The sequence below is a fragment of the Bidens hawaiensis genome, unplaced genomic scaffold (genome assembly GCF_021521415.1).
Source record: "Bidens hawaiensis isolate Kalapana, Puna unplaced genomic scaffold, B.hawaiensis_p1.1 tig00021191_1, whole genome shotgun sequence".
NCBI lineage: Eukaryota > Viridiplantae > Streptophyta > Magnoliopsida > Asterales > Asteraceae > Bidens > Bidens hawaiensis.
In genome coordinates, this window is record NW_027505020.1 from 127,579 (window position 1) to 199,667 (window position 72,089).

At 39.7% G+C, this 72,089-nt stretch overlaps 1 protein-coding gene across 1 annotated transcript; it reads right to left on the bottom strand.

Annotated features, from left to right (window-relative positions):
• Positions 1 to 16,549: 16,549 nt before the first annotated feature.
• LOC143609939 (EG45-like domain containing protein) lies at positions 16,550 to 37,416 on the bottom strand. Its single transcript, XM_077084551.1, has 3 exons — positions 37,227 to 37,416; positions 36,861 to 37,161; positions 16,550 to 16,639 (listed from the first exon to the last, which is right to left on the bottom strand). The coding sequence occupies exons 1-3, from the start codon at positions 37,342 to 37,344 to the stop codon at positions 16,633 to 16,635; spliced, it is 426 nt and encodes a 141-aa protein (XP_076940666.1). The 5' UTR covers positions 37,345 to 37,416; the 3' UTR covers positions 16,550 to 16,632.
• Positions 37,417 to 72,089: the final 34,673 nt, after the last annotated feature.

Genomic DNA, 72,089 nt, shown 5'->3' on the forward strand with positions numbered 1-72,089 from the left:
ATTTATTGATTATCGTGTTTCTATTTTTGTTTCGTTTACATTATATGAAATACGGTAAAATAAATTTGTTTGACATTACCCCTGAAAATCTAGTTTAAATCCGTCACTGCGTTGCAACTAGTAAGTCTAACAGCATAATGAGGTCCTTGAGGTGATCAATAACCATTAGAAACACTAACTGAGGTGTTTAATCGAGTTTTTCATTATCTCTACTACATTTAGAATTGATAGCAAACCTATTTTCTAACATTTTTATAAGAAAAACCTACATTATGAATTTCTATCCTAAAATTGTATTATTACAATTAAAGCAATGTTTTAGGATTAATTTTACATCCTAATTATTTTTTATTGTTATAGAAATTGCTTTCCTAACATAATATTATTGAAACTTCTTTCATCATATAATAATAATATATATTTAAATCCATCATTATAAATCGTGTGACTATACAATATAAGACACCTTTTTAAACACCTTTAAAAACCAACCCAACCGTTGTGTCTTTTCACAAAGTAACCACCTTTTAACTGTCACTATCCAAAACCTATAAATACACCCTCAAATCTCACCATTTTCCTCACCCCAACTTTGAAGCACATTTAACATAGAATTAAACCAAACATAATAATCAGTTATCACATGCCACATTACAATTAGATTAACCTGGACACCTTTCCATCCCTTTATTAGGTTTATATTATACATTAGACAAAACTAAAAGAAAAGGAACGATGTTTATTGAATTAATTCCTTGGCTTCACCGGAATCGGAAAACCGTTCCCAGCAAGTATAAAATGCCCTCTTCTATAATTCATCGGCGGTTGTTCCTTGATACGCTCCGCTGACACGTGTTTAAACAAACCATGGTATGCCTTCAACCAACACGCACGTGTAAGTCAGTTTCCATTAACCGACGCATTCTTTCAGAATTATGAAGCGACTATGGCCAACCAACGCAACGCTTCGTCATGAAGAAGGCGATAATATAAATAGCAACCTTATTTCATTTGTACGTCTGTGACGGTTTTGAATCGCACGCAAGAAAAACAATGGCAGGCTGGCAGCGTTTCGGATACGACTAACAATCGCAACGCTTCATCAAGGTTTTCGTCCAACATCGTATCGACAAATCTAGATTAGAAATTTAGATGAACTATAGCAAACTACGCGAAATGATAGGAAGTTTCAATTTGAAAAATGCAAATCGACTTCGTTATCTTTAACAACCATGCCTTAGACCAACATCAATAAAAAAAAAATCAAAGAACAATATTCGATGACCGGTGGGGTTTCTATTAGTATTGTAGTATGATTTTAAATCCAAATTCAATATTTTCAACAGTATTATATGATTTCCGTTTTTTATTTTGTCGGTTTATCTATATCATAAATTTAAATGTTATGATTTTGCATAACTATTTTTGAGAAAAGTGTGTAATTGATCTTTGATTAATGCACAGACAGACCTTTGTACGTAGTTTTTATTATCTGCTTTGATGATTTTTGATATATCTAAACCTTCAGATAACATTGACTATTGAACATCAATTAATGAGTTAATATTGACTATTGAACATCAATTAATAAGTTAATGTATGTGTGATAGTTATTATTTTATATTTACAATAATAGAAGCTTGGATTTTTTTATTTTTTTTTTAATATATTGGGTGTTCTTTGAATCTTTGGGAGTTGATATTCCATTATGAAGTTTTTTATTGCATGTATGCAATTTAGAAATTTGATGCAAAGAAGTTTTTTGAAAGAACTTTATTATACGTAAAAAAGAAAAAGAGGGAGAACTCACGTATACCAAGAAGTCCAAGATTACAAAAATTAAAATGAACCAGTGAGACGTATTTGATGAGTGATGACACTAAGCAAATGCTTTAAATTACTTTCATGTGTACATAATCATTGAATATACTTTAGGTTTGCGTTTTATGAATTATTTTCAAAACATTTTTGTAACGGTATTTCAAAAGCCACCGCCGCATCGTGCGGATATCATGACTAGTATGCAACATTTATAATTTGATCTTTTCCACTTAAAGTTAAAATAATCCCAAAATTCTACATCTTAAAATCACAATGCTGTAAAAATAGTTCTATTGTCACATATAGAATTTTTTTTTTAAGAAAGGGAAAACGTTGTGGGGTCCGTTAATACCACACCCTGTATATTAGGTCTCTCTATGCACATGATAGATATGATATTCTTGAAACGAACTCCACGACCATTCGGCCATGTATCAAGATATTTATATCATAATGTCTTTGTTACATTTAATATTACATGGACACAAAGATAAGCTTAGGTGTTTGATATAAAACATGTGAGTTGTTTTTTATTTTATTTCTTTTGAGTTATGGAACAAAGAAGTATATAGGGCCTTTTTATTGGACGGGAAACTAGAGCTTTAGTTTTTCTAAGGTTTCAATATAATTTATGCCAATTACATGACGATTTCTAGTTAAATCTTAGGGTCCGTTTGGTATGAAGTAATGAAATAAGTGGAGGAATGGAATGGATGGGGTAGTGGAATGGACAATGAAATGAAATTGATCATTACCATTCCATTGTCTTGTTTGGTTTTCATATGGGAATGAAATGATTCATCACTTTATTAATATTTTTATTAATATTAATAATAATAAATAATAATACAAATATTAATAATAACTAATTTTTGGACCTATGCATTGTGATGATATTACCAAACCAAATAAAAATAATCGTAAAAACGTGAATCACGTGTGCACGTTATAAAATGTTTTTAATTCACCAAATTTAAATCAATAATAATAATGTTGATATAATAATAATAATAATAATACATTGTATTATACAAATTAATAATATTAAAAATACAAGGTTAATAATAATAATAATTGTTGACTTTTCCATTCCTTGAAGGAATGGAAAAAAAAACACCTTTTACCAAAGAATGAAAATACTTAAAAAGGAAAGAATTTCATTCCTTAGGAATGATCAATTCCATTACTTCATGACAACCAAACTTGCTTAATTTCATTCTTTTGAAATGATCTATTCCATTCCATCTTTCATTTCTTCATACCAAACACTACTTTAATCTTAATGTTAATGTTTATCATAAATATATATAAACGAAATATTTATATATTCTTTCAAGTCACCAGATTGTTTTATTTGTAAATAGAGACTATTCATGCATTTGATCTGAACTCACGGGTATAGCCCTTAAACGGGTTAGAACATCTCATTATATTATAAATTAATATAATCAAATATTTGATATGAAAATCCTATAAAATAAAGATATACTAAAGATTAATAACCGTTTTTTTAAATATTATTTATAATTAATAAACAATTTTATAGTAAAAAAACAGGTTATGGGTCCCACTAAACTCAGATAGTTTTTAAACGGGGTTATAACATCTCATTATTTATGAAACCATTTAATCATCAAATTTTAAGTATATTATTACCTTGTTTACAATAAATAAAATTAAAATCCAAAATAATATATAGATATTACAAGCGAATAATGTAATACAGCCCCGTAATACAGAGGGGATAAAAGCAAGATCTAAAATACAAAATGTTTTAAAGCTCTTTTTCTTTAACGTTGATATAATACTAAAAGGACACCGATTAGGAAGAAATTAAATGAGTAAATAGAACAAATTACATGATGAAGAGGTTTATAAACCAGTCTATTAAAGTAATTTTACACTTATTCTTTATATATACTCGACACTCGAGTAATAAAAAAAAGTGAAATGAACTTCACAAACCGATTCCAACTTTAGGCGCCCTTTTTTACTTTTTAAGAAAAGTGTTGTTTTAAAGCTTCCAAAATACACAACAAACTACAAAAATAATCACTCCAACCGTTCTTTTTTTTTAAAGAAAGCTTGGAATTAAAACCACATCCGGAAAGAAAAACCTAACCGAGCACAAAACAAAAATTACATGCTAAGTAACGGGTTTTTGAGCCACGCTACCCAGTTCAAATAAAACTTATAATTACGAGAAGATAGCCACATATAGGAAACTGAAACAATCGAATCAAACAGAGTGTCTTTGTTGTCATTGGGTTGGCCAAAAATAATCTCATTCCGAGCTCTTCAAATACTCCACCATGTCGTATAAATAATCACCTCAATAACATCTTTTTTCTTTTTCAGCCATCCTGATGAATCCAACCATTCTAAAAAACTTTTAGGCCCTTTAACAACCGGAAGAGCTACCTCCAACCAACGACCGATAGCATTCCAAATGTGTAAAGCAATGTGACACCCTCCAAAAATGTGATCTAAAACTTCCACCGAATTCATACAAATTGGGCATAATATAGAAGGAATATCAAAACATTTACGACTTAAATTAAATCTAATTGGGAGACGATCTAGAAGCAGGCGCCAAATCATGATGTTAACCTTCCTAGGCACGAATTTATTCCATCTCGTAGGGATCGTACCCTCCGACAACTCCTGACGATCCAAGTATGATCTAACTCCTTTAACCGAGAACGTGTCATCAGATTCCAAGTCCCAGATCCATTTATCATCCTAACTACTCAAAGATACTGAATCGAGTAGAGAGATCAACTCATTGAGATGAGCGTCCTCCACCCCACCTCTAGGACGCCTTCTCTAGTTCCATACCCAAACTGAATTAACCAATTTCTCTTTTACTAAACAATTTTTGTTCACTCCAACCATTCTTTTAGTTATACTTAACGCCGAATTACTAAGTCAATGCATAAAATCCTTCAACTGAAACCAAAATCCTTTTCACCGACTTACACCCACCAAACAAATGAAGAGTTGATTAATCATTTTCGCCGAACCCATCAACAATTCAAAACACAATGGTCGTATCGTAGATGGAACTCAACATCCTTAGCAGCCAAATTCTTCCTATTTGGATGACGATTTCCCAAATCCCTCCATCTACCAATGTTAATTTTCCGAGGCAAACAAGAACACCAATTTGTTTTTCTCAACCCACTAGGAAGGAATCTTCATCAAGTTGCTCCCATACCCCTTAGACCAAAAATTCTAACATCCCTAGCATTGAGCAGATCCACATATTTTTTGCAGATGAGAGAGAGAGAGAGAGAGAGAGAGAGATTAACTTTTCATGTGATTGCAACCCCATTGCGGAAGAACAAGCAACCACCACATCATACCTCACACTCACCCCAACACAGATTCGATGTATTCATAATTATTCTTAATCGAAAGGGGGGGGGGGGGGCTTTTTTAATTGTCATTGATTTATTTTAATATGCAATTAAGCTTCTTAATACAATCAAGCTTCTTAAATGATTCTTCATGACTGCGTAGAGTAGCAATTTAGCTGTATTTCAACTTGGACTTGAGAAGTTAGTTTAGAAAAAGTTTAATCTCAAAACCTAGATTGCACTTGTTCAAGACTTTTGTCGGAAAGTCGTGTCCGTCAGTTGCGTTCACATGTATGTTCAAACTTGTAGAAAACTATGGGAGGTGAATAGTTTTTCTTTGGTTTTAATCTTACCTTTTATGAGTTTGACTTACCCTTTTGATGATAGTTAAGTCATTAATATAAGATTTGAATGAAACACATTCTTTAAGATGAATGATTCTTTCAAGTATTATTTGAATTTTAAATAATACATATTTAAACAAAATTGTTTAGATATATTTTTATAAACTATGCCTAAGTTTATAAAAGTTTACAACTTTATATAATTAAGTTGTTCATTAATCTTCAATAAATTAATCTTGTGATTTCTTTATCTTCATATAACACTTTGTAGATTAAGTGATGATCAATCAAGCGTTAGGGAAGATGTGTATGACATATAACATCAATAATGGACTAACACTTTTTAATATTTCTATGTCGCACGAGGTTAATTAAGTCGTCATGAAAATACTAGGTTGATTAAATTTTAAACTATTGTTTTTCAACGGAACTTTTTTAGTCATTCGAACTGAATTTTGTACACCGCCCGGTTATCTTACCATAATAACAAGCTGTGATTTAAAAGGGGTTGCTGTTTTAGGGCTTTAAAAACTGGAAACACAGTGGTTAAAAAGAAGTTACGAAGTTGTTGGAATATATCTTGACTTGTAAAAAGGGTTAGGCTAAATGTACCCCCCTGGTTGCTTGTCATACCCCCCCCCCTCTTGGAAAAACCAACTTTCATATTAACCCTTGAAATCATATAATTACCAAATTAGCACAAAAGTAAGGATTTAATATTATTTTTTTTTACAAGTTGCGTTTTCTTTTTATGATTTCGAGTTTAGGGTTTTGGGTTTCGGTTTTAGGGTTTAGTGTCCGGGTTTAGGGTTTAGGGTTCGGTTTCGGGTTTCGGGTTTCGGTTTTAGGGTTTTAGGGTTTAGGGTTTAGGGTTTAGGGTTCGGTTTCGGGTTTCGGGTTTCGGTTTTAGGGTTTAGGGTTCGGTTTCGGGTTTAGGGTTCGGTTTAGGGTTTCGGGTTTCGGTTTTAGGGTTTAGGGTTTCGGGTTTAGGGTTCGGTTTCGGGTTTAGGTTTTAGGGTTTTGGTTTAGAGTTTAGGGTTTAGGGTTTAGGGTTTCGGGTTTAAGGTTTCGGGTTTTGGGTTTTTGGTTTATTTTGTAAAGGATAAAGTGGTAAAATAAGGATATTATAAATACATATATTATTAAAATTTAAAAGGATATTATAAATATTTATAATATTAATATTAAAAATATTAATATTAAAAAATAAATTAATAGTAATACTTGATAGTTTTTAATTTGATATATGTAGTGGAGGTTATCAAATGAAAGTAATGTTGTAGGGACTAATCTGTATATAAATAATAATAATAATAATAATAATAATAATAATAATAATAATAATAATAATAAGAGCTAATTGTAATTTATGTAATAAGTTCAGGGGGGTATATTTAGTAAAAATGGAGTAAGGGGGGGTACGTTTAGCAGCACCCTTGTCAAAACTGGAATAGAGCTTAAAAACTTAAAGATACTTATCTTTAGATATGGGCTTTGGAACTTTCATATCCTCGTATTTAATAAAATGTAGCTCGAGTGACAAGCTTTCCATAAGCAACCTAACAGACCCGACTAGCAATTATGTCTTGACAACCGAATCATTATGCTTCTATTTTAACAAAATCAAAACTCAATGCTTGATTTAAGATCTAAACTATAAGGCTATCCGTAGTGGGCAACAAAAAAGGGACGACACTACAGGGGCGATTTTGGAGAGGAACACCGCCCCACTGGGCGATAATAGGGGCGATAAATAGGGGGAGGGGGAGTGTTATATTTGTCGCCTGCAAGATTTGATAAAGTATTATTATTTTATTACTGTGTGTGTGACATATATATATGTATGTATGTATGTATGTATGTATGTATGTATGTATGGGCCTACAACACTATTAGAGCATTTCCAATGGGATCTTCATATCCATCTTCATTTTTAAAATTTAAAAAAATCATCTAAATAGCCACTCCAATCCATTCTCTATCTCAAAAATTTGTTTCTAAATTTTAGTGAAATGGTAGGAATCCTTCAAATTTAGAGTGTTGTCACAACACTCCATTTCCAACTACCTTTCTATAAATATATACTAGAAATCAATTTATACTGAAAATGATAATAAGACAAAATAATTAGGAGTTAAGATTATAAATAGAAGAAAGAAAAAAAGATAATTAAAATAAATATAGAGATGAGAATGGCTTAGGAGAAGATTTTAAAAAATGATGTATAAATTAAAGAAATTATGTTTTTAGTTAAATTTTAAAGATAGAGATAAAAACCCATTAAGAATGCTCTTACATCCCTAAACCAAAAACCCACCATTTACTAACTGAGCATCACATAACACAAAACGCCTCGTTTTATAGCACATCAACCAATATGGCATAACAATTACACACTAAACTGACACTGATAAGACCGTGTTCGAGATGGTCAATCTCCAAAGAACAATAGATAAGAAGAACAAGACTTGGGATAATTTTCTAATTCATATTTCAATGGAAAAACAAAGTATTTAAAGGAAAAGAAACTTAACGAACAAGTAACATATCTTTTAATTTGGTCATGATCTTCTGCAATCTTCCTTATTTGGTTGACTTATTGTTGAAGTTTAAGTGGAATACGGATGCTTCGTTTGGATCTTCTAACTTGGGCTTGCACTTTTGGATCTGGATCTTTTTCTTGAGATTTCAACATTTGGTCTAGAGGTTCTGATGGGCCTGCAAACATATCAGACATATCAATATCCCTGCCTTCGAAAACGGCCTTGTCCGCAAAGCCGGAATTAACATCCATTAAATCATTAGGGAGTTGAACACCTTCGGACGGCCAATCACCTTTGCAAGGACGAAGCAAAGAAACATGAAAAACCGGATGAATGCGGGCGCCAACCGGTAAAGCAAGTCGATATGCAACCTTCCCAATACGCTCCTCAACAGTAAACGGTCCATAATAACGACGACTTAACTTCTCAACATCCCAATTAGCTACCGTCTTTTGACGGTACATGCGAAGTTTCAACAAAACCCGGTCGCCTACCTCAAAGTGCATGTCTTGGCGATGTTTATTTGCTTAGTCCGCCATACGTTGACGAGTCTTTTGGAGTGTTGCTTTGAGTGTGGTAAGAATGCTCTGATGTTCCAGCAAGATTTCATCAAGAGCTTTGGGTTTAGAGTCGGACTTAGTATAATGGGAAATAGAGGGTGGTGGCGACCATAAAGAGCTTGAAATGGTGACATCGCGATTGCGCTATGATACGACGAATTGTACCAAAATTCGACCAAGTAAAGAAACTTAGTCCACCGCTTGGGTTCATCACATGAGAAGCAACGAAGATAAGTTTCCAAGGTCCGATTAACGACCTCAGTCTGACCATCGGTTTGCGGATGGTAAGCTGTTGAATGAAGCAAACGTGTACCAAGGGTGTTGAAAAGTTCGGTCCAAAACCGACTAAGAAAAATGGGATCCCGATCAGAGATGATACTCTTAGGTAACCCATGCAGTTTGTACACATTTTCCAAAAATATGGTAGCCAACGATTGAGCCGTATAGTTCGATGGAAGTGCATAAAAATGAGCAAATTTAGATAATCGATCCACAATAACCCAAATTGCAGTCTTTCCATTCGAGGGTGGTAGACTAGTGATAAAATCCATGGAGATATCCTCCCAAATTTGATTTGGGATAGGCAGCGGTTGTAGGAGCCCATATGGTTTTTGAGTGGAGTATTTAGTCATTTGACAGACATGGCACTCGGAAACGAAACGAGTAACTTCTGAACGTAAGTTAGACTAGGAAAAGTGAGATTTGAGGCGTTTCACCGTAGCAGTGATGCCCGAGTGACCTCCTACCATGCTTGAGTGGAACTCATGAAGTAACTTGAGACGGAGTGACGGTAAGTCTGGAATAAATAAAAGTTGGTTGTGATAAACCAAACCATCATGAATGGCATAACATGGGTCAGTTGAGTCAAGCAATTTGGTGAACAATGAACGACCGACCGGAGATGTAGAGTAATAATCCCGTAACTCGTGTAACCAGGGTAGAACAGGTGTGGATACTGTAAGCATGTGAAAAGCATCAATACGGCTCAAAGCATCGGCAACTTTATTTTCCTTTCACGGTTTATAGTGAATTTCGAAGTCATACCCGAGTAATTTGCTTGCCCATTCATGTTGCTCGGGAATCTGAATAACTTGCGTTAAAAGGTGTCGAAGGCTTCTTGGTCGGTAAAAACGCGAAAACGCCGACCCAACAAATAATGGCGCCATTTTTTATAGACTCGGTAATAGCAAAGAGTTCCCTAATGTACGCCGAGGCGGCTAACATCTTTTTATTCAGTTTCTTGCTAAAGAAAGCAATCGGTTTGTCTTTTTGGGATAGGACGGCACCAATTCCATAATTAGAGGCATCTGTGGTAACGTCAAAGAGTTGCGAGAAATCCGGTAACGTGAGTGTTGGTAAGTCGATCATTGCCTTTTTAAGTTGCTCGAACGCTTCCTGGGCAACATCAGACCACACAAATTTGCGAGTACTTAGCAATAAATCAGTTAATGGACTTGCAATATGAGAATACCGTTGCACGAACCGACGGTAATAACCGGTGAGGCCGAGAAAACCTCGAAGCGCCGTTTGAGACAAGGGTTTTGGCCATGATTGGATGGCCAAAATCTTTGCACTATCAGTGGCCACCCCTTTTGCTGATATAACGTGCCCTAAATATTGAACATCTGGCATGCCAAATACGCATTTAGAAAGCTTGACAAAATACTGATTAGCGGATAAAAGTGTAAAAACCTGAGAAAGGTGTTGTAAGTGTTCCGTGCGTGTTTTGCTATAAACTAATATATCATCAAAAAAACACGAGGACGAAACGTCTTAGGTTGTCCCGAAAGAGGTCATTCATGGCAGCTTGAAATGTAGATGGTGCGTTCGATAAGCCAAACGACATGACTAGAAATTCATAATGTCCGTCAATGGTTCGAAAAGCTGTTTTATGCGTGTCAGCCGGTGTAACCCTAATATGATGGTAACCGGCCCGTAAGTCTATCTTTGAAAAAATTGTGGCACCATGTAGTTCGTCGAGTAAAACATCCACAGTAGGAATAGGAAAACGGTCCCGGATGGTGATAGCGTTAAGAGCTCGGTAGTCGACACAGAACCACCATGTGCCATCCTTTTTACGGACGAGTAGGACCGGGGATGAGTATGGGCTTGTACTTGGTTTAATGACACCTTCGGCGAGCATCTCGTTGATAAGGTTGGTCATGATATCTTTTTTATAATACGGGTAACGATACGTCGAACATTGACGGGTTTGCTATTGGGAATAAGATGAATATGATGGTCGTGAGGACGAGGTGGAGGAAGGGTAATAGGATTTTGGAAGATGTCATTGAACTCTTGCAATAGAGCATGAATGTCTGGGCCTGCATGTGTAAGAGGGATTGGTGTGTCCTTTGGTATATCATGTTGAAAAATCAGCATGTGCATAGATGCAACATCACCCTTTGTTATCATGGAATGGATGGCCGTTGGAGTAGCCGACACGGCGATGGGTTCCCCCGTCAAAGTAACGTGTTGATCACGTAACTAAAATGAAATAGAAGGAACTGAAAAATCGGCCGTAATGCGGCCCACAGAGCTGAGCCAAGCGACACCCAAAACGACATCTGCCCCCTCTATCGAAAGGACGTAAAAGGGAATGTCGAAAGCTTGCCGTTCTAGTATGACTTGAACACGATGGCAAAAGCCTGAACAGTGGATAAGGTCACCGTTACCGATCATAACTGGGAATGGGGTAATCGGGTCAACGGAAAGTTGTAAGAAGGATGCAATCCGAGGTTGAATGATGTTGTGAGTGCTACCAGAGTCGACCAGGACGGTCATTGGATGACGGAAATAAACCCAGTGAGTCGAAGGGTTTAGGTGACGAGACTCCATGTAGGGCAGCGGAAGAAAGGGCAAGAAAAAGTGGCTCGGTGTTGACGGTATTAGACAGCGGTTCGGTAGGGGCCATGGTGTCAGGCGGATCATCGAAGAGATCAATTAAGGGTGGTTGGCTGGGTGTTGGATCATAGTCGACTAAAAGGTGGAATTGTGGTGGGTTACACTTGTGACCAGGGTGATATTTTTCTGGACATCGGAAGCATAAACCGGTTGCTCGACGTTCCCGAATAGCCTCCGGGGTGAGACGGTTTACCGGTAGAGTGGTGGTGGTGGGTGTCGGAAGGATATGTGTGGTTGTTGGTTTAGAGGCGACTATTGTGGAGGATGATTGTGTAACGACAGTGGTAGGACGGTATGGTGGGGTGGGTTTTGAACGATAGCGTTGGTCATTTAGTTTATCCTCAAGCAACCGTGCCAATCCAATGGCTTGGTTATAGTAAGTTCTTGTTGGATATCTTTCCGAAGACCAGAGAGGAAACAGTCAAGGAGGACTTCCGCTGATAAGCCGACTATGCAATTGCTTAGCGGTTCAAACTCGGTGACATACGCGATGACTGTGGTAGTCTGGCGAAGTTTAAATAAGGCGGCCCGGTGATTTTCATAAGAGGAGGGTCCGAAACGTAGTTCAAGTTGGCGTGTAAAAGCTTCCCACGTGGTGAGAAGATGATTATTTGAGAGATACTTATACCAACTCAGGGTGTCGCCCGAGACACTAAACGCAACCATGGTGAAACAATTAGCTGGGGAAATATTGTAGAACCTGAAGTATTGCTTAGCTTGAAAGAGCCAATCCAAGGGGTTTGTGCCATCAAAGGTTGGAAGGAAAAGCTTAGGTGTTCGGGGCTGGAAATCGGTGGTTTTCGGTGGCGGTTTGGCGTCGGTTTTGGTAAGGGCAGTGAGGATGAGGTTGGTTTGCTCGGTTTGAGCCTGGAGTTGGGCGGTGAGGGTTTCAAAACGGAGTTTGTTTTCTTGGGTGGCGTCCGAGAGTGCCTCGCCAAGGGCGGCGACGGTCTCTTCGATGGTTGGGTCACGACGTGGAGGCATCGAGCAAGTCGATGAAAGCACCAATTGATAAGACCGTGTTCGAGATGGTCAATCTCCAAAGAACAATAGACAAGAAGAACAAGACTTGGGATAATTTTCTGATTCATATTTCAATGGAAAAACAAAGTATTTAAAGAAAAGAAACTTAACAAACAAGTAACATATCTTTTAAAACCAATACGAAATTCAAGATGCAATAAATAAGAAAAAATATTAATTTGGTCATGATCTTCTGCAATCTTCCTTATTTGGTTGACTTACTGTTGAATCGGGAGTGTGGGGGTGGGTTGCTTGACTCTGATTATAAGGGTGCGTTGGATACCTTGCATAGTTCTCTTCCTGATCTTGATCTTGGCGGTTTCTACATTAAAGACACCGCCCCTCCTAAAGCCCAGAAAATTTTGGCGAATGCCTTATATGGTGAAATCGTCAAGACAGTTGAAGAGAAGTTCGTTTTGTCCCCGCGGAAACGAGCTGTGTTTGAGTGTTTACGTGCCCCTCATGCTCAGGATTTCCTGTCAGTTGTTCCCATTGAAGGTTTAGGGCAACGTATGTCGGCAGTGGAATATCGGGCTATCCTCAAATACCGGCTGATGGTACCCCTTTTCCCGGTTGATGACCCGTGTCCCGTATGTCGGAAGGCGTGTTTGGATTCTTTTGGGGAGCATGCAGTCCATTGCAAAGAATTACCGGGCTTTAAATATCGACATGATCTAGTTTGAGATGTGCTTTACGACGTCCTTAAGCGGGCCAGGATCTCGGCAAAAAAGGAAGCCCCGGTGAACTTCATGACCGACCCTTTAGATGGGAGATCAACCCTACGACCCGCTGACATTCTTGTTTTTGGATGGGAAGGAGGTAAGCACGCGTGTGTTGATTGACATGTGTGTCCCCCCTCGTTGGGCTACAGGACCACGGGTTTGTGGTGGGTCATGCGATAAACAAAGCAGAGGCGGGTAAAGTAGCTAAGCACGAGAAAGCTTGCCTTGAGCAGCACGTGTTCGTACCGTTTGCTTTTGACACCTTTGGCGCTCTCGGCCCTGACGCGGTTCAGTTCCTTAAGCGGGTTCAGCAGGTGGTCAGCAGTAACTCCGCTTATGCTAAGGGGAACGTTGTGTTTAATAGGGTAGGGTTTGCTATTCAGAAGGGGGTAGCGGCGCAGCTTGTTGCCCGTCTATCTGTCATTAGTCTGTAATTGTCTATGCTATTTATAATTTTATAAAGTGGAATACGGATGCTTCGTTTGGATCTTCTAACTTGGGCTTGCACTTTTGGATCTGGATCTTTTTCTTGAGATTGCAACATTTGGTCTAGAGGTTCTGATGGCCTGCTACCATGTCAGACATATCAGACACCCAAAAACCTAGTTGGATAAGTCTTGACTCTTAAGCTAAGTTTTCACAAACAAAGACTTACACTTTCTAACTCTTTGTCACATATGGCATTTGTCTATGTTGTAAACTAATACTTCCAATTCATATACGCCCAATTTAGTTAAGGGATAAAATAAATGGCTTAGACGATTGTGCAACTGGATATTTAATAGTATCGAAAAATTGACACTCTAAACCAACACATCCGACACACCCACTTTACTTTGGAACATCCACAACGTTACAATGGTCGATTTTGAAGCATTTGAAGGAAAAAAGAAAGATAAGATGGAGGGGAGGGGTATTTTGAGTTGAGAGAGAAGAAAGGTCTATTTTTTATGTCAGTAGACTAAACCATATAAGTTGTATACAAACAACAAAGAGGGAATTTGAAATTGTTTATTTAACTCTAAAAATGCTTTTTTTGTTAAAAATGTTTATTGACTTATACAGAATAACAAAAGACGTCATTTATATTTGCACGTTTTTTCAAAGGACGTCATTTAGCAAAAGAAATGGAAGAAAGCATACTATATGTTTCAAATCCCTTTCACGTTACGTCCTTTGACCCTAACATAGTTAAAATTTCTCGTTAAATCTAGTTATGTGCAAGACACATGAGTGTAATTTTGTAAATTTACATAATTATTAACCAAGAAAATAAAGAAAAAATAACAAATTAATATGGTCCCACCTTCACACCATGTCTTCTTCAACACCCACCTCAATCCCATCAGTTTCAAATTCCACTGCCTACCCACCATTGGTGGTGGACTGGTGGTGGTGGTGGTGGTGCTTATAGGTGATACTCGATTCATAACAGTTCCATCGGAGAAGATGACCAGAGATAGTGGTGTTGATGCTTGTGGCCGGCCGGTGGAGGTGAGTGGGTGTGGTGTTGATGGTGGGTTATGAATATTTGTGGAAGAAGATGAGAGTTAAAAAGAGAAAAACTTTTATTTATTTAAGACCAAAATTTTAAGTCAATTACACAAATAACCCCCTGATGGGATAAAAAGACTAACTTGCCCTCACATGATGTGCACATGACTAGATTTAACGAGAAAAACTAACCCTCGTCAGTGTAAAGGACGAACCATGCAAGGTTTTTTGAACATGAATGATGTTTTATATCATTAAGTTTGCTAAAGGACAACAAATGAAAAAATGTAAACACATAAACGACGAGTTTTGCCATTTTGTCATTGGCTTATGACTTTTTTAAAACAAGTTTTTAAAAAGGTGCATGCATTAGTTTTTGTGGTGGAAAAACTAAATCTGTCAACAGGGGCGGACCCACATAGACCCGATCAGGGTCCCTGGTTTCCAATATTTTTTGAAAATTACTAGAGGTGGTATATTAAATTTTGTAAGGACCTTATAAAAATTAATACTTGGAACTCATACTATTAATGTTGAACTGGTCTGGTGGAAAGTCTCTTGGTTTTTTTTTTGTGATGTTGCATATTCAAGCCTCACCATACTATGTTTTTTTGTTGTTTTTTTTTGTTTTTTTTATATCCTAGTCAATATTAGTTATTTAGTTAGGGTATTTGTGTTTTTCTTTAATTTCTCCCATATAGCTATTATCACCATGCAACATATATAATGACAACATAAGTTTGCATATTCTTTTATTTTTTAAATTGTGTATGTATATTATAATTAATTATTTATTTGTGTTAGAGTTAGTTTTTTATGTTTTGGTCATGCATGTAAGACAATATATATAGCTTACGTTTATGTTTTTCGGATATGAATAAAAATGAGTTAAAAATCTATGTTCTATTTAGTTTCTAATCTAGATTCTTTCTACTTACTCGTTTCCAATGACATCATATTACCATGTTTTATTATGTTCCTACCCTCGACCCGACCCGAATAACGACCGACCCGAAAATTTTTGTAAACCGAAAAATTGGGACCCTATTTGCAAAAAAATCCTGAGTCTGCCACTGTCTGTCAATAAATTGTTTTTTTAAAAAATGTTTAGTTTAACTTATTCATGTAAAATAACAAAAAAATGACATTCTTAATATATTTAAAACCATTTATTACTTGTAGGATAAATGGTATGAGCAGATTTGAAATTTGATGTTCTAAATTAAAAAAAAAAAACCAGTTAGCTTTTCTGCACAACATTGCTATTTTTTTGAACTTATTCTCTTTTTAAAAAGTGAATAAGTCATTTCCAAAGCTAATCCCAAGCCGTCTCTAAAATTCCAAAGTGTCTTACATGGCATAATGCGATATAAGGCAGACTTGGATATTATGAAGTCCACGGTTTGTTACTCAAGCAGGACCTACTTCGACCAAATGGAGAAAACTTTCAAAGGAACAAGACGTGAAATTCCTTTGATTGATACCAGGACCAGCTCTGAAAAGACGAAAAAAATTTTGGGCCAAAGACGAACTTTTTTTTGGGCCATAAGTAAAAGAAACATTTTGTTGGGTTTAAACAATTTAATTATAAATGGGCTTATTTGATTACGATTTAAGTTGACTACCCTGCCATACCTCAAAGACGACCCTGATTGATACATCCATACAAGATGCATTTAAATATCTATTATCAAATAGTCATGTAATAAATTGACACCCTAAAAAGTCCTTTTCATATTGCACAAACTCTATTTTCCATACTTATAATAGAATTATACATAAAAAAAATACACATACTCTTTTCAACTTATTAAGATTATAGTCAATCATAAAGCCGGCTTTTCTCTATCATTCAATGTTTATCAGATCCTGCAAATATTATTTTTGAAAAATAGAAATAGTCAAATATCGTCTAATTGTGATTTAGAAAGACTTGAAGAAAGGTGTTTGAATTATTAGAATATTAGGCTATGGGGTATACTCTAACTTATACATAGGTTAAAGTGACATGACACTTTAAATATAGATTAAACCACTCACCACTTGTGTTAAGTGTTTTAAAATGACTCATGAGTTATGCTTTTAACGGGTTAAAAGCAACAATATGATTTAATTATGTAATAATTACTAATTCATTTGTTATATCAATTATGTGTTAAAGGGGGGTTAAATCATTTCCTTTGGATGACATGAAGTGAAAGAGAAAAAAATGAGTGATGTGGAGCTTATGTGGAATTAAGATGAGTTAGAGTATACCCTATGGCCTTAGCCTTAATGATTAAAATAACTAAAAGCTTTAATCAATATAGTAATGATGATTGTAACCCACATGCCTAAAATAATTGTTTCTTTATCATCACATCCTATTTTTTTTAACAAAATTGTTAACTAAACAATTTAATCAAACAAATAAAGTATTTACTAATATGTTTTAAAACCTATATAAATTACAATCTATTCCATTCGCAACTTATGACAGCTAAGAACGACAAATATTCTTAAAAAAAAAAAGAGTTAATTCCATATAAAACGAAAGGGAGAAAAACAAGTAAAGCTAAAATGTATTCAATATAATTTCAAAGATAATAACAGATTAGGCTGATTTATTAGGTTTAGGTCATATTTCAAAGCTTAGAGTGATTTATTAGGTTTAGGTATATATATTGTCAAAGTTTTAAAAATTGATAACTACTCCTAATTAATCTTCGGATTGGTTTGACAAAGACTTCTTTTTATATTGTTGACATTTCGAAATAAATATAAAATAACACAAGTAAATATTTGCTTGCTTAATGTATTAATCAATTAAATACTATATATGAACCCAATGACATTTTTTTCTTCTAATTAACGTAAAAATGTACTTGTCTTGACCAATTACATTATATTCAATATTCAATGACAAAGTCATACCTGGGGAGGCAGTTGTGACTCAACATCGACTACTAGTGACTGATATAGCCTTCAGAAATAAGCTGACTGTTCGAGAGAAGAAAGGTACACCGAGAATTCGATGGGGAAATTTGAAGGACGAAAATCTCCTACTGTTTAAGGATAAACTCATACTGCATACGCGGGCTCGACTAAATGGGGACTCAACTCATATATGGGAAGCTATGGAGACAAAGATCATCCAAGTAGCAAAGGAGACTCTCGGGGTCACAACAGGAAAGTCAAGTGGGCATAAGGAGTCTTGGTGGTGGAATGACGCAGTGCAAGACAAGATAAGGGACAAACAAGGATGTTTTAGGGAGCTAATGAGGTGCACGAATGAGGAGGAGCGAGTGGAATTGAGGGACAACTACAAAACGGCCAAGATAGAGGCAAAGAAGGCAGTGGCGGAAGCAAAGAAGGCGGCCTTTAAACGGATGTATGAAAGTCTAGAAACAAAAGAGGGGGAACATGCTATGTTTAAGATTGCCAAAGCCAGGGAGCGTAGAAGGCAAGATCTAGGACCGGTGAAGTTCATAAAGGATACAGATGGGCATGTACTGGTCAAGGAGCAGGACATCAAGCTAAGATGGCAAACCTACTTCCACAATCTTTTTAACAATGGGAGAGCTTACCAAGAAGAACATGACAACACAAACTTTCAACGACAACAATTGAATAACTGCTACTGCCGACGGATCACACGAGAAGAGGTGAAGGACGCACTTAGGAGGATGGGAAGGTCTAAGGCGGTTGGCCCAGACAACATACCCATAGAGGTTGGGAAGTGTCTGGGGGAGGAAGGAGTCATGTGGTTAACTACTCTGTTCAATAGTATTCTCAAATCAGGTAAGATGCCAGACCAGTGGAGGAGCAGCGTTGTAGTTCCTATCTATAAGAACAAAGGAGACGCCCAATGTTGTGGTAACTACCGAGGAATCAAACTACTAAGTCATACTATGAAGCTATGGGAAAGAGTGATTGAGGTTAGACTTAGACGAGAAACTCAGGTTACGGTCAACCAATTTGGCTTCATGCCGGGGCGTTCCACCACAGAGGCAATACACCTTATAAGAAGATTAATGGAAAAGTATAGGGAGAAGAAGTGTGATCTACATATGGTGTTTATTGACCTAGGAAAGGCCTACGACAGTGTGCCACGACAGGTGCTCTGGGAGTGCTTGGAGGGTAGAAGAGTGCCCAGGAAATACATAGAGATAATTATGGATATGTATACCAGGAGTGAAACAAGTGTCCGTGCGCCAGTGGGGGATACTGATTTCTTTCCTGTAGAGGTAGGTCTTCACCAGGGGTCAGCGTTGAGCCCGTTTCTTTTTGCAGTAGTCTTGGATGAGTTGTCAAAGTCGATTCAGGGGACTCTCCCGTGGTGCATGATGTTCGCAGACGATATTGTGTTACTTGCTGAGAAAAAACAAGATCTAAACATGAGGCTTGATGAGTGGCGAACAACCTTAGAGACAAAAGGTTTAAAGATTAGCCGATCTAAGACGGAGTACCTACACTGTGATTTTGGTGAGATAAACGACAGTGAAGACGCACACATCACAATTGAAGGGCAGGTGGTCCCGCAGGTAACGAAGTTCAAGTATTTAGGATCATTTGTACAGAGCGATGGGGAATTAGACAGTGATGTGACCCACCGAGTTCAGGTAGGATGGTGTAGATGGAAAGCAGCCACAGGTATATTGTGCGACAAGAGTTTCCCGACTAATCTGAAGGGAAAATTCTATAGGGTGGCAGTTAGACCTGCAATGCTATATGGAACAGATTGTTGGGCCATCAAGAAGGCACAAGTGCGGAAGATGGAGGTAGCAGAAATGAGAATGCTACGTTGGATGTGTGGGCACACAAGGCTAGACAGAATAAGAAACGTTGTGCTTCGCGAGAGATTAGGGGTGGCGAACATAGCAGACAAGATAAGAGAGTGGAGATTGAGATGGTTTGGACATGTAAAGAGAAGACAGACGACGAATCCTGTTAGATCCGTAGAAAACATTACAATAGAGGGGAGGAGGGGTAGATGACGACCGAAATTGACTTGGGATGAGAGGATTAGGCATGATTTGATAGACCTAAACCTCTCCGAAGACATGGTTGAGGATAGGAATTCGTGGAGAAGTAGAATTAAAGTTAAGGATTTTTAGAGAGAATTGAATACCTTAGGGCTTAGACTTAACTTATTTTGGTCACATACCATAATGGTATTTCCCTTACATATTTTATTATTATTATTATTAGCTTTTATATTGCGGTTAAACTGTGACCTTATTATTAATATTATTATAATTAGTAGTAGTTTTTTATATAACTGTTAAACTTTGATTTCCTTTTTTTTGCTTCATACACATGTTCTTAGAGCCGAGGGTCTCTCTGGAAGCCACCTCTTTATTCCTTTGGATAGAGGTACGGTGTGCCTACATCCCACCCTTCCCAGACCCTACCTATAGCTCTGCTGTCGGTGGGATTTTACTGGGTATGATTGATTGATTGATTGATTGAATGACAAATATATGTAAACATTGGTAGATACATCATTACAAAATACAACCCGATAACTAAATTCAGCCTAGCGGTACTGAAGAAACGTGGATCGACTCACTGGTAGACGATCAACTTTCCTCGGGTGTGATTATGCTATTTCACCGATGGATCTCTGGAATCTGGATTCTTCCACATACAAAATGAACAGCACCGTAAACTTACCCCTCAGAAAGGGACAGAGGGGTCCTCTTTGTGGTAACCCTCCGGTGTGAGAATAAGAGATTGTAGGAGAAGATAATAATCTGAGGGTAAGGAATTGGAATGTATTTCTTAATAATGTGTAATACTGTGTAATAGGGCATACCTCTCCTTGTGGAGTTGATGTGGTATTTATAGTGCTAGGGTTTTCAATGATTGGGGCTCAGACCCAATTAGGGCCTTTTTGGCCTCCACCTATTGCTTCGCGCAACGTGTCCTTGGGACACCTGGTGCTTTTTCATTGATTTTTCTCTGACCCATGTGCAATCACGTGGTAGCACATGGGTTTTGCTGAGTTGTCCACCTTTCATTGGCAGCTGTCAACATCAGCATATTCTTATTCCTTAAAAAGATACCTTCTGGAAGGTTGTCTGACGTGCACAATCAAGATTGTCCTTATCCTGATTTGGATAAGAACGAGGTTGATTATGTGCATGTGTGATATGCGCCTATCCTGAGGATGCGCGAGGTCTTCTCTTTATTCTCACGCGCAGATGTTTCATGCGCAGATGTGATATGCACTAGCATGTGATATGCGCCACGCGCGGATGAGCCAACGCGCAGATGTGATATGCGTGAGCATGCGATATGCGTCACGCGCAGATGTGATATGCGTGAGCATATATGGTGCGTGAGCATGTGATACGCGTGAGCATATGTGATGAGTGAGCATATGTGATGCCTGAGCATATGTGATGCATGAGCCTATGTGATGCCTGAGCATGTGATGCATGAGCATATGTGATATGCGTGAGCATATGTGATATGCGCCATGCGCATGGGTTTTGGCTTTGTGCCTTCATAATATCTTGATTTCAAGCCTCTTGTCTATATCTTGTGGGTTGACCCGCCTCGCTCGGTGTTGAGGCGGGTACATACCTCTTCAAGCCCCCCCAGTCTAATGTGTGTCTTGTCTCGCGCGAGCGAGGTAAGATAGATATTAGACTTAATAGTTTGCTCTTTTAGTAGGGTTTTGTCTTTTTCCTCTTATTACTCATCGTTGCGCGAAATTCTATCCTTTTGGCTGAAACAAATCGTCCCTGTACGTGGTTGGTTGTTGCTGACATGCGTCAGTGATGGAGACGTGTCAGACTTTTCGTGTGCTCGAGGTGCTACAGTTGCCTTTCATGTCCCCTCACATAGTGTCAGGAACACGTGTCGCGCTCGCGTTGGTCCGTACCTGTGAGTGTCAGGCTGCGCAAAATGAACAGCACCGTAAACTTACCCCTCAGAAAGGGACAGAGGGGTCCTCTTTGGGGTAACCCTCCGGTGTGAGAATAAGAGATTGTAGGAGAAGATAATAATCTGAGGGTAAGGAATTGGAATGTATTGCTTAATAATGTGTAATACTGTGTAATAGGGCATACCTCTCCTTGTGGAGTTGATGTGGTATTTATAGTGCTAGGGTTTCCAATGATTGGGCTCAGACCCAATTAGGGCCTTTTTGGCCTCCTCCTATTGCTTCGCGCCACGTGTCCTTGGGACACCTGGTGCTTTTTCATTGATTATTCTCTGACCCATGTGCAATCACGTGGTAGCACATGGGTTTTGCTGAGTTGTCCACCTTTCATTGGCAGCTGTCAACATCAGCATATTCTTATTCCTTAAAAAGATACCTTCTGGAAGGTTGTCTGACGTGCACAATCAAGGTTGTCCTTATCCTGATTTGGATAAGGACGAGGTTGATTATGTGCATGTGTGATATGCGCCTATCCTGAGGATGCGCGAGGTCTTCTCTTTATTCTCACGCGCAGATGTTTCATGCGCAGATGTGATATGCACAAGCATGTGATATGCGCCACGCGCGGATGCGCCACGCGCAGATGTGATATGCGTGAGCATGTGATATGCGTCACGCGCGGATGCGTCACGCGCAGATGTGATATGCGTGAGCATATATGGTGCGTGAGCATGTGATACGCGTGAGCATATGTGATGCGTGAGCATATGTGATGCCTGAGCATATGTGATGCCTGAGCATGTGATGCATGAGCATATGTGATATGCGTGAACATATGTGATATGCGCCATGCGCATAGGTTTTGGCTTTGTGCCTTCATAATATCTTGATTTCAAGCCTCTTGTCTATATCTTGTGGGTTGACCCGCCTCGCTCGGTGTTGAGGCGGGTACATACCTCTTCAAGCCCCCCATTCTAATGTGTGTCTTGTCTCGCGCGAGCGAGGTAAGATAGATATTAGACTTAATAGTTTGTTCTTTTAGTAGGGTTTGTCTTTTTCTTCTTATTACTCATCGTTGCGCGAAATTCTATCCTTTTGGTTTAAACGAATCGTCCATGTACGTGGTTGGTTGTTGCTGACATGCGTCAGTGATGGAGACGTGTCAGACTTTTCGTGTGCTCGAGGTGCTACAGTTGCCTTTCATGTCCCCTCACATAGTGTCAGAAACACGTGTCGCGCTCGCGTTGGTCCGTACCTGCGAGTGGTGGCGCGTGAACTCTGGCAGCACCTGTATCGTTTCTTTTCGTGTCCCCTCACACAGTGTCAGGGACACGTGTCGCGCTCGCGTTGGCTTACACCTGCGAGTGGGGGCGCGTGAAGTCCGATCAGTACCAATTTTTCTCTCTCCTGAGCCTATAAAAGCAAGCCCTTTGAGTTTTTTATCCTTCATCTTCTTTGTTGTTTATTCAGAGCTTTCCTTTCTTTCTATTCCGATTAAGTGCCTATCTTCCAGATTTCCGTTCTTCAGAAGCAACTTGTGCCTGACTCTGTTGTATGTCTGATAGCCCAGACAACACAATCTCCCCCAGCAATCGCCGCGTGAAATCGTTAGTAATGTCTATGTTGAAGAAGACCGGCAAGGGGAAGAGGGCTGCTGAGGCCTCATCGGAGGAGGTAGGGAAGACCAAGGCAGTGAAGAAGTGGGATGAGATCCCCTGTAAACTGAGGCCGTCCGATTTTGACAGCCTTATCGCCTCTCAGGGTTTTCTCCCTGAGTATGGCTGCATGCTGCCGGCGGCCGGGCAAACGGCGGCGGACCCGCCCACCGGCTATATATCCCTTTATTGCCATTTTTTCACCCACTGCAACCTTCGTCTCCCGATGACAAGGTTTGTGGGTGCGCTGCTTAGGTTTTATGGGATTCATATATCCCAAGTCCATCCGTTTGGACTCGTGCGCATGACTCACTTTGAGTTCATGTGCAAATCTCAGCGCGAGGAGCCCACCCCTCGGCGCTTTCAGTTTTTTTATAAGCCCAAGATCCAAGATTCTTGGTTCTCATTTATTCCTCGTAGTCAGAAGGTCAAGTGCTGCACTGTTTCATTCAAGAGCCTTCATGACTGGTCTGAGAGATTTTTCTATATCAGGGCTGGTGTGATCCCCATCCGCATGACCTTGCGCGCGATCTCTTCTGCGCCTGCGGATGTGGTTGTCTTCAAGAACCCAACTGGCGCCTGGGTAAAAAAGTTGACTGCCGAACCATCCCCTGCCAAGAACATTTGTGAGGAGGCGCTGGTGGGGGTTGGTATGAGCAGGAGGTGGGCCGACAGCGCGACTGAGCCCGTTATCCAAGTTGACGGCTTGTGTAAGTTAACTCATTGCATTACTTCTGCGCGAATATAATTCGTTTTGCTGATATCGTTTGACTTGTTTTTGTGCAGTCAGCAAGGAGTATGTCCACGCCGCCTATGATGAGCATATGGAGGGTGGCTCCGTCGCGCTGGGCGCTGGGGAGGTTGGCTTCCCCGATCGCTTCGATGACATGTTCATCCCTGTTGATCTGGGATTTCGCTTTGACAGCGACGCGCCTGGTAAGCCTTTGTACTTATGCTTATGCCTTTATAATACCAGATTTGGCTAACCTTTCTGTTGCGTGTATTGTAGACGCGCTTGAGAACTACGAGCTGGAGCTCGCGGAAGAGGAGGAGGAGGAGGAGGCTGAGGTGCCCCAACTAAAGCGTAAGGCTAAAGGGAAAACTGGCGCAGGGGCCAGTAAGAAACAGAAGAAAGATGATGCCCCCGTTGTTCAGGATCCTCCTACTCAGGCGAAGGGACTTGAGAAAACCCAGGAGTTTACCTCCAAGTTTTCCTTGTCTTCTCTGCCTCAAAATGTGGGCAGACCTCCTGTCCACACGAGGTATGGTGCCGCTACCTCCTCCCTTCGCGCGGCGGAAAAGGGAAGCGGCGTTGCGCCTGCCGTTTCCTCTTCGACAGATATACTTTATACTTTATGGTTTTATGAGCGCGATTCTGATAGAATTATTAATGAATCTTTGCTCACTCAAATGTTTGTAGAGCCGGCGACCTTGGTGGATCAACCTCAGGCGCAACAAGGTGCCGAGGCTGCGCCGGAGGTCGCTTCGAAGTCCCCTGTTTTACCCTCAAAAAAGGGGAGAATGGACTTCATGGCGATGTTTAACTCGCGAATGGCGTTGCGCCAAGGTATGTATTGCGCTTTTATTTTCTGACTTTTTTTTTTAGATCAAGTCATGAACCATTTCTTTTTGTTGATTTCTTCATTGGCGCCATCACCTGTTACAACGGCAACAAAATCTCATCAGTTCTCTAAAAAAAAAAAATTTTCACCATGGTTTCTGGTGTTCGTAACAGCGATCAAGTTCTGGAGGATATTGAGCGTGAGGATGTTAATGAGGGACAACAGTTTCTGAGGGCGCCGCGTGATTCTACGCGCACCACCAGTAACCATCCCTTCATCACAACTCCTCATGGCCAGAATGAAACTCCTCCAGACGATCTCACGTTCCAAAATCTTACCGGCGCGAAACAAAAAGGACCAATGGGTCCAGAAGATGAAACCAATGACCCTAAAGAATGGCTCATAAACGAGCAACGACGTCTAATGGACAAGTACAATGAGCTGGTCAAACACAAAAAGTCAGCCGACTTAACACAAAGGCTAGCGTTTGACAAGCAAACCGTTCATGGAACAAAAAAGGCGCGCGCGCCGGAAGATGGTCATTCTGTTCACACTGAACACGCTGAGTTTAGTGATGAAGAAGTGCACAGCATGAGGAAGACGCGAGATACTCATGCAGGAGGCTCACAGCTCCGCGCGCACGTCAACATGGCGCCTGGAGCCAAAGCCGATCTGGATCTGTACACGCCGTACAGCCCACCAGTGAGAGGGCAAGTGGACGTAACCACACCATACAGGCCAGCCATCTTGGTAAAACATTCAAAATTCACTGAGCGCATCGCGAAGGCCCCCATTCAGCACAAAACCAAGATGCCAAGTGGTTTGGGCAAATATGACGGCACAACAGATCCAGACGATTTCTTACAAGGTTTTTACAACACCAGAAACCTAGAAAGCTGGACGATGCCAACATGGTGTCACATGTTTGCTCGCTGCCTCACGGGCGCGGCGCGTGTCTGGTTCGAGAGCTTGCCGACTGGGCAAATCGATGGGTTCGAGGAACTATTGGAAAAGTTCCAAGCCCACTTCGTACAGCAGCGCAGACACACGCGCGACCCTGATGACATCATGCACTGCGTGCGCAGGAATGATGAAACGATTGAAGACTACATAACTCGTTTCAATCAGGAGTCTCTGGCAATTGGAGGTATCACTGAGCAACTTTTGCGGGTGGCCTTTATACAAGGCGCGCGCAGTGATCAACTCCGCAGAGCTCTCGTGAGCATAGATGGCATGCCAACCACTTGGGCCAAGCTAATGGAAGCATCGTGAGTCTTCGCGAGAAATGAAAAACAAATTGCCCAAGATAGAGCGAGAGAAAGAGGGCATCAAGCAGAGGCACCGCGCAACAACGAAAGAAGGGGCAAACAGAACTCTGTGTGGTCCAGGTTGCAACCAACCAGTTTTTCTCCCGCAGAAAAGCAGGCGCAACCAAGCTCACCCCAGCCCCAAAAAGACATTCGTAATCGCGGAGAAGGTGATAAGAGGGAAGGCGGCAGAGATCCTAACAGACCTCTGCCAAGAATATGGACTCCCCTCACTAAAACGCCTTCACAAGTGTTAAGCACTGAGAATGTCCAGTTCAAAAGCCCCAAGCCACTACACTACAAGGGACCATCAAACAGTGGCAAGTACTGTGAGTTTCACAAGTCCACAGGACACAACACTGATGCATGCCACCACTTGAAGGATGCAATTGAAAAAGATGTGAAATCAGGCAAGCTGGCTCACCTGGTGAAAAACTCAAGGCCAGAAAATGAACAACCAGAAGGAGCCTCAGCCAGCAAAAAGTTCAAAAGAATCTGTGTAGCCGAGGGAGGAAGGCAAGGGCAAAGATCAAGAAAGAGAAGCACGCAAATCCAAGGAGATTGGCGCGAGCAACAAGTAATCTTCCCAAGAATCAGGGGAGGCCCTTCTATCAGCAGTCCTCTTGTCATCACTACACACATTGCTCATTATGAAGTGTCAAAAGTCCTGGTGGACACTGGCAGCGAATCAGACATCATGTATGAGCAATGTTTCAGGAAGTTGGATCCAGCAGACCAAGCAAGGCTTGAAATTGTGAATGCACCAATCTCTGGTGTTTCAAATGAAATCATTCATCCCCTAGGTCAAATACAATTTGAACTAACTATGGGGGATGAGAAACACAAGCGAGCCGAAGTTGTCAACTTCTTGGTCTTGCCCACCACTTCATGCCACAATATGATCTTGGGTAGGGGAACGATTGCCCAATTCAACGCCATACCGTCGCCAGCGCACGGCGCGTTGGGGTTCCCAACACCAACAGGTGTAACTTTTGTATACCGAGATCATTTGTGTGCAGTGACAAGTACACCACGGGAAGGGAAAATGAAACTTCCAATGGCAGACAACGCGCCAGAGGAATGGATTCTCAACCCAAAATTCCCGGAGCAAACAATCACAATTGGCGCTACGATATCAGACGACACGAGGTTGAGAATGAAAAGATTGCTCACAGCATATATGTCGGTCTTCGCGTGGCAACACTCTGATATGACTGGGGTTCCTCGAGACCTGGCGCAACATTCTCTCAACACGTTCAAGTCTGTAGAGCCAATTGCTCAAAAGAAGAGAGTCATGGGGGATGAGAAGGCGAGGGCCATGAATGAGCAAGTTGAGGATCTACTGCGCGCAAACATCATCCGCCCGATACGATACCAGACATGGGTAGCCAATCCTGTGATGGTAAAGAAAAGTAACGGGTCGTGGAGGATGTGCATTGACTTCAAGGACCTCAACAAAGCATGCCCAAAAGATTGTTACCCCCTCCCAAACATCGACGCAAAGGTGGACTCCGTGGCGCCATTCAAGCTCAAATGTTTCCTGGATGCCTACAAGGGCTATCACCAGATTCAAATGGCACCACAAGACGAGGACAAGACCGCCTTCAGAACCGACAAGGGTGTTTTTTGTTACACAAAAATGCCCTTTGGTTTGAAGAATGCGGGAGCCACATACCAAAGACTTATGGATGCTGTTTTCAACGAGCAAATTGGAAGAAACCTAGAAGTCTACGTGGATGATTTGGTGATCAAAAGCAGGGAGGAAAAACAAATGCTCAAAGACATCGAAGAAACCCTTGGGCGCCTAAAGGAAGTTAACATGAAGCTCAATCCGAGCAAATGCACTTTCGGCGTACAAGAGGGAAAATTTCTAGGTGTAATGGTCACCAAGGATGGTTTCAAGGTGAACCCAGAGAAGGTGGAGGCCATCCTTGACATGCCCTCGCCATCCACCATGAAAGAAGTCCAAAAGTTGAATGGGAGATTGGTATCAATCAACAGGTTCCTAGCGAACCATGCAAGCAAATCTACCCCATTCGTTAACACATTGAGAAACTGCCTAAAGAAAAGCCAATTCAAGTGGACTCCTGAGGCCGAGCAAGCTTTCAGTGAGATAAAAGAATGTTTGATAAATCTGCCCGCGCTCACAGCTCCACTTCCTGGTGAAACTTTGACATTGTACCTATCAGCAGGAGAGCGCGCCATCGGCGCAGTATTGTTGGTGGATCGCAAGGGAATCCAAACGCCAATATACTATGTGAGTCGGGTGCTGACAGATCCTGAGATGCGCTACTCCATCATGGAAAAGTTAGTTTTGTCACTAACACACGCGTCGCGCAAGCTTCATAGATATTTCAATGGTCATCCCATTGAAGTTCTGACTGGTTACAACATCCAGCAAGTCTTGCGGCGTCCCGCGCTCTCAGGAAGGCTGACAAAATGGGCGCTGGAATTAGGAGAACACACGATCGCCTATAAGCCCCGTCCAGCAAAAAAGGGACAAGTTTTAGCTGATTTCATCGCAGAAATCCCCGAAGGAAAAATTGAAGAAGCTCAGCGCGAGGTAGACCCTCCGCGAGCCAATGATGAAGAAAATGTTTGGAGTTTGTTCACTGACGGAGCTTCAAACAACGAAGGGTCCGGCGCAGGCCTCAAGCTGGTGGATCCAGAGAATCACGAATATACTTACGCCATCAGGTTGGACTTCAAGAGCACCAACAATGAAGCTGAGTATGAAGCCCTGCTGGCTGGCCTGCCCATCGCGCACAAATTCGGAGTTAAAAAGCTAGAGGCCCATGTTGATTCATACTTGGTAGCAGCACAGGTCAATGGCCTTTATGATGCCAAAGAGAACACCATGCCTCTGTATCTAGAGCAGGCGAAAAAGCTCATCGAGCAATTTGACTGCTTCAGAATCATACATATTCTGCGCAGTGAAAACAAGTCTGCTGACGCGCTGAGTAAGATGGCATCAATCAGCTTCGATCACTTTGGCAAAGATGTCAGGGTAGAAGTAATGAGCAACCCGTCGGTGGTAGCGAAGTCTGTCCTTGTAACTCATACAACACCTTCATCATGGATAACTCCAATAATGGAATTCTTGATGGAGGGAAAGGTACCAGACGATCGCGCACAGGCGAGGAAGATAAGACACAAGTCGCAGAACTATGAACTGCTTGATGGTACATTATATCGACGCTCTTATCTTGGACCACTCATGAAATGCCTAGATGCTGAGGAAGCAAGCTATGTGATCAGAGAAATACAAGAAGGAATCGGTGGAATACATGCTGGCCCGCGCATGGTGGTTGCCAAGGCAATGAGCGCAGGTTACTATTGGCCAGGCATGTACTTGGACGCGTTAAAAGAGATCCAAAAATGCAAAGCGTGTCAGAGCTATGCGCCAAACACCATGCGGCCAAAGAACAACTTGATTCCGGTGACCTCCGCATGGCCTTTCCACAAATGGGCCATCGATATTGTGGGTCCCCTACCGCAAGCGCAAGGGCGAGTAAAATTTTTGGTAGTGGCAGTAGACTATTTCACAAAATGGGTCGAAGCCAAGCCACTAGCAAAAATCACAGCCGAGGCGATGAAGCAGTTTATTTGGAGCCACATCATATGCCGTTTTGGCCTTCCCATGGAAATTGTGAGCGACAATGGCAAACAATTCACTGACAAGAAGATATCCAGCTGGCTCAAGGAATTGCGCATCAACCAAATTTTCATTTCAGTATACCACCCTCAGGGGAATGGCCAAGTGGAGCGCGCGAACCAAAGCTTGCTAAATGGGCTGAAGAAAAGGTTGGAGGGAGAATCCCATTCTTGGGTTGACGAGCTACCTAATGTCCTGTGGGCCAGTAAGAAACAGAAGAAAGATGATGCCCCTGTTGTTCAGGATCCTCCTACTCAGGCGAAGGGACTTGAGAAAACCCAGGAGTTTACCTCCAAGTTTTCCTTGTCTTCCCTGCCTCAAAATGTGGGCAGACCTCCTGTCCACACGAGGTATGGTGCCGCTACCTCCTCCCTTCGCGCGGCGGAAAAGGGAAGCGGCGTTGCGCCTGCCGTTTCCTCTTCGGCGGAAAAGGCGTTGCGCCTGACTTTTCTGCTTGCACCCACAGGACATTAGGTAGCTCGTCAACCCAAGAATGGGATTCTCCCTCCAACCTTTTCTTCAGCCCATTTAGCAAGCTTTGGTTCGCGCGCTCCACTTGGCCATTCCCCTGAGGGTGGTATACTGAAGTTAAAATTTGGTTGATGCGCAATTCCTTGAGCCAGCTGGATATCTTCTTGTCAGTGAATTGTTTGCCATTGTCGCTCACAATTTCCATGGGAAGGCCAAAACGGCATATGATGTGGCTCCAAATAAACTGCTTCATCGCCTCGGCTGTGATTTTTGCTAGTGGCTTGGCTTCGACCCATTTTGTGAAATAGTCTACTGCCACTACCAAAAATTTTACTCGCCCTTGCGCTTGCGGTAGGGGACCCACAATATCGATGGCCCATTTGTGGAAAGGCCATGCGGAGGTCACCGGAATCAAGTTGTTCTTTGGCCGCATGGTGTTTGGCGCATAGCTCTGACACGCTTTGCATTTTTGGATCTCTTTTAACGCGTCCAAGTACATGCCTGGCCAATAGTAACCTGCGCTCATTGCCTTGGCAACCACCATGCGCGGGCCAGCATGTATACCACAGATTCCTTCGTGTATCTCTCTGATCACATAGCTTGCTTCCTCAGCATCTAGGCATTTCATGAGTGGTCCAAGATAAGAGCGTCGATATAATGTACCATCAAGCAGTTCATAGTTCTGCGACTTCTGTCTGATCTTCCTCGCCTGTGCGCGATCGTCTGGTACCTTTCCCTCCATCAAGAATTCCATTATTGGAGTTATCCATGATGAAGGTGTTGTATGAGTTACAAGGACAGACTTCGCTACCACCGACGGGTTGCTCATTACTTCTACCCTGACATCTTTGCCAAAGTGATCGAAGCTGGTTGATGCCATCTTACTCAGCGCGTCAGCAGACTTGTTTTCACTGCGCGGAATATGAATGATTTTGAAGCAGTCAAATTGCTCGATGAGCTTTTTCGCCTGCTCTAGATACAGAGGCATGGTGTTCTCCTTGGCATCATAAAGGCCATTGACCTGTGCTGCTACCAAGTATGAATCAACATGGGCCTCTAGCTTTTTAACTCCGAATTTGTGCGCGAAGCGCAGGCCAGCCAGCAGGGCTTCATACTCAGCTTCATTGTTGGTGCTCTTGAAGTCCAACCTGATGGCGTAAGTATATTCATGACTCTCTGGATCCACTAGCTTGAGGCCTGCGCCGGACCCTTCGTTGTTTGAAGCTCCGTCAGTGAACAAACTCCAAACATTTTCTTCATCATTGGCTCGCGGAGGGTCTACCTCGCGCTGAGCCTCTTCAATTTTTCCTTCGGGAATTTATGCGATGAAATCAGCTAAAACTTGTCCCTTTATTGCTGGACGGGGCTTATAGGCGATCGTGTGTTCTCCTAATTCCAGCGCCCATTTTGTCAGCCTTCCTGAGAGCGCGGGACGCCGCAAGACTTGCTGGATGTTGTAACCAGTCAGAACTTCAATGGGATGACCATTGAAATATCTATGAAGCTTGCGCGACGCGTGTGTTAGTGACAAAACTAACTTTTCCATGATGGAGTAGCGCATCTCAGGATCTGTCAGCACCCGACTCACATAGTATATTGGCATTTGGATTCCCCTGCGATCCACCAACAATACTGCGCCGATGGGGCGCTCTCCTGCTGATAGGTACAATGTCAAAGTTTCACCAGGAAGTGGAGCTGTGAGCGCGGGCAGATTTATCAAACATTCTTTTATCTCACTGAAAGCTTGCTCGGCCTCAGGAGTCCACTTGAATTGGCTTTTCTTTAGGCAGTTTCTCAATGTGTTAACGAATGGGGTAGATTTGCTTGCATGGTTCGCTAGGAACCTGTTGATTGATACCAATCTCCCATTCAACTTTTGGACTTCTTTCATGGTGGATGGCGAGGGCATGTCAAGGATGGCCTCCACCTTCTCTGGATTCACCTTGAAACCATCCTTGGTGACCATTACACCTAGAAATTTTCCCTCTTGTACGCCGAAAGTGCATTTGCTCGGATTGAGCTTCATGTTAACTTCCTTTAGGCGCCCAAGGGTTTCTTCGATGTCTTTGAGCATTTGTTTTTCCTCCCTGCTTTTGATCACCAAATCATCCACGTAGACCTCTAGGTTTCTTCCAATTTGCTCGTTGAAAACAGCATCCATAAATCTTTGGTAGGTGGCTCCCGCATTCTTCAAACCAAAGGGCATTTTTGTGTAACAAAAAACACCCTTGTCGGTTCTGAAGGCGGTCTTGTCCTCGTCTTGTGGTGCCATTTGAATCTGGTGATAGCCCTTGTAGGCATCCAGGAAACATTTGAGCTTGAATGGCGCCACGGAGTCCACCTTTGCGTCGATGTTTGGGAGGGGGTAACAATCTTTTGGGCATGCTTTGTTGAGGTCCTTGAAGTCAATGCACATCCTCCACGACCCGTTACTTTTCTTTACCATCACAGGATTGGCTACCCATGTCTGGTATCGTATCGGGCGGATGATGTTTGCGCGCAGTAGATCCTCAACTTGCTCATTCATGGCCCTCGCCTTCTCATCCCCCATGACTCTCTTCTTTTGAGCAATTGGCTCTACAGACTTGAACGTGTTGAGAGAATGTTGCGCCAGGTCTCGCGGAACCCCAGTCATATCAGAGTGTTGCCACGCGAAGACCGACATATATGCTGTGAGCAATCTTTTCATTCTCAACCTCGTGTCGTCTGATATCGTAGCGCCAATTGTGATTGTTTGCTCCGGGAATTTTGGGTTGAGAATCCATTCCTCTGGCGCGTTGTCTGCCATTGGAAGTTTCATTTTCCCTTCCCGTGGTGTACTTGTCACTGCACACAAATGATCTCGGTCTACAAAAGTTACACCTGTTGGTGTTGGGAACCCCAACGCGCCGTGCGCTGGCGACGGTATGGCGTTGAATTGGGCAATCGTTCCCCTACCCAAGATCATATTGTGGCATGAAGTGGTGGGCAAGACCAAGAAGTTGACAACTTCGGCTCGCTTGTGTTTCTCATCCCCCATAGTTAGTTCAAATTGTATTTGACCTAGGGGATGAATGATTTCATTTGAAACACCAGAGATTGGTGCATTCACAATTTCAAGCCTTGCTTGGTCTGCTGGATCCAACTTCCTGAAACATTGCTCATACATGATGTCTGATTCGCTGCCAGTGTCCACCAGGACTTTTGACACTTCATAATGAGCAATGTGTGTAGTGATGACAAGAGGACTGCTGATAGAAGGGCCTCCCCTGATTCTTGGGAAGATTACTTGTTGCTCGCGCCAATCTCCTTGGATTTGCGCGCTTCTCTTTCTTGATCTTTGCCCTTGCCTTCCTCCCTCGGCTACACAGATTCTTTTGAACTTTTTGCTGGCTGAGGCTCCTTCTGGTTGTTCATTTTCTGGTCTTGAGTTTTTCACCAGGTGAGCCAGCTTGCCTGATTTCACATCTTTTTCAATTGCATCCTTCAAGTGGTGGCATGCATCAGTGTTGTGTCCTGTGGACTTGTGAAACTCACAGTACTTGCCACTGTTTGATGGTCCCTTGTAGTGTAGTGGCTTGGGGCTTTTGAACTGGACATTCTCAGTGCTTAACACTTGTGAAGGCGTTTTAGTGAGGGGAGTCCATATTCTTGGCAGAGGTCTGTTAGGATCTCTGCCGCCTTCCCTCTTATCACCTTCTCCGCGATTACGAATGTCTTTTTGGGGCTGGGGTGAGCTTGGTTGCGCCTGCTTTTCTGCGGGAGAAAAACTGGTTGGTTGCAACCTGGACCACACAGAGTTCTGTTTGCCCCTTCTTTCGTTGTTGCGCGGTGCCTCTGCTTGATGCCCTCTTTCTCTCGCTCTATTTTGGGCAATTTGTTTTTCATTTCTCGCGAAGACTCGCGATGCTTCCATTAGCTTGGCCCAAGTGGTTGGCATGCCATCTCTGCTCACGAGAGCTCTGCGGAGTTGATCACTGCGCGCGCCTTGTATAAAGGCCACGCGCAAAAGTTGCTCAGTGATACCTCCAATTGCCAGAGACTCCTGATTGAAACGAGTTATGTAGTCTTCAATCGTTTCATCATTCCTGCGCACGCAGTGCATGATGTCATCAGGGTCGCGCGTGTGTCTGCGCTGCTGTACGAAGTGGGCTTGGAACTTTTCCAATAGTTCCTCGAACCCATCGATTTGCCCAGTCGGCAAGCTCTCGAACCAGACACGCGCCGCGCCCGTGAGGCAGCGAGCAAACATGTGACACCATGTTGGCATCGTCCAGCTTTCTAGGTTTCCGGTGTTGTAAAAACCTTGTAAGAAATCGTCTGGATCTGTTGTGCCGTCATATTTGCCCAAACCACTTGGCATCTTGGTTTTGTGCTGAATGGGGGCCTTCGCAATGCGCTCAGTGAATTTTGAATGTTTTACCAAGATGGCTGGCCTGTATGGTGTGGTTACGTCCACTTGCCCTCTCACTGGTGGGCTGTACGGCGTGTACAGATCCAGATCGGCTTTGGCTCCAGGCGCCATGTTCACGTGCGCGCGGAGCTGTGAGCCTCCTGCATGAGTATCTCGCGTCTTCCTCATGCTGTGCACTTCTTCATCACTAAACTCAGCGTGTTCAGTGTGAACAGAATGACCATCTTCCGGCGCGCGCGCCCTTTTTGTTCCATGAACGGTTTGCTTGTCAAACGCTAGCCTTTGTGTTAAGTTGGCTGACTTTTTGTGTTTGACCAGCTCATTGTACTTGTCCATTAGACGTCGTTGCTCGTTTATGAGCCATTCCTTAGGGTCATTGGTTTCATCTTCTGGACCCATTGGTCCTTTTTGTTTCGCGCCGGTAAGATTTTGGAACGTGAGATCGTCTGGAGGAGTTTCAGTCTGGCCATGAGGAGTTGTGATGAAGGGATGGTTACTGGTGGTGCGCGTAGAATCACGCGGCACCCTCAGAAACTGCTGTCCCTCATTAACATCCACACGCTCAATATCCTCCAGAACTTGATCGCTGTTATGAACACCAGAAACCATGGTGAAATTTTTTTTTTTTTAGAGAACTGATGAGATTTTGTTGCCGTTGTAACAGGTGATGGCGCCAATGAAGAAACGTGGATCGACTCACTGGTAGACGATCAACTTTCCTCGGGTGTGATTATGCTATTTCACCGATGGATCTCTGGAATCTGGATTCTTCCACCTACAAAATGAACAGCACCGTAAACTTACCCCTCAGAAAGGGACAGAGGGGTCCTCTTTGGGGTAACCCTCCGGTGTGAGAATAAGAGATTGTAGGAGAATATAATAATCTGAGGGTAAGGAATTGGAATGTATTGCTTAATAATGTGTAATACTGTGTAATAGGGCATACCTCTCCTTGTGGAGTTGATGTGGTATTTATAGTGCTAGGGTTTTCAATGATTGGGCTCAGACCCAATTAGGGCCATTTTGGCCTCCTCCTATTGCTTCACGCCACGTGTCCTTGGGACACCTGGTGCTTTTTCATTGATTATTCTCTGACCCATGTGCAATCACGTGGTAGCACATGGGTTTTGCTGAGTTGTCCACCTTTCATTGGCAGCTGTCAACATCAGCATATTCTTATTCCTTAAAAAGATACCTTCTGGAAGGTTGTCTGACGTGCACAATCAAGGTTGTCCTTATCCTGATTTGGATAAGAACGAGGTTGATTATGTGCATGTGTGATATGCGCCTATCCTGAGGATGCGCGAGGTCTTCTCTTTATTCTCACGCGCAGATGTTTCATGCGCAGATGTGATATGCACTAGCATGTGATATGCGCCACGCGCGGATGCGCCACGCGCAGATGTGATATGCGTGAGCATGAGATATGCGTCACGCGCAGATGTGATATGCGTGAGCATATATGGTGCGTGAGCATGTGATACGCGTGAGCATATGTGATGCGTGAGCATATGTGATGCCTGAGCATATGTGATGCATGAGCCTATGTGATGCCTGAGCATGTGATGCATGAGCATATGTGATATGCGTGAGCATATGTGATATGCGCCATGCGCATAGGTTTTGGCTTTGTGCCTTCATAATATCTTGATTTCAAGCCTCTTGTCTATATCTTGTGGGTTGACCCGCCTCGCTCGGTGTTGAGGCGGGTACATACCTCTTCAGGTACCATGCCATATGTTAAAAGGTATTCACTTTCAAATGCTTGTGATATCAGCAGCGGATACAGGGTGTTGAGGGGATGCCCGGGATACCCCTCAACTTTCATGACAAAGTGTAAAATCAGTGTAATTTTTTTTATCTTCTTCATTTTATATATTTGGATACCCATACAACAAATATTAGAATATCTATAATCCCAAAAGAAATTTTAAGATAATTTGAATTCTTCTTCTAAATCTGTCACTGAATATCTAATTTTATCTTAAAGATAATTTAGATGTAACTAAAAATATTATTAAGGCGCCCGGGGGCCGACAACAAAAAAGAAAAAATATTATAGATTTTGAAAGTTACTAGATTCAAAACTAAAATAACATAACAAACTAATCAAAGTAACGGTAATATGTAATCTAAAAAAAGTAATAAAATATATAGAGAAAGAAAAGAGACATACTGTTGAAACTCTATATTAATAGAAGAGGCGGTAAAATTAGCTATAGTTCCAAAGGCCGTATCCGACAGAACCATCGTAGTCCCGTCCTCGGACGCCGGCGACACCGTCATAAGTGCGAAGTCGACTATTCTGACCTGGATGACCTGTTCAGGAACACAAGTCCCTTGTTCCACAGCACTTATGCATTTGACCAAATACTGACGCCCACAGGCAGCTCCATTGTCCCATATCCCATCCCCGGCCGCAGCGAATAGATTGCTAGACGGGAACTGGCCAGGATCATTGCCGTAACACGCGGTTGCTAATAAAATTAAATTAGGTGAGTTGGAAGTGGAAGTTTTGTTTGTATTGATATGGAGGACTTACGTAGGAATGGAGGGCCGTATTGCGCGGATGTCCCGACTTCACCATGGGACGGGTGGGAGATGGTTAGGATGAGGAGGAGGAAGATGAACGACAGCGGACTTTGAAGATGATGATCCATGAGTTTTGAAGTTAAGAATTGGAATTTGGATCTAGAAAGTTAGAAGACGTGTGTTGTAAGGTGTTTTAAGTCTTATCTAATAATAAAGAGACTCCGAAGAAAAAGTCTACTTATGAATTATGATGTTGAAGCTAAATTTATTGGCGGGCCTGCCGGATCAAGTCAGGTCGGGTGTCATGTCATAAAAGGGTAGCGGTTTTTGTAGAAAACAATATTTCCATAAGAAATTTGAGAAACGATCTGACATGTTAATTCCCAAAATATACCTATTCCCAAAATATACCTATTAAATTTCACTCTAATATATATCTACCTAAATTAATACAAATAATATAAATAATACAAATATACCTATTCTCTTCAATTAATACAAATAATATAACTATAATAAATTTCACTCTAATATATATCTACCGAAATTAACTATAATAATTCAAAATATAAAGACACTAATTTAGTTTTATAATTTATTTATATCCTTTTAATTTTATCTAACAAAAATACAATTTATTCATATAATACTAGTTATCTATATTAATAAAACAATTTCTTTCTACTCAATTTATTAGCATATATCAACGCGTAATTTTTAACAATAAATATCAAACATAATATATTTTTTTAATTGATATATTTAGAAAAACTATTGTCATAAATAATAAAAAAATGCCATACAAATGTGTCCATTAAATATAAACAATAAATATATAACCTACACAAAATTATATAAAATGCACTTGTTTTAAGTAATAAAAACGTACAACATATAAAAAAAACATACAACTTACATACTTAATTCGACATCAACAATTATATAAACTACACAAAGATACACATATCCTACACGTATTGTAGGTTATATGTTTTTCGTGTGTAGGTTATAATTGTTTTTTACTTTTTAAAAGTTTTTGTTTTTCTCAATTTATAATATTTTTAATATATTATATGTGGTTTTTTTGTGGCTCAAATGGTTTTCAAAGTTCTTAATTTTAAAAAAGTTTTCTTAGGATTCTCACCATATATATATATATATATATATATATATATATATATATATATATATATATATATATATATATATATATATATATATATCTGTGTGTGTGTGTGTGACTTGAGCCACGATTTTATAAAAAATATTAATAAAACAAATAAATAATCTCTTTATACAATTTGGGAAATTGTAGTACATATATCATATACAAATCTAAATGAGAATAACAACAAATATAACACACACACACACACACACACATATATATATAACCTGATTCATACTGAGGACATTAACTCGTGCTAATATAGTGAATTCTTCAACTGAATCGAAGTCGAGTTGATCATCGTGTTGAAACCGCAAACCGCAACGGAGCCGCGTTGATAGAGACCTACTAATACATGAGTATGGTGAGTTGGGCTTGTGTTGGGTTAAATAAATGTGGGTAATGGACTTGGACTAATAAGGAAGGAAGAAAGACCACAGGCTTAAGCCCATGACCCATAGTATATAAACCATAATTATCAATTAATCCATTCATTTCCACTCATTTCATACACCATCCAAAACACACACTTAAGCTCTCTCATATTTTGATCTTCCTCTAGCCGAACCCAAGAGGAAACTGAGCATCGATACAAGGTAATGATGTTATGACATTATATGGATCTAAACCCGCTAGTTCTAGTCACGAAATTCATAAACATTCACATAGTATACACTTACAACTTAAGGTAAGTGTATTAACTAATCATATCGAGTATTCACACAGCCCCGAAAACATAACAAGGAAGTTGGGCTAGAAACTCACCTGAGCTCGGTTCCTTTCCGAGTTAATGGTAACTCTTCTCTTTAACTGGGCGTGGCTAACTGTATGATAGTTACATGTATCTATTAACTATCACTACCCTTATCGTATTTCTAGTTTAATATAATCCTCAACGAACGTGGGTCCGGGGGCAGCGACGTCTAGGGGCGGCAGCCCCTAGCAGGGTCCAAGGCGAATGGGTGGGCATGGAATGACGAATACCATTCGTGAATTCTGTAAGACGAATGAGAGGTTCATTCGTTATAAAGGCAGGCGAATGTATCTTATCCTCTATGACTATTTAGAGAATGGCCAGCGATTCATTTGTCATAACGAATGAGCATCAGCCCTTATCCAATCTTTGACTCAAGATGTCAAAGTCAGAATCGTCAAGAACCTAACTGGTCAACTGAACCTAAATTGCGATTAAACCTCAAATCACGATGAAACAACACAAATTTGGTATCAATAGGCTCGTAATCACTGTGCCTACAAACCCCAATCAACCAAACACTTAAGCATCGCGCTTAAATGGTGTATTTGATCCATGTTTAAACCGATTTTGGTTTGATTAATTAGCTTATCAGATATTACAGATTTCACTGCGAATCATTGCGTTTGTTTCATCTTCATCATTTTTATAGATCTAGGGATACTAAACGAGCCAAACAAGTTTTCATTATAAAACGTATCCTTAGATGAATTGGTTTACGGATACGATCTAGTCTTAATGTAGGTCTTGTTTGTCATGACGTTCTAGCACCCACAAGCTCGGGTGTTTTCCTTCGGATCTTGGTTCGGGATATATAAGGGTGTTTGTGTGTGTTTTTGAGAGTTTATGGATGCTTAGAGATAAGAATGATGGTTTTAGGGTGGTTTAAGGGGTTTATATACCCTTAAGCCCATGAACCTAAGACCCATCACCATCGCTTATTCCATCTTTTAATGTCCAAGCCCACACTCAAATATTTCATTTATCTAAACTCGATAATAACATATTATTAAATAAATGAAATTTCTTTTATTATTATCATCGAAAGTAGGATGTTACAAGTCTTCCCTCCTTAAAGAGGTTTCGTCCCCAAAACCTAACTATTACTTAAAACAAATTTGGGTAAAACTTGCACATCTCTTCTTCAACTTCCCAAGTAGTGTCCGATCCTTTACGATGCTTCCATATCACCTTCACCAAAGAGATAAATTTATGGCGGAGTAGTTTTCCTTGCGGTCAATGATCTCGACAAGTTGTTCGATATAGTTTAACTGTTCATCAACCTCAATGTCTACTAATCACACATCTGACGTCTCATTAACTAGATACTTTCTCAAATGAGAAACATGAAAGGTAGAGTAATTCCTTCTAACTCCTCGGGTAAATCTAGCTTGTAGGCCACTTCACCCACGCGATCTATAATTCTAAGCGGTCTAATATACCTCGGACTTAAGTTTCCTCTCTTTCTGAAACGAATAATTCCCTTCCAAGGCGAGACTTTGAGCATTACATTGTCACCAACGTCAAACTCAATCGGTCTTCGCCGCTTGTCAACATAGGACTTCTGACGATCTTGAGTAGCTTTCATTCGTGCCTTGATCTGACCGAACTTCGAAGAGGTTTCTTGCACAACTTCCAAGCTTCCAATCTCTTTCTGAAAAATCTCTCCCCAACATACAGGAGTTCTACAACGTCTACCATACATCATCTCAAATGGCGGCATACCAATACTCGAATGGTAGTTGTTGTTACAAGATAATTTTGCAAGATGCAGATGATCATCCCAACTTCCCCCAAGGTCTAAAACACAAGCACGTAGCATATCCTCAAGGGTTTGAATAGTCCTTTCAGACTGCCCATCTATTTGAGGATGATACGCCGTACTTATGTTCAAACTTGTTCCCATAGCTTCATGGAACTTCTTCTAGAATCTTGAAGTAAAGCGAGTATCTCTATCAGACACAATCGATAACGACACTCCATGTTTAGCCACAACCTCTTTTGTGAACACATTTGCTAACGTTTATGACGAGATAGCCTCTCGTATAGGCAGAAAATGAGCACTTTTAGTCAAAAGGGCCACTATGACCCAAATGGTATCATGATGTTTAGCTGTACATGGTAGCTTAGTTATGAAATCCATGGTGATGTGTTCCCATTTCTATTTAGGTATCTCCAGAGGTTGTATCTTCCCATAAGGTTTCTGGTGTTCAGCTTTGACCTGCAAACAAATTAAGCACTTACTAACATAATCTACTACATAATTCTTCATACCCGGCCACCAATAGTCTCTCTTTAGGTCTTGATACATCTTGGTGGACCCTGGATGCATCGAGTATCTTGACTTATTAGACTCATCTAGGATTTGGCCTCTAAGATCTCCATGGTGCGGAATCCACAAGAGGTCAAACATGTCCGAAGATTCTTTCTTTCTTCACTAGCCCTTCATTTATAAGCACCTCAGACTATACTTTGAGGATCTCTTCAAAGAGATCTGAGTTAATGATCAACTTATACGACTTCACATTTGCAATGAATTCTTCATTCTTATGGCTTAGTGCGTCAGCAACCATATTAGCCTTACCGGGATAGTATTTGATAACATAGTTATAGTCCTTTATTAATTCCAACCATCTCCTTTGTCTCATGTTCAACTCTTTCTGCTCGAAGAAGTACTTCAAAATCTTATGATCGATGTAAATAGTACACTTAATACCATATAGGTAATGTCTCCATATCTTGAGAGCATGCACTACTACTGCTAGCTCTATGTCATGTGTTGGGTAAGGACTCTCATGAACATTCAACTGTCTAGACGCATAAGCTCTCACTTTTCCTCGTTGCATTAATACGCAACCTAACCAACGATGCGAGGCATCCGTACAAACAACCAATTCCTCGTCACCATCGGGTAAATCAAGGATTAGAGCTTGTGTGAGTCTTTTCTTCAATTAATCAAAAGCTTCCTCCTGAAACTTACCCCAATTGAATACTACAAACTTCTGGGTCATTCCGGTCAACGGTGCGGCTATCTTGGAGAAGCCTTCAATGAATCTCCTATAATAGCCAGCCAACCCTAAGAAGTTGCGTATATCAGTTGGGTTCTGCGGAGTCTTCCATTTCATTATTGCCTCAATTTTAGCTGGGTCCACAGTAGTCCCTTCAGGGTTGATTAAGTGCCCTAGGAACTGTGCCTTACGCAACCAGAACGTGCATTTCGAAAACTTAGCATACAATTTCTCTTCCTTCAAAATCTCCAATACTTCTTTTAAATGCTCAGTATGGTCAGACTCGCTCTTAGAATAAATCAATATATTGTCAATGAAAACGATGACTGACTTATCTAACATCGGCTGACATACCATATTCATCATATCCATAAATGCTGCGGGAGCATTTTTTAGACCGAACGACATCACGAGGAATTCGAAGTGTCCATACAGCGTCCGAAACACTGTCTTAGGGATTTCTGCGTCTTTCACCTTCAGTTGATGATAACATGATCTAAGGTCTATTTGTGAGAACCAACTCGAACCTTGTAGTTGATCAAACAAATCATCAACCGTAAGCTTATTCAACTCAAGATAGTCTATACACATTCTCATATTTCCATCCTTCTTCTTAACAAACAACACCGGTGTGCCCCACGGGGAAACACTCGGTCTTATAAAACCTTTATCGAGGATTTCTTGTAGTTGGGACATCAATTATTTCATCTCAGATGGCGCCAGGCAGTAAGGTACTTTCACGACGGGCTGTGCTCCTAGTATTAAGTCTATCTGGAATTCTACCTCTCGCTCCGATGGAAACCATGGAAGGTCCTCAGGGGAAACTTATGGGTAATAGCGCACAACAATAATATCTTTCACTTCTTTCATCTCGATCGTAGTTTTGACAACATACGCCAGGTAGGCACCGCACCCTCGCCTTAACAAACCTTCGTCTTTTATCATCGAAATGACACTAAGCCCATAACTTTCTTATCACGGTAAACCATCACCGTACCACCATCCAAGGACTTTACCTTATCATTCTACTCTTACACACTGATAGAGCCTCGAACTCAGACAGCCAATCCATTCCCAATACCACATCGAACCCTCCTAAGGTAATAACATACATGGTAACAGGAAACTCACATCCCTCTAACTCTATCTTACAATCCTTAACCATTCTCATTATCCTAACCGAGGTTTCACTAGCGGTTTCTACGGTAAAAGTTTCAGGCAAGCGACAACATTTCATTTTTGCTAACTTACTAAATGTGGTAGCTACAAAACTTCTATTTGCACCTGAGTCAAACAACACAGAAGTAGAAATAACATTTACTAGAGATGTACATGTCACGACATCTAGAATCTGCTTGGCTTACTCCTGAGTCAGCATGTGGCCTAGGCTGGTCAGCATCCTTCTTCCCACTCCCTCCAACTTCGGTACATTCTTTTGCCATATGACCCTTTTTATCGCACTTGTAATATGTGGGCTCGGCATTGCATTCATGGGAGTCATGTCCCACCTTCCCACATTTGTAACAAGCTTTTGACCCTAGCCTGCACTCTCCACCATGAGACTTCCCACATTTATGGAACACATCATAAACGGTACCCCACTTGCACTCAGCACCGTGCATATTTCCACAAGTCTTGCATGATTTCATTTCCCACGCTTTCTGTTTCTTATCCTTGGAGTTCCACAACTGAGTACCAGGTCGTTTAGCAGGAACAACCCATTTATTCTCTTTCTTCTCTTCCACCACCACATCGTCCACAGCCAGATCGTCATAAACCATCTCTGCGAGTTCAGCAACAGAGTCAAAAGTAGAAGGTTTACTATTCTTGACTAAGGTGCAGACATTCTGTGGTAGTCCTCTTATCTAACACCTGATTCTCTTGGCCTAAGTGTTCACCATGTCAGGCACCAACCTCAACATGCGATTGAATTCAGTAGTTTACTCGCGGTGTGTCATCTTAACCGCCTTCAGATTCAAAAACTTCATCTCAGCCCTCTCAACCTCAGCATCCGCACAAAATCGCTTCATCACCAACTCCTTCAGGTCATCCCACCTCATAGCTTTAATCTCTTCTTGGGTCTTTCTTTGTTCAATGGTTTCCCACCGGTACATAGCCTCATCACCAAACAACTGAGTAGCATACCTGCTGCTTGGTCGGGACGGCACTCGCTAAATTGGATAACCTTGTCCATTGTTTTTATCCATTGGAGAGTAGCGATCGCGTCTCCTAAACCTGTCAGATTTGGTGGGTCGCAACCTTTGAATGACTTGTAGTTACACCCACCTCGACCTCTCTTTCTTTCATCAACTTTCACAGATCGAACTTCACTCGAGTCGCCTTCCTCATCACCAAGTGAGTGCAACTTAAGTCTCTATTTATATGCTGTCTGGAGAAAGGGGCACGACCCCGTGCTTCATGTGGCACGGCCCCATGTCCAGGTATCCAGTTGCGTGTTGTCAGAACGTACATGATGACTCACCACGGGGGCGTGCTTCTGAGGCACGACCCCGTGCTTTTTATTGACATGTGCTAATTTCATTTTGTATTATGACTAATGAGTTGGTTGATGGGGTTTCTTTGAAACACTTTAAACTGACTGACCACTGTGTTTCATATGGTTTTGTTTTGGTCATGTGAATCGTGAGAGTATTGCTGGTGATTGGTATTGTCTAGTTGTCACTGATGACTATTCAAGATACTCTTGGGTGTTATTTATAGTTCGAAAGATCAAACACCTATTCTTTTTCAAAATCTAATCACTAAGATTGAATCACTATATAAACTCAAAGTGAGACATATTCGAAGTGATAATGGTACGGAGTTCAAAAACAATGTATTAGATTTCTTTTGTATACAAAAAGTAATTCATCGAGAATACAGTGCTCCATATGTACCTCAACAGAATGGTGTTGCAGAAAGAAATAAAGAATCAAACACTGATTAAAGCTGCACGATCTATTCTAGCAGATTCTAAGCTTCATTTTCAATTCATGGTTGAGGCTGTGAATACTGCTTGCTACACGCTTAATCGTGTTCTGACTATGAAGAAGCTACAAAAGACAAGCTACGAACTACTGAACAAGAGAAATCCTAATTTAAAGTATTTGGAACCATTTGGATGTCCTTGTACTATGTTGAAGAAAGATGCAGGAAAATTCGAAGAAAAAGCAATTGAGGGTTATTTCTTGGGTTTTGCATCATCTAAGAAACAAGTATTTAAACTTCGGGTTATGTTGAAGAGTGGTACCATGTTGATTGTCAAAGATACACCACACTTCTCGCAGGTAAAGGTCCTGATTGGATGTTTGACTATGAGAGTTTATTTAACTCATTTACTCAAATAGTTGATCAACCTGATGAAGACTTGGTACGTGCGTATCTAGAAGATCACTTTCTACCTCCAAGATCTTCTAGTACTATTTATGATAATGTCCCACAAGATGATCTTCCTGATACATCTGATGTGATCTCTATTACGTCAGTTGATGGTCATTTTGTTGATTCCTCTTCAGCTTCATTTCCCGAATCACATGAGATTGGTGAATCGTCTCATGATGCTGAAGAAAATCTGACTAATTTAGCAGATAATGTTGTTGTGCCTGAGTATCCAACTCTTCGGATTCAAACTTATTATCCTCAGGACAACATCACTGGTGATCTTGATGTAGGTGTGCAAACACGTCATCAGATTGCTACTTCAAGTGATGCTACTGTATTGTGTGTGTATGCTGATATGCACTCATCGGGAATTATGAATCTTGCAAAATACACTTGATTTTTATCTCAAATGGAACCAACGAGTGTCCGTAAAGCTCTTGAAGACTCTTCATGGGTAGATGCAATGCAAGAAGAATTGCAACAGTTTGGTCGACTTGGTGTTTGAGATCTTATTGACAAGCATGTTCGTGTCAAGAAACCAATTCCAACAAAATGGGTATTTAAGTGTAAGAAAGACGATCATGGGATAATTTTCAGAAATAAACCTCGTTTGGTTGTTGAAGGCTTTCATCAGCAATAAGGCATAGATTACACAGAAGTATATGCTCCAATTTCTCGATTGGAGACTATACGAATATTTTTGGCCTATGCAGCTTTTAAAAACATTAAGGTTTATCAAATGGATGTCAAGAGTGCGTTGCTCTATGGGAAACTTCATGAAGAGGTGTTTATGTTACAACCTCCTGTTTTTGAAGATCCAGATTATCTGGACCGTCTTTACCGATTAAACAAGGTTCTTTATGGTCTACACCAAGCCCCGAGAGCTTGGTACAACACACTTGTTGACCATCTTACCGATAATGACTTTAAACGAGGAACTGTGGATTACACTCTCTTTTACAAGAATGTTGGTGATGATTTGCTCCTGTCCAGATAAATGTCGATGACATCATATTTGGTTCAACAAACGATAAGTTGCGTAAGGAATTTGAGAAGTCGATGCAGACGAAATTTGAAATGAGCTCGATGGGGGAGATGAATTTCTTCTTACGATTGGAGGTTCATCAGTCTAACACGGGAATCTTTATTCATCAGACAAAATATGTGAACGATGTCTTGAGCTAATTCAAGATAACTGCAGGAAAAATCCCTTCGACGCCTCTTCCCGTGGGTCACAATTTGTCACCAGGCAAATTGGAGGATACCATAGACCAACCCTTTACCAAGCAATGATTGTTTCTTTAATGTATTTAACTACTTCTCGTCCTGATATAATGTTTGCTGTTTGTTTGTGTGCTAGGTATCAATCGAGTCCCTGAGTGACTCATCTAGCGGCGGTTAAACATATACTTCACTCTCTGAGGGGTAATCCTGACACTGGGTTATGGTATCTCAAGGATGATAGTTTTGATCTCACTGCGTTTTCCTATTCTTATTATGGAGGATGCAAGATCAATTTCAAATCTACTACAATGGGTTGTCAATTTCTAGGTAGCCGGCTTGTTTCCTGGCAGTGTAAGAAGAAGTTAACGGTCTCCACTTCAACCGCAGAAGCAGAGTATGTGGCAGCCTCGAGTTGCTATTCACAGGTTCTTTGGATCCAACAACACTTGCGGGATTACGGTTTGAAGTTTCTTACTACTCCTATCTTTATTGATAACCCTGCTTCTATTAGAATCACTAAGAACCCCGTGCACCACTCTAAGACAAAGCATATCGAAATTCAATATCATTTTATCCGTGACTATTTTGAAAAAAAATTAATTGACATTAAAAAGGTTCACACGAATTTTCAGAAAGCTGATCTGTTTACCAAAGCATTTGACAAAATGCGTTTTAATTTTTGCTTGGTTTAAATGGATTGAAAGCTCTTGCTGATATTCTTAAGCAAGGATAATTATCTTTATTTTTATATTTTCTATTTTCTTTTGTTTATCTTTTTATGTTTTGGGTTTTGGGGGTGAAAATTTGAAAAGACAAAAATATTGTGATTTTTGTTTGTATAGAGAAAATCCAAAAACATAAAAAATTTGAAAATATTAAAATATTGTGATTTTAGTATGTACAGAGAAAAACCAAAAATATTTTCCACACTCTCGCTTAAAATTATGCCAGTTACTCATATTTAAAGGACATGTACTAGTACGTGTATGGTCCTGATATTTACTTGTAGATGTTCAGGATAGCCATTAACCGGAAAATGGAAAGTACTTGGGGAGATTGTCATGTGTTTTTATTCTTTCGCTGAAAATTATGTCTTTTATTTAAGTTTGTGGAACATGTTTACATTTTTGGTCCTATTATCTACTTGTAGACTTATGGGAAAATTATTAATCTATAAACTGAAAGTGATTGGAGCGATTGAATTTTTATGCTCCTCAAAAATTAAGTTTTGAAGAAAAAAGAGAAAATGATAGTAGAATGATCATCTGGTCCCATATCCAGAAAGAAATAAGCTTAAAAGGCTGTGCGCTTAATTGTATTGGTGCATTGATAGGTCTCAAACAAGCTGTTAAGGTAAAGTATGTGATCTAAACATAAAGAAATGCCAAAATTTAAAGAGGTGTTAGTCTCTTCCAAAATTTTTGGTAATGATGGCAGAAATGTAATAACCTATCATACTCAAGCCTTATATTTGTCTGATCACCAAAAACAATGATGCAATTAAAATGCATTCGGCTTCTGGACACTGTGAGTCTTTATGTGGCTTAATCATCTGGGTATTCATATGCATGAATATTTCAAACGCTCTTAGAGCAAACCCAAAATCATTAAACTTGATCACTGCTGTACATCGTACAAATTAAATTACTGACTTGATCAAAATCCGCTGTTAGTCATACATTTGTTCCTCCCTTGCATGCGTTTCAATACCAGTAAGGAACGGACCCCAGGGGATACAATGTATGTAAGCCTATAGATGGACTAGTGCATCCTCACTCACAGTAAAGGAAGCTTAGTGCATTGCTCAAAAATATCTATAAAAATCCTAATTTTGATTGGCAATATAATGGTTTAAGTCAAGTTGGGGTGATATTGTAAAAGTCAAATTAAGCTTGAACCGAGATTAGACACCGATAGTTTTTGATATTCTGTACCCAGACAGAAAATTTAACCATATCACAAAAATACTCGAAGGTTTGTTATAAGATTTAAGTGGACAACAATATCAATGACCGACTTAACGCCAGTCATAATAACACTGAAATATAAAACTGCGATGGAAGGGAAATTTGGTCAATATGATTCTCTGCTTAAACTCACAAAAATATGTACTACTTTCGTAGTTTAAATTTTCATATTTTCTTTTATTTTTTTTAAAAAAATATATATTCAAAAAGACAAAAATATCTTGTTTTCTATTTTTTTTATCTTTGTTTTTCGGGTTTAAGGGCAAATATATGAAGAGAAAATAAAATACCAAAAAGATTTTCTCATTTTGATTATTTAATTCTTTTATTTAATTCATTTAAATTATTTGAGTTTAAGTTATGAGTTTTGAACGTAAAACATATTAAGGTATTGCATCTTACTCCGACTGGTAAGAATCGTAAGCTAAAGTTCATCGGGACACGGGTTTCAATGCATTATTTAATTCTTTTAATTTTAAAGTGAAAAAGATTTAACTTTTAATTTAATAAGGTCCATTCGCTATCAATCTGGATAACGAATGAGGGTCACTGATAACGAATTAGTCCATTCGTTATCCTAATTCACTTCCGCTACACTAATAACGAATGACCTCATTCGTCATCTGTTTGGTAACGAATGAAGCACGAATTTACATTAATTCGTTATTATCTTTAAGGCATTTGATGTACATAAAATTATACATCTTTTTAGCATCAAATAATCTCTAAAAATTGCAATTTCTATCAAATAACATAGCTCAGAAGGCTACTTATCGTAATAAAATGCGAATTCAGATAAACCCAAGCCTCTAACGAAGAAACAAGCTAAAAGACAAAGAAAAATGGAAGAAAACACAAGAAAAACAAGAAACACGCCCCCATGTTTCAAGAAACACGCCCCAATGCTTCTGAACCCAATAAAAGACATAAATCTACAAGAAAAGACAAAAGCACGGGGCCATGCCCCCTTGACCACGGGGCCGTGGTCACCCTAAGATAAGACAAAGAGGATTTAGACGCATGTCAATAAAAAGCATGGGGGCGTGCCTCAGTAGCACACCCCCGTGGTGAGTCATCATGTACGATCTGACAACATGCAACTGGGACACGTGGACACGGGGCTGTGCCTTATAAAGCACGGGGCCATGCTCCTTCCTCCAGACAGCCAATAAATAGTGGAGCATGTTGCACTCATTTGGTGTGCTTGAAGAAGGTTTCTAAAAGAGTTTCTCTTATAAAAACACCCACATTACACTCATATTGAAGATCTTGTTAGGAATTTGAAGGCTTGGAGGTTATCATCATCATAATCTATCATCATCATTCAGAAAGGAGATTCATCCACATTTGGTTAGATTGTTTTAGTTTAATCATGTGTTTATTATTATCATCTCTTTTAATGTTTACAACAATTCTCATTATGATCTAAACTCCATTCACCATCTAAAATCTATGAAGAAGCTTTGTTTTACTTAATGATTATGTGAAAAATGTGGTTTAATTTGGTAAAGTACATGGTTATTTTGCAATTATCCATTGAAGAAGAAATGTTTTATCACTTTAATCCAATATATCAAGGATGATGATTTATAATCATTCATGTTAATTCATATTCTTGGAAACTAGAAATGGTGAAAATAATGCTTTCATACTTTATTTAAGAAAAAACATGAATCCTTATGTTGTACTTAGAAATGATGAGATATAAGTTATGATCTATTTCTCTAGTTTTGATAATTCTGAAATAACATTGTTAACATGATTGCTTAGGTTATCATGCTAGTTAAAGAAATCATATGTTAATGTAATGTGTAATTAGAACCTAATCTAATCAACCAAGGGGAGGTTGTGTGAGTTAACTACAACCACTTGAAGTTGTTAGGATTGGTATTTGAGAAATCGAAGTCAATCCTAATCATTCTACTTCACCAACTACTTGTCTATTTAAATTGACATTCTCGAGATAGTATGTTATTAAGCATAGGATGGACTTTAAAATATGCATGCTATTTACCATTGTGTCATAGAATATGTTCACTCAAAAATAAGGAACATAGTCTATCATACATTATTAGGGCAAGTTTATCACATGCTTAACTAATAATCATCAAGGAATAATGGAGTGGATTCTTGATCTTAGATGGTAACCTTCATATAATTGAACTACTCGTTTATAATTTCTCTTCTTCTCACCTATATATTGTATATAAGTATTTATATTTTATAAAAAGTTCAAAAAAATCAACCCAAAGATGATTAAAACTCTCCGATTGCATTAATACTAGGATTCAGTATTGGAAACATTTGTGTCCACGGATCGATACTTGGTTCTTACCGATACTATTGTACATATACGATAGGTACACTTGCCTATTTTGTGTGTGTTTAGTCTTAGTAGAAATCACTTTTATTAATTTAAAACACGATCTTGTGCAAAAGTTAAATATCCAATCTCTTATATTTAAAGCACACGCACGCACCGCATCAAGTTTTTGTCGCCGTTGCCGGGGACACGGTAAGTTTCTAAGAACGACGCAAGTTTTAATTTAATCATTGTTTATAATTGTACAAATTTTTAACTTTCATTTCATTTAATTTTTTTTACTAACTATTAAATTATATATTTTTAATGCTAGCCTAACTTATATTAATTAGCTTATATATTAGTTTAGTTTTAGAACTACTTAGACTAACTTTTCGTTTAACCTCAACTAATCTTTAATTCAATTTAAACAGTTTCACTTTGATTTAATCCCATGTGTGTCCTCTACATTCGAGCCTGAGCTTGTTTCTCCAATTTCTGAACCGGAACGACTCTTTCGTCGACGAACACGTAAACGGACTGTAGAAACCACCCAAAACAATGAGCCGAACATGAGTTAGGATGCCAAGCCAACTCTCGAAGGCTATGGCAATGGAGTGGCTCAACCCAAAATCACCAAGAATTTCGAAATCAAATCAAGCACCATTCATATGGTGGAAAATTCAGTTCAATTTCATGGTCTCCTCGACGAAGACCCTCTTTCTCATATATCTCGATTCTTACGAATTTGCGGAACCTTTAAAATTCAAAATTGTTCAGAAGATCAGATCAAACTCATACTCTTTCCTTTCTCTCTAAGGGGCCAAGCCCTTGAATGGATAAAATCTCTTTCCTCTGGCTCCATCATCACTTGGGACCAGATGGTTGAACAGTTTCTCCTTAAATACTTTCTGCCTGATAAAACTGCTAAATACCGAGCCAGCATTACCCGATTTCGGACCGATGATGATGAGTCGTTACACGCAGCATGGGAAAGATACAAAAGTCTTCCGAGAATATGCCCACACCATGGACTAAGCGTGTGGTTGCAAGTACAGACTTTCATTTGACGCACAATCCTGTCAAAATAAACAGGCCATCGACCAAGTCGCCGGTGGAGACCTGGGATCCAAATCACCTAATGATGCATTTGAAATCATAGAGAAAGCAACAAAGAAGAGTTTTGCTTATAACCCACCAAGATCTACCCCAACACACAAAGGATTGCAACACGTCGATTCTAACACTCTTGTCACCGCACAGCTTGAAGCCCTTTCTAAAAAATTCGAACAACTTCAAGCCGAACTATTAAAAACCAAGATCATTTGTGACACCCGTGGAGGAAATCACAAGACGAATGACAGCAAACAAGTTATCATGGCTATGGAAGAAGCTGACTTCATCGCCCGTCAAAACAACGCTTTCAGCAATAACTACAATCTAGGATGGAGAAACCACCCGAATTTCAGTTGGAAGGACGGGGGTAACACTCAACCCCTACCCGGATTTGAAAAAAGACCGATGAATCAATCCTTCCAGCCTAAAACACAATTCCAAGATCAAAGTTCCAGTAGCCATCAAAATCCGAGCTACTCAAAGATCGAAGAAATGTTGATCCAAATCATGACCAAAACAAATGAAGCAGAAAAGAAGGCCGACTCAAGAGCTATTGATATCAGCGGAGTATTGTTAAAACATGAAGCTGACTTGAAGAGTCAACAAGCATCACTACAGAATCTAGAAACCCAAATCGGACAAATTGCCCGACAATTATCCGAAAGACCAACTGGCGCTCTCCCAAGTAACACAATCACCAATCCGAATGCGACAGCTAACGCTGTTACACTCAGAAGCGGTACAACCACTGTTACCTCACCAAATTCAGAACCGGTTATGGAGAAGGGAACCACTGGCAAAGCACAGGATATACTGACTCCGACATGCACCGTACAACCTAAGGAACTAGTCAGGACCTATGTTCCGCCTATTCCGTACCCAGGAAGACTGAAGCAGGAGAGATTGGAAGCACAGTACGGGAAGTTTTTAGAAATCTTCAAACAACTACACATCAACATTCCTTTTATCAAAGCCATTGCTCAAATGCCAAAATATGCCAAGTTTCTCAAAGAAGTGCTGACAAACAAAAGGAAACTGGAGGAGCTATCACATGTCACCTTGAGTGAAGAATGTTCAGCTGTCCTCCAAAACAAGCTCCCACAAAAGATGACCGATCCAGGGAGCTTTACTATCCCTTGTCTCATAGGAAATTTATCTGTTAGCAATGGCCTGGCCGACCTAGGGGCCGGTATTAACTTAATGCCTTATGCGGTTTTTGCAATAGGGATAGGAGAACCAAAGCCCACCCGCATGAGCATTCAGTTAGCTGACTGATCCGTTAAATATCCACGGGGCATTGTTGAAAACATGCTTGTCAAAATTGACAAAAAATTTTTCCCAGTAGATTTTGTAATTCTAAATATGGAAGAAGAGAAAAGTGTACCTTTAATTTTTAGGAAGACCATTTTTAGCCATTGCAAAGGCTATCATTGATTTTTGCACCGGTAAACTCACTCTCAGGGTTAATGATGAGGCTATCACTTTTGACATAGGAAATTCTATGCAATATCCGCAACATCACGATGACACACTGTACTATGTTGACATCATCGATTCCATCGTGAGTTTCTATGTGCGGAAATCTTCCATCAACACCCAATTAGAAACACAGATCTTGACTGATGTATACACTAAACTCACTTTAGAGCACGATAATCTCAATACTATCGATAAATATCAAGAAACATCAGAATTATTATGTGAGATCACCAAACGTAATGAAAAATCGAAAATATCAATCGAAGAACCACCAGCCTTATAACTAAAAGAACTCCCAAACCATCTCGAATATGCCTTTCTATAATAGGACTCTCAACTCCCAATAATCATTTCTTCTCACCTTTCTAAAGAAGAGAAAAACGAACTTCTTAAGGTTTTCAAAAACCATAAGAAGGCTATCGCATGGAAGATCATGGATATCAAGGGCATCAGTCCTTCCTTTTGTACTCACAAAATTCTCATGGAGGAAGAATACAAACCTATGGTCCAACATCAAAGACTTCTCAACCCCAACATGCACGATGCAGTGAAAAGGAAATAATAGGACTCTCAAACCATCTCGAATATGCCTTTCTATAATAGGACTCTCAACTCCCAGTAATCATTTCTTCTTACCTTTCTAAAGAAGAGAAAAACGAACTTCTTAAGGTTCTCAAAAACCATAAGAAGGCTATCGCATGGAAGATCATGGATATCAAGGGCATCAGTCCTTCCTTTTGTACTCACAAAATTCTCATGGAGGAAGAATACAAACCTATGGTCCAACATCAAAGACTTCTCCTTGATGCCGGATTAATCTACCCAATCTCGGATTCACCTTGGGTTAGTCCAGTTTAAGTAGTACCCAAAAAGGGATGAATGACAGTTGTAATGAACGAGAAGGACGAGCTAATACCAATGAGGACCATCACAGGCTGGCTAGTTTGCATTGACTACCAGAAGCTTAATGACGCCACAAGAAAAGATCATTTTCCACTTCCTTTTATCGATCAAATGCTTGAACGATTATCTGGAAAAATGTTCTACTGCTTTCTTGATGGATTCTCCGGATACTTTCATATTACCATTGCTCCTGAAGATCAGGAGAAAACCACCTTTACATGTCCGCATGGCACCTTCACCTACCGAAGAATTCCAATTGAAGTATGTAATGCTCCAGCCACCTTCCAACGTTGCATGGTGGCCATCTTTCATGAAATGATCGAACACTCTATGAAAGTTTTCATGGACGACTTCTCAGTCTTTGGAGACTCCTTCGATCATTGTCTGATAAACCCAGACAAAATGTTGGCTTGGTGTGAGGAAGTCAATCTAGTACTCAACTAGGAAAAATGCCACTTTATGGTCAAAGAAGGCATTGTTCTCGGTCACAAGATATCTCAAAAAGGATTGGAAGTTGATAGGGCAAAAATAGAAACCATTTCTAAACTTCCACCACCTACTTCATCAAAGCCATTAGAATTTTTCTAGGCCACGCAGGCTTCTATCGTCGTTTCATAAAAGACTTCTCCAAAATTGCTAGACCTATGACCAAACTTCTAGAAAAAGACGCGCCATTTGTCTTCTATGAAGAATGTGTTGAATCATTCAACATATTGAAAGACAAACCTTTCAACGCACCAATCATGACCACACCCGATTGGACCCTTCCATTCGATATCATGTGCGATGCAAGTGACTTTGCAATTGGAGCCGTACTCGAACAACGCAAAGAGAAACATTTTCACCCAATTTACTATGCTAGTAAAACTCTTAATAATGCACAGGAAAAGTACACCACAACAGAAAAAGAATTACTAGCAGTAGTTTTCGCCTTCGAAAAATTTAGATCATACCTCGTTCTTTCCAAAACCATAATTTACACCGATCATGCCGCCATACGATACCTCTTTAACAAGAAATATGCCAAACCAAGACTCATCCGATGGATTCTTCTACTCCAGGAATTCAACATAGAAATCAAGGATAAGAAGGGAGCAGAAAATGTAGCCGCAGACCATCTCTCTCGCTTAGAATGCATAGCTTCAGAAGAAAATCACGAGGAAATTATCAATGATAATTTTCCACATGAAGTTCTCAGGCATATCCAAGCGGTCAAGAAAGAGGAAGATGAAAGTCCTTGGTTTGCCAATTTCGCAAACTATTTAGCTTGTAGAATCTTAAGAAAAGGACTAACTCATCAGCAGCGGAAGAAATTATTTTCGGACCATAAATTCTATTTCTGTAAAGATCCATACTTGTTTAGGATATGTGCTGATCAGGTTGTCCGTAGGTGTGTATCAGGAAAGGAAGCATTGAACATCCTAAAACACTGCCATGAAGGTCCAATTGGCTGACACCACAGTACAGCCACTACGGTCAGAAAAGTGTTTGATGCAGGATTCTTCTGGCCCACCATATATAAAAACTCACATTTTTTATCCAAGCATGGGATGCTTGTCAAAGAATCGGGTAAATCTCAGCCAAAAAAGAGATGGCTCAAAAAGGCATTAAAATTTGTGAAGTCTTTGATGTTTAGGGAATAGATTTCAGGGGCCCATTTCCTAACTCAATCGGAAACAAGTACATCCTTGTAGCAATCGATTATGTGTCCAAATGGGTAGAAGCACAAGCTTTTCCCACTAATGATGCTCAAGTAGTTGTACGAATTTTGAATAAGTTATTTTCACGATTCGGTACCCCAAAAGCCTTAATCAGCGACAGAGGTACTCACTTCTGTAACGCTCTAATGGACAAAGTCTTAGCACGATATGGAGTTCACCAACGAATAGAAACACCATATCACCCTCAGACAAGTGGGCAAGTAGAAGTCTCGAATCGAGGAATCAAGAGGATTTTAGAAAGAACTATAGGAATGAATCGGAAAAATTGGGCAGAAAAGTTAGATGACGCTCTGTGGGCCCTTAGGACAGCCTACAAAACTCCCATAGGAAGAACACCTTTCAAACTCGTTTATGGAAAAGCATGTCACCTACCCGTAGAACTTAAACACAAAGCCTATTGGGCTCTCAGAGCATAGAATTTTGATATAATGTCCGCCGGTAAAATCCGGAAAGATCAAATTCACGAACTCGAAGAACTAAGAACATTAGCCTACGAAAACTCCTGGTCTTACAAAGAAAAAACTAAACGTTTACACGACACCCATTTAAAAGGAAACAAAAAGTTTCAAATCGACAATCGAGTACTGTTATACGACACATGTTTACGTCTTTTCCCAGGAAAATTAAAATCTCGTTGGAAAGGTCCATACACAGTTGAACCAGTTTTTGACTGTGGTACAATCAAGATTTCAAATTCTAATGGCCACAAGTTCAAAGTTAATGGACATCGATTAAAACCATACATCGATGGCCATTTAAAAATGTTTTGGAAGTAGTAACCCTCCAACCAACCCAATAAACATGCAAGAAATAGGGTCTGTCCAAGACCTTCGTAAACTAGGTCTTATAAATATTTTTGTTTTTTTTACAGAAAAAGAAAGAAAACACGGGGGCCTGATCCTAGAAGCACGGTCCCGTGCCAAAAAATGCGGGCTAGAATCTTCATTGCAAAAATCTCAGTCAGACTGGTTTGTAACAGAATTGTTAAACCAAAAACATGGGGGCGTGCTTCCAAAAGCACGGGGCCGTGCCTGGCTACTGGTTGGCTATAAAAGGCATCCTTTGCAAATGCATTCCTTGCACCAACCCAAACCAAAAACACTCTCCTTTGAGATAAAAACATGCCTACTGAGATGAGTGAAGCAATTCCCGTTCCTCGACAACCGAGAAACGAAACCCGACACGTATCCAAAACCGAGCTTCTTTTGAAACTTCAAGAACTCGTCAAATAACTCACCGAGATGAATCTCCTCGCAGATATGCGTCTCGTTCAACTCACCGAATCAGTAGAGAATATGAAAATGGAGCTTCGAGACATTAACGAACAACTCCAGTTTTGTTGGAACCCGGATAGTTATCAATCTAACAACAATTAACAGACCTCGGATATGTGTTAACCGATTAATACATTAACTATAGATCTAGCTCATAATTAACTTTGATTCGGTGTTATATGTGTATATATTATCAGTATATATGTATTAGTGATGTTATAATGTTAGGATGAAGATCGGGAGAGGATTTGGACAACGTTTCATTAATTAACTCTCAAAACTTAAATTAAACGTGAACAGTGTTCATTATATATAGAAGATAGGTCTGGTTCGCTAACATCCCCTAGCGAGCCAGACGCTACTTCCTTACATACATTAATAAGATGAATCATCCTCTGATTCGTTAACATCCCCTAACGAATCAGAGGGAATAACCTTAAGTCTTAGTTCGCTAACATCCCTAGCGAACTAGACAATGCATATAACGAACTAGCCTTTAACTTAATAAATTATTACATTAAACATAAACAAATACGTTAACGATAATTACAAAGACTCAAGACGCAAAACCGTGCACTAACAGACACCCCCTCGTCTTGAGCTCTTTGTCTTTAAATTACTTGAAGCGCTTGGACTGCCAGTCTCTGCAACTATGAATTCCATTTTCATGACAAACCCGCACAACAAGTTGGAATTGCATAGCCAGGTCGTAGTCTTCATTTCGCTCGATCAGGATCTGTTTCTTGTGGAGCACGTCATTGTCGGTCTCAGATAAATTAACCAACCACATTGGGTTGATTATCTTAATGAGCTCAGTTTTCAGTCCTTTACGAAGGACAATGATGGCCTCGCCAGTACGATTGTCATAATACCAGTGGTTGAATGAGAGATGCATCTGTTGGGGCATCATCTTCACAGGAACCTGCTTCATCGTCTTTGGCTGCTTTACCTTAAGGACAAGTTTCCTCCAGCCAGTCCTTGGATCAATCTCGTCAATCCGTTTACATCTCGGGACCTGAGGCTTGAAGAACTTGAAGCCATGATTGACCTCGAACAGTAAGTGTTGGTGAAACCACTCAGCTGTTCGGTAACCCCCACGATTGATAAATGGACGTCTCGCGAGGGTACGAACATCCCAACGCGGTAATGTCAAAACATCCATTATCGTTTCGTAGTACTGGATCCCCTTCTCCCATTTAATTATACATACTTTAAGCTCAGGATCATAAAGCCATGAGATAATATCACCGTGTACCTTGGAAACAGTCTTGAAGGAGGTCATTTGGTTTTCTTTAACACATGCAACAGCAGTGTCTTTCCGTTCTTGATCAACATATCGATACGCACCGATAATTTTACCCACCTCCTGGCGTTTGAACCCTCTTGCAATATCATCATCAGTTATGACTTCAAGTGAATGAACTGTCCGCTACACTTCAATACTTTTTCCAATTCGTCTTCTGCCGCTTTAACCGTCTGTTCATCAAATATCGAAGCACCTTGATCAACATTTGTGTGTTGAATCAAGTCCGGATACTCCTCAGCAGTTACATCTTCCATCTCAACATCCTCATCTTCATAAATAATGTCCGTATTCATCTGAATTGACGGATCATCCGATATAGCTTCCTCATTCACTACCTCTACATCAGGCTCAGTCTCTAAAGCAGTCAACTGATCGTCATTCAGCCCAAGCAATATAGAAATATGCTCCCGTGTCAGAGACCTATCGACAAACTCACCAACCTCTATCTCATCTCTGTTCACCACACTTCTAACCATCCTCGATCCATCCAAAAATATCACAGTTTTGGCCGCAATCATCTCAATTGGCTTAGCAGCAGTTGGATCTTGATATATAATAATCTGTTTACCCGAGTCTTCCCCGCCACTTGTACCAGCACCGGAAGATGAACCATGCGATTTTTTAGGCTCACCTCCTGCACCAGACTCGTCAGGATCTTGATCGTCATTTTTGAGTGTCTTAAGGGCATCTTCTTTGCAAGTCAATTGCAAAATTAATTCTTCTTGTTCTTTCATTTTCACCCCCTGATACTCAACAATCGCTCGCAACGCTTTAGTCTCCTTCTGACAAAATGAGATATAACTCATCATCCGTCTTTGATTCTCCATAATACGTTCTTGATTCTGACGGTCAGCTGCCATTTGGTTTTCATAAAGATGGAAAAGATTCAGCAGCATCTTAGACTGACGGTTTGATGGCAAGTTGTATAGTGAGGGATGAACAGGTTGAATCGGTCCCTGAGGCCAGGTGATTCATATAAACGAGACATCACTTTGAGGAGGTGGAGTAGGATGAGGATGAGGAGGCCTCATGGATGGTGTTGAAGGGATTGTTGACAATGTAGTAGGAGGCCTTGGTATTTCAGATAACGCCATTTGAGGAATTAAACCAAGCCTTTCATGGGACACCATCGTCGTAGTCAATTAAAGCATCGGAGTGCTAGTAGTAGGCGGCACTACCGAGCGTTGAGGCGTTGATTGACGAGGTGGTGGTACACCAATAATTACCCCTGCCCCAGTGGAAACACGTCTTTTCTTCGATGGCTCTCCAGTTGCCACCGCTTTCCCTTTCCTCTTTCGTTCTTGTTGAGCTGCAATGGTGGCAGCTAACGCAGCTTCAACTGCAGCTTGTTGTTCTCTAAGAGCTGCATCACCAGCTCCACTATCACCATCATTACCGTCATCATTCCCATCATCATCTTCATCGTTCCCACCTTCTTCCCCTTCACGCTCGGAATCCGAGTCATCATGGATCCAACGTTCATCAGGAGGACATACATAATTAGGATTAATTATATGACCAATCATTCGTTTATCCTTTGGCTTCTCCTTTCGATACATCAACATCCTATGTACTGTATCAGCTTTCATATGTTCCATAGGAAACTCATCATTCACTTGAGTTTGATCAATGACTAAATTGGCAATTAAGTCTTGAATAATCAGCTGTAGGAAGCGAGGATACATTAAAAACTTCTTCTTTTGAAGTGTTTGCTGAACTTGCTCTTGCAGATGATCATAAACTAACTCAGAGTAGTTAAACGGCTTGTTGAGAATAAGAGCAACAAAAGCTGACTGTATACTACTTCTACATTCGTCAAATCCACCACGTCGACCACTCATACAATGAATTAAAACATGAAGAAGATACTTGTATGGTGGGCATAAACCATTCTTGTTCAACATAGACTTATCAATATTGCCACCATAACATAGACGAGTAAATAAACCCTTGATCAACTGCTTGTCAAACTCACTCGGGTTGTCATCATTGTCACCAAATTGAAGTACGCAGCGAACCACTCCCACATTAATTGTAATAGAAGTTTGATTAATTGTGGCTCGAATATGATTTTCCTCCTCAACAACTTCAGCAGTATCCCAAAACTGCCTAATAATATTTAGAGACACTCTGGGTCGAGCAGTGATTGCATAACGTATCACTGAACGTCTTAAGAATGCTAACATGTCTCCAAATACGTCAACGTCAGTAATATCTTGATCAATATATGCACAGATGTTGTGTTTCGTGTCATATGGTAACAAAATAACATCCTCTTGAGGTGTTGTTCCTGTGTTGGTTTTTCTTGTTGCCCTTGATCGACAACCGGTGGATCTTGATTTACTTGATCAGCCATTTTAACTTAATAGAATTTAGAAAGGTATGAGTAATATGAAGAAATAATTACAGTGTGTCGTGTGTAATTAATGTATTTAGACGGTTGAAATAATGTATTTAATGCAAAAGGTAATTTTAATTTAATTAAATCATTAAAATGATATGTCATTCATATGAATATCACTCTGATTCGTTACCATGTAATAATGAATCAAGTAATTCGCTATCAGGTAAATAAATTAACGAAAGAGACACAGCGACATAACTATAAAAGATTAACGAACTAAAGTCTAGTTCGTTACAGATTTGACGAATCAGTATTTGATTCGGTGAGAAAGTGGTTCGCTGAGCTAGTTCGTATATTACCTTAACGAATTGGACACAAAACAGTTCCAATTCGCTAAGGATAACGAATGGTCAAGAATTTTGACTTAATCTTTGACTCACATTGTCAAAGTCAAAATTAAGATGAACACCGATAGTCAACAACACAAATCAAGCTTCAATTAATCCATAACTATCGTCGGATAATCAAAACATTATGTGTAGTAAACTCGGAAACACAATATGAAGCTCATGGTGTTGAGATTGAGATTCAAAACCCAGAAAATAACTAAGGTTAACCAGAGTAAACAAGAACCCCGAAACCATTAACTTACAATCAACCCGGCAAACTGAAATCATTCTTCGATTAAAGTCTACGAAGGGACTCGGAAACGCATTCCGATCACAAATGATTATATATCAATTACAAGAACACAATATTACATAAACAAATCAATTCTCAGTCATTTTTGACGAAAATCACACCGCGGTGATCATCTAACCTTAGAAACACAATGGTATCCTTGAAATGTCGAAAATTAAAGGTCGAAGTTCAGAGAAAAATTTGAATAGGTTACTTTAGGTTGAAGAAAGATGATAAACAGTGAAGGATTGTTCGTTCACTTTGTCTTATATAGCCTAACACGTTTCCCGAAGTACCTTATGTACGAATTAAGCAATTCGTTTGAATTATAAATAACAAATTAGATACTTCGCTATTCCAGTTCGCTACCTTAGCGTAGCGAACAAGACATGACTCGTGTCTTGATTCGTTAAATATGTATAACGAAGTAGAGATGATTCGTTGCAGAGTGCGGAAGCGAATTAGATGCGCGAACTAGAAACCAGTTCGCTAAAGAATCATCTAGTTCGTTATCCATAATTAACGAAGTAGCTTTTATTGAATTAAAAAATTTATTTAATTTTAAATTAAATAATTAAATGAATTAAATATGTAATTAATCAATAAATAATAAAAAATATTAACTTAAATAAATTATCGAGAACCTTTTTTTTCATTAATTAACTCTCAAAACTTAGTCTTCATTGCGCTCGATCAGGATCTGTTTCTTGTGGAGCACGTCATTGTCGGTCTCAGATAAATTAACCAACCACATTGGGTCGATTATCTTTATGAGCTCAATTTTTAGTCCTTTACCAAGGACAATGACGGCCTCGCCAGTACGATTGTCATAATACCAGCGGTTGAATGAGAGATGCATCTGTTGGGGCATCGTCTTCACAAGAACCCGCTTCATCCTCTTTGGCTGCTTTACCTTAAGGACAAGTTTCCTCCAGCCAGTCCTTGGATCAATCTCGTCAATCCGTTTACGTCTCGGGACCTGAGGCTTGAAGAACTTGAAGCCATGATTGACCTCGAACAGTAAGTGTTGGTGAAATCACTCAGCTGTTCGGTAACCCCCACGATTGATAAATGGACGTCTCGCGAGGGTACGAACATCCCAACGCGGTAATGTCAAAACATCCATTATCGTTTCGTAGTACTGGATCCCCTTCTCCCATTTAATTATACATACTTTAAGCTCAGGATCATAAAGCCATGAGATAATATCACCATGTACCTGGGAAACAATCTTGAAGGAGGTCATTTGGTTTTCTTTAACCCATGCAGCAGCAGTGTCTTTCCGTTCTTGATCAACATATCGATACGCATTGATAATTTCACCCACCTTCTGGCGTTTGAACCATCTTGCAATATCATCATCAGTTATGACTTCAAGTGAATGAACTATCCGCTTACACTTCAATACTTTTTCCAATTCGTCTTCTGCCGCTTTAACCGTATGTTCATCAAATATCGAAGCATCTTGATCAACATTAGTGTGTTGAAACAAGTCCGGATACTCCTCAGCAGTTACATCTTCCATCTCAACATCCCATCTTCATAAATAAAGTCTGTATTCATCTGAAGTGACAGATCATCCGATATACCTTCCTCATTCACTACCTCTACATCAGGCTCAGTCTCTAAAGCAGTCAACTGATCATCATTCAACCCAAGCAATATATAAATCTGCTCCCGTGTCAGAGACCTATCCACAAACTCACCAACCTCTATCTCATCTCTGTTCACCACACTTCTAACCATCCCCGATCCATCCACAAATATCACAGTATTAACCGCAATCATCTCAATTGGCTTAGCAGCAGTTGGATCTTGATATATAATAATCTGTTTACCCGAGTCTTCACCGCCACTTGTACCAGCACCGGAAGATGAACCATGCTATTGTTTAGGCTCACCTCCTGCACCAGACTCGTCAGGATCTTGATCGTCATTTTTGAGTTTCTTAAGGGCATCTTCTTTGCAAGTCAATTGCAAAATTAATTCTTCTTGTTCTTTCATTTTCACCCCCTGAGACTCAACAATCGCTCGCAGCGCTTTAGTCTCCTTCTGACAAAATGAGATATAACTCATCATCCGTCTTTGATTCTCCATAAGACGTTCTTGATTCTGACGGTCAGCTGCCATTTGGTTTTCATAAAGATGGAGAAGATTCAGAGAAAAATTTGAATAGGTTACTTTAGGTTGAAGAAAGATGATAAACAGTGAAGGACTGTTCGTTCACTTTGTCTTATATAGCCTTACACGTTTCCCGAAGTACCTTATGTACGAATTAAGCAATTCGTTTGAATTATAAATAACGAATTTGATACTTCGCTATTCCAGTTCGTTACCTTAGAGTAGCGAACATGACATGACTCGTGTCTTGATTTGTTAAATATGTATAACGAAGTAGAGATGATTCATGGCAGAGTGCGGTAGTGAATTAGGTGAGGGAACTAGAAACCAGTTCGCTAAAGAATCATCTAGTTCGTTATCCATAATTAACGAAGTAGCTTTTTTTGAATTAAAAAATTTATTTAATTTTAAATTAAATAATTAAATGAATTAAATATGGAATTAATCAATAAATAATAAAAAAATATTAACTAAAATAAATTATCGAGAACCTTTTTATCCCGATAATTGAATACCTTAAAAAAGCGTTTCACTTTTACGAAACATAATTTAAAATCATTAAAAAATATGTAAAGTACGAAAGATAAATTATTTTTGGTATTTTGTAAAAATTAAAGAATGTATTTTCATAGAAGCATCCGAACATAAAATAGGACAATCTTTTTGTGTTTTTCAATGATTTATCAAAAGCAATACATATTTTTGTATTTTTGCTGAGTTTGAGTAGAGAATCGTATTGACCAAAATGCCCTTCTATCACAGTTTTATATTTCAGCTATATTACTGCTGGTGTTAAGTTGGTCATTGATATTGTTGTCCACTTAAATCTTATAACAAACCTTCGAGCATTTTTTTGATATGAGATATGGTTCAATTAGCGCACAGAATATCAGAAACTATCAGCCCCTAATCTCGGTTAAAGCTTAATTTGATTTTTGCCAAATCACCCCAACTTGACTTAAACCATTATAATGTTGATCAAAATTTTATACCAATTGAGAAACACTGAGCAATGCATCAAGTTTCCTTTACTGTGAGTGAGTATGCACGAGTCCATCTGTCGGCTTACATACATTGTATCCCCTGGGGTCCGTTTCTTATTGGTATTAAGACGCACGCAAGGGAGGAAAAGTTGTATGACTAACAGCGGATTTTGATCAAGTCAGTAATTTAGATTTTCCAAAGTACGGCGGTGATCAAGTTTAATGACTTTGGGTTTGCTCTAGAAAGCGAGTGAAATATTCATGCTTATGAATACCCAGATGATTAAGTCGCATAAATACTCACAGTGTCCAGAATCCTAACGCTTGTTATTTGCTTTATTATATTTTTGGGTGATCAACAATTATAAGGCTTGAGTATGATCGGTTCTTACATTTCTGCCATCTTCACCGAGACTTTTGCTAGAGACTAACATCTCTTTCAATTTGGCTTTTCTTTATAGTTTATATCACTTACTTTACGCTAACTACTTGTTTAAGACCTATCAATACACCGATGATTAAGCACACAACCTTTTAAGCTTATTTCTTTTCTGGATTTGGGGTCAAATAATCAATGTACTATCATTTTCTCTTTTTGCTTCAAAAACTCAAAATTTTGAGGAGCATAAAACTAAATGATTTAAATTGCCCAGTTAATTTAAGTTCATAAACTAATGGCTATCCTATCCATCTACAAGTAGAGGACAGGACTAATACATGCAAGCATGCTTCACAAACTTAAATAACTGACTAAATTCTCAGCTAAAAAATAATGTAGACAGCTAAACGAACGCCCCAAGTACTTTTCGTTTGTCAGATAAATGGCTAACCAGAAGATTTCCCAGAAATTATCAGGACCAAACATATACAAGTATATGTTCTTCGAAACAGAAGTAAATGACATAATTTTCAGCGATCATAAGCAAAAATCTTTTTGGTTTTTCTCTTTACAAACTAAAAACACAATCTTTTTGTCTTTTCGGATTTTTCTTTACAAAACAAGAAAATTCACATTCTTTTTGTCATTTTCAAAAATTTTCTGTACATGCAAAAATCACAATCTTTTTGGTATTTTCTAATTTTAAAATGTTTTTGGTTTTTCAAATATTAAAATAAAACAGGAAATAACACAATATTTTTGGTTTTTCAAAATATTCTAAGGTTTTTGGGTTTTATCTATACAAACTAAACGCACAATATTTTTTGTATTTTCTTAGATTCACCCCTAAAACCTAAAAATAGAATGAAATTTAAACTAGAACAATAATAAAAGTAAAGATAATTATCCTAATTTTAGGATCTCAGCAAGGGTCTTCAATCCATTTAAACAAAGCAAAAAATTAAAACGTGTTTTATCAAAAGCTTTGGTAAATAGATCGGCTTTTTGAAAATCAGTGTGCACTTTCTCAAGATCAACTAATTTCTTTTCATAACAATCCCGTATAAAATGATATCGAATTTCGATTTGTTTCGTTTTAGAATGTTGTACGGGATTCTTGGTGATACTAATAGCAGCAGAATTATCAATCAAGATGGGAGTAGTAAGAAACTTCAAACCGTAGTCGCGAAGATGTTGTTATATCCACAAAACCTGGGAACAGCAACTCGAGGCTGCAACATACTCAGCTTTGGCGGTTGAAGTGGAGACCGTTGTCTGCTTCTTACACTGCCAGGAAACAAGCCGACTTCCTAAGAATTGACATTCCGCTGTAGTAGACTTGAAATTGATCTTGCATCCTCCATAATCTGAGTCTGAGTAAGCGGTAAGATCAAAAGTATCATATTTGGGGTACCATAACCCGATGTCAGGATTTCCCCGTAGATATTGCAGAATACGCTTGACCGGTGCCAGGTGAGTCACTCGGGGACTAGCTTGGTACCTAGCACATAAACAAACAACAAACATTATGTCGGGTCGAGAAGCAGTTAAATACATTAAAGAACCAATCATGGCACGATAAAGGGTCGGATCAACGGTATCCTCCAATTCATCCGGTGATAAATTGTAACCCACGGGAAGAGGAGTAGAAGGGATTTTTCCGGCAGTAATCTTGAATCGGCCCAAGACATCGTTCACATATTTTGTCTGATGAATGAAGATTCCCTTCGCAGACTGATGAACCTGCAACCCTAAAAATAAATTCATCTCTCTCATCGAACTCATCTCGAACTTGGTTTGCATAGACTTCTCTAACTCCTTACACAACGTGTCGTTTGTAGACCCAAAAATTATGTCATCAACATAAATCTTAACGAGCAGAAGATCATCACCAATATTTTTATAAAATAAAGTGCAGTCAACAGTTCCACGTTTGAAACCGTTATCCGTCAGATGGTCGGCTAGCGTGCCATACCAAGCTCTCGGGGCTTAATGTAGACCATATAATGCCTTGTTTAATCGGTAAACACGGTCAGGATAATCAGGATCTTCAAAACCTGGAGGCTGTAAAACAAACACTTCCTCATGAAGTTCACCATTGAGAAAAGCATTCTTAACATCAATTTGATACGCCTTGATATTCTTGTAAGCAGCATATGCCAGGAAGATTCGAATCGACTCTAATCTTGCAACTGGAGCATACACCTCAGTGTAATCAATACCCTCTTGCTGATGAAAACCTTGCACCACTAAACGTGCCTTGTTTCTCACAATTACCCCACGATCATCTTTCTTACACTTATATACCCACTTAGTCGGAATTGCCTTCTTGACTCTAGCAGGTTTGTCAATAAGATCCCAAACACCTAATAGTGCAAATTGCTGTAATTCTTCTTGCATGGCTTCTATCCAAGATGGATCTTGCAGAGCCATACGAGGAGTTGTAGGCTCAACTTGGGATAAAAAACAAGAGAATTTAGCTGTATTTATAATACCAGTGGAATGTAAATCGGCATAAGCACATAAAACATTATTTTCACCCGAGGAAGCAACTTGACGACGAGTTTGAACTCCCACATCAAGGTCTCCAATAATTTTTGCCTGTGGATGGTAATTATGAATCCTGAGAGTAGGATTTTCAGAAATATCAACATTTTCAAATAAATTAGTGTAATGTTCACCCAATTCAGGAGATGAAACATCACTGTCAAGTTCAATAACTTGATCCACAATTGCATTATCATCAGATGAAGTAGAGGTATTATCATGATGAACAGGAGACTCATTGTCAGGTTCTTCAGTTGGAGCAACCAATGGAGCTTCAACATCATTTGAACTTGCAAATCTTGGCATTTCTAAATGTTCTTCAAAATAAGCACGGACTAAATCTTCATCTGGATGATCGGTTGAGGAATGGTGTACTTTTGACAGTCAACATGGTACCACTCTTCAACACAACCAGACGTAAAATTAAAGACCCATTTCTTAGGAGACGCATACCCCAAGAAGTAACCTTCAATGCCAGTTCATCAAATTTACCCACATCCCTTCTTAACATAGTACAAGGACACCCAAAAGGTTCCATATACTTTAAATTAGGTTTACGATTATTCAATAATTCATAACTGGTCTTCTTGAGTCGTTTAACAGTTAGAACTCGATTGAGGGTATAACAAGCCGTATTCACAGCCTCATTCCAAAACTGGACCGGAAGGTTAGAATCAGCAAGCATAGTTCTTGCAGCTTCAATCAAAGTTCTATTCTTTCGTTCAGCAACACCGTTCTGTTGTGGTACATATGGGGCACTGTATTCTCGATGAATTCCTTTTTGTACACAAAAGAAATCCAATACAGTATTTTTAAATTCAATACCATTGTCACTTCGAATTCTCCTCACTTTCAGTTTGTAAAGTGATTCGATCTTAGTGATTAGATTTTGAACAAGACCCGGTGTTTGATCTTTAAAGCTCATAAATAAAACCAATGAATATCGTGAATAATCATCTGTAACAACCAGGCAGTACCATTCTCCAGAAATACTCGCACGATTCACTGGACCGAACAAATCCACATGAAGTCGTTCAAGCGGAGTATCAAAGGAATTTAATACCTTATATGGGTGTGGTTTCTTCTTCTGTTTGCCCTTCTTACAAGCAACACAGTGATCGGATAATTTAAAGTTCTTTAATGACACCCCTTCTACCAAATCGTTTGCCATTAGGTAGTTCATCTTTCGAACATGTATATGACCCATTCTTCGATGCCAAAGCACCGAGTCTTTCTCGGTTGCTTTCGAGACAAAACACATTTCGATCGATGTAGATACTTTAGAATTCATATTCAAGACATAAATATCATTTGATCGTGGTGATCGCATGACAACCATGTCCTCGGGAATCACATATCCCGGTTTCAAGATCAGGCACTCTTTATCTGTAAATATCGTAGTGTATTGCTTATCACAAATTTGCGACACACTCAATAAATTATGATCCACTTTATCACAATAGTTAACTTTCTTAAACGTAATCTTCCCATTTGAAACATCACCTTCCTGTGTAATCATACCCCCAGAATTCCCAGCAAACGCCACATAACCCCCTTGAATATTTCTCACATTTGATAAGAGGTTGAGATTTCCAGTAATATGACGAGAACATCCACTGTCCATGATCCAGTTTTCACCAGAAATGGTCTTGGATGAACCCTACACACACAAGAAAAATGATTAGTTCAAAAAGGCAGCCCAGGCCTCAGTCTTGGGCACCTTTTGGTTTTCATGAGAAAAATTAACCTTAGTTGCATGCAATTGTTGTTCAGCAACTTGAGAATAAGTTACAGGCTTCCTAGACTTTCGTCTTAAGTAAGCGGCTTGAACCACATTTGAATTAACATTTTTGCACAGTGGTTCAGTAGGAATAAACTTAGTTTTAACGGAACCATGAGTTTCATTCACATGAACAACTTTTCGAGGATGTATGTTCGAAAACATAATATGAGTATCATCAGCACACAACACAGGTCGTTTCAAAATCTCCTTTACCAAAGGAACCAGTTTGGAATGATCCTTGATAAAAGGATGAAGATTCTGATATTTCTTCTGGCCACAATTTGTTACTACATGACCCTGTTGACCGCAAAGAAAACAACTTCGCATGTCAACATGATGATGTTGAAAATTTGTTGGACCATGTGACATAGATGATGATTGATGACTCACATTCTTAGTCATGCTCTTAGCAAAATCATCAGATAATTCAGATTTCTTTTTCAAGTAAAAAATCTAAATTAGAACAGTTTGAAAAACTTTTCAATGTGTTTGTCCCAGTTGACTTCACAAAGTTAATTTTCTTAGCCCGTTTCAAAACATGTTTTGCTTTAGTTAATTTGTTAGATGAATCTGATGAAGCTGATATTTTCGCATGAGCATATTGACGTTCAAGTTCACGAACCTTGGAGGTTTCATTGTAAAACACACTCTCAGTGAGTTCAGATTTGATGATACTTATTAGAATGTTTTTTTCAGTGAACATTGTATCCATCCCCTTTAACTTAAATACACGAGCAGATGATGGCTTAAGTGCATTAGGATTTATAAAACGTAACAAATCCTCATTAGAAATTTTGGGTTTTTCTGGTTTCTTAGCCTTCACTGGTTTGACAAAAACATCTTGTTTCATCTTAGTTGTGTGCGAACCATACACAGCCTCCTCAAATTCATGAGGTTCACACAATATGTGATTAGAACTTGGAATGTTCTTGTTCTTGTGTATAATTTCCGGTTCAAACACATCCTCAATGATAACTTTGTCAACATTTTCAACAAAAACTTTGTTGCTTTGAACATGAGGTTTCTGAGTTAAAGATTGGGGTTTAAGAGTTTCAGACTTACATGGGTTAGAATTTTCTGAAATCACAGGCTCTTTAAGAATAACATCTTTCTTAGTTGGAGCAAAAGGATTAATTTTATAATCATTTTGAAATGGTGGAGGAATTTCAACAAAACCTATATCTTTCTTTGAGTCCTTTTGTTTTCCAGAAACTTCGATAATTTCATTCAACAGAAAAGATATCTGATTTTCGAAATTTCCCCAATTTGTTCTTTAACTCAAGAACCTCATTCTCAAGCTTAGTTATCTTTGAACGATGTTTCAAAATTTATTGAAACTTTTGGTCATTAATTGTCATTTTCACAGATAACTCAACTTTGAGATCATGATTACTTATAGTTAAAGCCTCAATTTTCTCTCTTGAATTCATTTGAGAAGTCAAGGATTGTCTATAAGTATCTTTTAAGGACACAATCTCTTTTAGCAGATTATCATTTTGAAGTTTTAATGAATCAATTTTAGATTTATTATAATCAAAATCAACACATGATACCTTAGAAGCAGAATTACTAACCTCACTTTGTTTGGCCATGCAAGCAGATGTGGTAGAATCACTGATCTTCGCCATACAAGCAAAGCTAGTTGGAAGCTTTTCACTTGAATTATCAGATTCAGACTCAGTTTTAGCATCAGAAGAAACTTCACTTCCACTTATATCTTGAACGTATTCAGGAAACCCAAACATAGCTAGATTAGCTTGATTTTCATTGCACAATAGTCATTGTGACCAATCACTTCCATCAGCTAACACTGCATGTGACCCAGAAGTAGACGATTCTTTTCAGCATCATTGACCCGTGGTGTGGAGGAATTTTGATTTTGACAACGAGGACCAGTATACTCTTTCTTTGGCTTGTCACATTCTTTCGCAAAGTGCCCGAATTCTTGATAGTTATAACATTTTACCTTCAACTTGTCAAAACCCAACTTCTTGTTCAGGGCAGGAAGATCTTTTCTGGTTCTTTGCATAAATCGTTTTACCTTACGAACAATCATTGCCATGTTCCACTTTAAATCCATGAGCTCGAGATCATCTGGATCAATTTGATCATAATCTTCATCAGTTAAATCACTAGTAGCAATCTTGCTACTCACCAAATTCTCGTAAGAGGATATAAGAGCAGACAAAAATGCAAAGTTTTGTTCAGCCTCCTTTATGTTTACATTAGTTTGAGATGAAAATTGACTTGTAGATGATGAAGTTCCCAATCCTCCAGATGAACCAGAGATACCAGAAGATCCAGTATTTCCAGCTGTGTAGAAACAGGCTCGTGGATCACTATACATTGTAGTAGCATTCTCACTTGCAGCTTGAGTAAGGAAAACAGTCAATGGAGAAATAGTTGAAGTTAGAGGCATACTACCACCATAG

Bases quoted from the DNA above. Each gene is read 5' to 3' on its own strand.
- LOC143609939 (XM_077084551.1), bottom strand. From the start codon at position 37,344: ATGGATCATCATCTTCAAAGTCCGCTGTCGTTCATCTTCCTCCTCCTC. The intron at 37,162-37,226 runs GTAAGTCCTCCA...TAATTTTATTAG, and splicing joins ATACGGCCCTCCATTCCTAC to CAACCGCGTGTTACGGCAAT.